Source organism: Dipteris shenzhenensis, chromosome 3 (genome assembly GCF_047967505.1).
Source record: "Dipteris shenzhenensis isolate YYH24624 ecotype China chromosome 3, Dip_SZ_1.0, whole genome shotgun sequence".
Classification (NCBI taxonomy): domain Eukaryota; kingdom Viridiplantae; phylum Streptophyta; class Polypodiopsida; order Gleicheniales; family Dipteridaceae; genus Dipteris; species Dipteris shenzhenensis.
Window position 1 is genome coordinate 44,019,211 of NC_141598.1, and position 72,089 is coordinate 44,091,299.

The 72,089-nt window shown below is 43.5% G+C and overlaps 2 protein-coding genes across 4 annotated transcripts; both read right to left on the minus strand.

Annotated features, from left to right (window-relative positions):
* Positions 1–1,453: 1,453 nt before the first annotated feature.
* LOC147903851 (sirohydrochlorin ferrochelatase, chloroplastic-like) lies at positions 1,454–31,871 on the minus strand. Of its 3 annotated transcripts, XM_087372599.1 has the most exons (7): positions 31,759–31,871; positions 30,112–30,181; positions 29,689–29,846; positions 29,512–29,573; positions 29,272–29,382; positions 29,083–29,175; positions 1,454–1,879 (listed from the first exon to the last, which is right to left on the minus strand). In XM_087372599.1, exons 1-7 carry the CDS (start codon positions 31,838–31,840, stop codon positions 1,757–1,759), a joined length of 699 nt encoding a protein of 232 aa, XP_087228725.1. In that variant the 5' UTR covers positions 31,841–31,871; the 3' UTR covers positions 1,454–1,756. The 3 variants fall into 3 exon arrangements, with proteins under 3 accessions (XP_087228725.1, XP_087228724.1, XP_087228726.1); XM_087372600.1 differs by lacking the exons at positions 30,112–30,181; positions 31,759–31,871 and adding an exon at positions 2,090–2,188 and having other exon boundaries at positions 1,791–1,879; positions 29,689–30,095; XM_087372598.1 differs by lacking the exons at positions 30,112–30,181; positions 31,759–31,871 and having other exon boundaries at positions 29,689–30,095.
* Positions 31,872–57,413: 25,542 nt separating this feature from the next.
* LOC147903852 (uncharacterized) lies at positions 57,414–58,281 on the minus strand. The gene is made up of 3 exons (XM_087400110.1): positions 57,976–58,281; positions 57,810–57,875; positions 57,414–57,693 (listed from the first exon to the last, which is right to left on the minus strand). The coding sequence occupies exons 1-3, from the start codon at positions 58,229–58,231 to the stop codon at positions 57,491–57,493; spliced, it is 525 nt and encodes a 174-aa protein (XP_087256236.1). The 5' UTR covers positions 58,232–58,281; the 3' UTR covers positions 57,414–57,490.
* Positions 58,282–72,089: the final 13,808 nt, after the last annotated feature.

The following is a 72,089-nucleotide window of genomic DNA, read 5'->3' on the forward strand; positions in this document are numbered from 1 at the left end:
AGGTCATATCAAGATTATTTCCAATCATTTAAATGATAGATAAAAGATATTGGGTGAAGTTCAACACATACTAAGCACTATTGTGTGACTCCAGCTATTCTTCATTGGTATAAAGCCTATTCTTTCAATTTACATAATTAATCATTGGCAATAAACACATATCACTTGAATTTATTTAATTACTCATATATTGAATCACCAAATTTTTGAAAACCGTTCTTGCAGTTACAAACTCAACATAGGCTCTACCTCATTTAGAGCAACTTGGATTCTGCACCATATAGTCATAGCTTCAAGATGGCCTCCAAGATTGTTTTGAGGTCTTCCGTTGGCACTAATGAGTTATTGACTTGTTTTTAAGAGGTTGCAAATGATCCTCAAAGACTTTCCACTTGTTATCAAAGATAATGGGAATCATTTTATCTTTGATATCAAATTTGACCATATACAAGGCTTGCTCAAACGTCTCATCCCATTTAGCTTGATCATCCAAGATAAGAATTAGTCATGTAATTGTGTCCTTGACAACCCATAATTTCCTTAGACCAAGGATCTTCTTCATTTTAAGCTTCTAGCTACCATGACTATTGTAGTCAAGCCTGCTAAATGAAGTCGCAGTGTTCACCATGGCTTGCATATTAATGCCTTGAGTACAGAAAAAAGAACTGTTACTGGCACTTACAAAAGAGTTGTAACTTAGAAAATAATCGCTCACATGTTCCACTTCAGCAATGCACATTGAAGAGCTGGATTTGCCTACAAATCTGATTCAAACTTTGAGATTAGGGCAAAAGGTTAATGTTCCCTTTATGCCAAATGGGAAGAGGGAGGGTGGCATAAAATACCATTTTTGGACTATATGAGAATTTTCAACGTTTTAGAATTTGACCATAAATGCTTTGCTTGTAGAAGCTTACCTTAGGAGAGAGGGATCAATCATTAAGGTTGACATTTTTCCACATCTAGTGCTGAGTGTAAAAAATATGGTAATTCAAGACCATACCCATAGATGGGGCTCCAAAAAAGCAAGAATCATAAAGAAGCTTTTCTAGCAAGAGACCACACATCCCAAAGAGCCAGAGGCCAACAGAACTCCCAAAGAGAGAAGTTTCAACTGTAAAAGAGGACTCAATCAAGCCAACTTCAGGCAGAGACCAACATTCAATCAAACAGTTCTGACAACATGTCAAATATCAATCAAAGATGATCTTAAAGATGGTTGATAGAATGAGGAGAATCTGCAAAGAGGTTCTTTGAACAGTCAAGGTCAAGGAAATGCAAAAGAATGCAATATATTCAACAACGTAGAAACATCTCCCATAAGACCTGGCAATTGCAACTCTTTTGGCCCACCTGGACACTGGGAATCTGAATGCAGCATAAAGAAAATAGATGATTGCATAGAGAAAGATTAGAATGTTAATCATCAACGAAATAACACTATTTTGTCTGTACAAGGCAAATTCAAACCCCAGCAAACTAACAAGCCTGAATGGTGGTCTGACTCAAGATATCATCCATAACGTCATCATTGAAAGCGTCTCCTCAATTAATAAACTTGCCTCTCTTTTTCAAAATTTGCCTTCACCATATTGTAAAAAGTAACCTATTTTAAAATCCCCCCACATCTACTTGTTACAGACAGACATAATAAACTTGCACAATGGCTTCTATGCAAAACCCCTATGCCATAAGTTTGGTACATGTTTTTTGCCAGATGCTTTCAGATCTCTTTTGGAATATAGAAAGATCCATTCTACTGTGAACCGTCAGAAGTTTGAAGCACTTTACATCGACCTGTCCCCGCACACATCTCACATTCCGAAATCTTCCCAGCCACTTGGCTTAGACAATGGTTTACTCGGTCTTGTAAAACATTCTGCAAAATCATGCACAATCACAAAACATATCAGCATGCCTTTAAAAACACAATTCCTGCCTTGCATTAAAATTTCAACAAGGCTTCACTTCTGTCTGTTAGCTGTGCAGATATACTTTGCAGACGCGTCTTGTGGAGTGGTCTAGACCTCGGGCTCGGGAGCCTTCAGATAGGAGGTGAGTTGCTAGCTCAACCCCGAGGAGTTTCTACCTGTGTGTTTCGTTGGTATTTGACTCTTGCTCAAAGGGCTACATCTACCGAGATCAGACATGACTTGAACTGGTTGGGGGTGTTCTGCAAGAGCGTGGCCTACACAAAAGACAATCAGAGCAGCAACATCTTCAGCATTGACCTGCACAGGAGCTGATTGACGTGGTAGGAGATCATGACAAACGAATCATCACCTGCTACACACACAGCAACACAGAAGAAGGCAGTGTATACAACTGAAGAGAAGATCAAGAAGACTTAGAGAGACTGAAGCACAAGATTGTCAGAAAGACTCGCAAGAAATCGAAGCTGACAGAAATGTTTCTGTCCACAGAATCACGCTTTTTTCATCAATGAACTTGGAGGGAAAACGTTACAGGCCTTGAAAGGCTGTTTTTTCTGCAAAAAACAGTAACTGAGGTCACGGTAAGCCTCATTGAAGGTGTTTCGTTCATCTTGAGTAGTCATAAGACACCTAGCGCCTTGCCATCAGATATTTTCCCCTAGCCTCCCTAGCTTTAAGGGCTCGTGAAGACACACCTGATTCTGTGTATCTGCTCCATCATCAGGAAGCAGCCTCTTGCATTTGCATACCCTAGCTCATTGATGAGTTTATCCTCTGTATTTATAGAGAAAAACATTTTTTTCATTGTATTGCATGGGCCCTGTTTTAAGAGCACGAGCTTCGATTCGAGGCAGAGCGTCCTCATTCCTAGCCAACTTCAAATAGATGTAAGGGCTTAAGCTTTATTTCTATTTGGTATGAGTTGGTATCTGGTAAGGGCTGAAGCCTTCAAATAGAAGGGCTTAAGCCTTATTTCTATTTGGTATCTGGTTCAGTTGTACTTTAATTACAAGAGGGCACAGCACGTGCCCCCGAGCACTGCCCCATAAGGAGGATATCTGTGGTCGTCGTCGCAGTCACCATGGTCGATGTCATGCCTCATGAGGTCATCGCAAGGTCGAAGGCGCATGCTCCAGTCACGTTGGTCGCCATATTCATCAAGGGGCTGGGAAGAGAAAGCTCCCACAACAGTTAGATCAGCACACTTGGCATCCCTCCGCACCACTACTTCAGGAAATGTAGACACGGGATCACGGCGTTTGGCATCAGGGAGAAAATGGTGCGGAAAAGCTCTGGCAGCAGCAGCAGGAGCCATGCCAAGGGTGGAGGGAGGAGGCAAAGGGGGAGGGAGGATTGGAGAGGGAGGGAGGAAGATCAAGGGCATAGGGGAGGCCAGCTGCATGGATGCCACACAACTTGAGAGAACTCAAGAGGACTCGCCAGCATCCCAAATTCAACGGGAACCTAAACTGTTGCTATAGCATGCCCTCCAAAGAGGGCAGTGCTAAAAAAGCTGCTAGGTGTCGTTATTTTCATATGATTAATCTGCCCTATTAAACCACACCCCACACTCACATATTTTTTGGTAGACTAGTTAAGGCAAAATGAGTCAAACCAATGAATTTCCCCTTCCAGAGAGTGCCAAGGTTGGATGGAACCAACTATACCATCCGAAAATTTAAGCTTGAGAATATTCTCAAAGCTCAAAAAATGTGGGGTATTATTGATGGGACTGAAAAATGTCCAAGAGAGAATTTGATGAGAAGAGTCAATGCGAAAGACCTTGTAGATCAACTAGCAATGCATTATGAGAAGATGCTAATCAACAGGCAGTTGATCTTCTTCTCAACAGTCTTCTAGACTCGTGGGACAATTTTGTCACTACGCTCTCTTCCAGAAGCATCCTTCCACTTTACATCAGAAATATAGTTACTCATCACTGAGGAAGCCAAAAGACAGAACCGGAAGTTAGTAATCAGGAGGATACATAAAAGTAGAATACAGAATCAAAAACCCCAATTTAGCCCTAAACCAAAGCAGAACTTACTTCTTAGTGTCAACATGATAATAACATTCATCATGATCAAAATGATACGAAAAAGAAACAACCTTGCTTTTACTGTGGAAAGCCTGGTTACTTTGCTTCCAAGTGTCGAAAGAAAATGGCAGATATGACTAAACGTGGGTCTAAACCTAGTGATGAGTCATGGGCTATTGACTCTAGAGCCTCCAATCAATTCACTCCACACAAGGAGTGGCTCTCTCATGTAGAGAAAAACGATAACGACCATGTAGAATAAGGAAACTCTTAGACTTTATCAAATCAAGGGTATTGGTAATATACCAATACGAATGCTGAATAAGGATATATGGAACATACATAATGTTTTGTGAGTTCCAAGTCTAAAGAAAAACCTTCTTCTGTTAGTGCCATGACTACACAGAACAAGAAGGTGGAATTTGATGAAAGGGAATGTCTGATTTGAGACAAGGCTGATGATTTCAAAATCATAGGCAAGGAAATTGAGAAAGAAGGCCTTTATAAAGGCCTACATCTCTCAATCGTACAAAAAAGAAATCCCGGTGGCATGAAAGGTTTGGCCACTTGAACGTGCAAAGCCTAGTCATGAATAGAAAAGGTTCTGCGAATGGCCTGCTTCATCTTCGGCAAAGAAAATAATTTGCAAAGGATGTATCATGGGAAAGCACAGCCGTGAAAAGTTCCCAAAGAAAGGTTCAAGGAAACCATCAGAGGGTATGCGCAGCGGAAGACTGATAGAATAGCCCAGGAGCTCACACAGTGTGTGTGTGTGGGTGGAATCACAAACTTCTTTACTTAATGTGCTTTACATAGGTGCGCTGTGCAGACTAGCAAATACACAGTGAACCAAGCAAGATATAGAATCCACCAAAACAATATATTTTTGTCCAATTTATAGGGCAATCGTGGCCCGAAAAAGGCCGACTTTGCTGCCTTGAGTTCGAATGGTCACCTTCCCATCTATAAGCCCCCATATGAGGAGAGCATGGGGGAGGTAGACCTGGAGAGAATGGGGCTGCCACATGGGCAGCACAAAGCTATGGAATCCACATGCAAAGGAAGGCCTGGCAGAGGCTGTACAATGGCGAAACAGGGCGCAATTGGAGGCGCAGCATGGCGACCTGCTTGAGCAGGCTTGTGCGCAGGGTTAGTGCCTGCAGCAGGTCCTGAACATGGTGCGCACCTGTACGGCTGCATGGTGGGGGTCTATGGGCAGGTATGCAACCTGCAACAGGGTCTCCAGCAGCAACAAAAGGGCAGCCTAGCAGCAGCCCAAAAGGGCCTGGCTAGGGCCCTTATATAGGGCTGGTTGGACCAGCCAACTAGGTTGGCCAGCAAGCAGACTGGTCGGCCAGTCTGGTCAGCCAGGATGAGGCTGGCTGGTCGGTCCATTCAAGGGGGCCTTGTGCCCTATAAAAGGAGGGCTTCCATGCCCTCATTTCATATCATCCGGGGCAGCACTTCAGGGAGCAGGAGCAGCAGACCAGCAGCCTATGAGCCTACATCCAGGAGGACATAGAGGCTGGAGAGTTGCAGACTTAGCTCAGCAAGGTGCTGCCCACCTAGGCTGATTGACAGGCAGTAAGGTGGACTGGATCACTATAGACAAAGAGTCTACATTTGCTTGAGGTGGAGCACGCGAGCTCAGAGATCTAGAAGTGCTTGACATCTAGTAGGAGAACCTTTTGGTATTGTATCCTGTCCTACTTTGTGGACGGACAGAAATATAAAGAGTTGCTTCTATATTTGTTTCTGAGCATTGTCTATTTATTGGCTTGCACATCTTTGCACATTAAGTTAAGAAGTATGTGATTCCACACCCCACACGCACACTGTGTGAGCACCTGGGCATTACTATCAGTCTTTGTCATCCTGCTTCAACAACATGTATCCACTTGCTTGGTAATATTTCTTTTTGTTTTTCAATAGTATGCTTATTAAGAAATGAAATGTTTTCCTACTGTTCAGTTACGGTCAATGGGGACTAGGTGTAGCATTTGAGAGTGGACCCCCTTGCTTGGGGTTATGGGCATTAGTGACCCACAAGAGTGATGGCCTGCCTCTCTTTGAGAGGGACATCTGGAAAACACACCCCACCTGAGTACCCAAACATGGGACCAATCAAATGCACAGATTGCATACTGACCTAGGAACCATTCAAGAGAATGTTCCCTGAGCTTTGGGTGTGGGCCTGGCAGCATGCCAAGAGTAATGGAGATACAAGATAAGACCACAAACAAATTATGGCTCAATTATGACCTTAGAGTACGTTAGTAGATAGTCCAAGCTGTTAGGAACCCGTGGGTGCGATTCTAACAACTTTAAAACTTTAGGGTTTTGGGAGTGACACGTGGCAGACTGCCACATGGAATCTGAGCTGGCAGGTCAGTCCACCTGTCCCACACATGTGGCAGCATGCATGGCAGGTGGCAGGACATGCAGGCCAAGTGTCTGGTCCCAAATCTGGTAGATCTGGGGCAGGTTGTGGGCTGTCCTCTTTGGGACTGCAGCCCACCAAAAATCTGGGACAAGTGTCCACCTTCCAGTCTGGGCCTTGGGGCGGGGGGGGATGAACCTATAAAAGAAGGCCTCTCTGCTTCATTCCCTACATGAAAATTCGTCACTTTTCTTCTCCCTCCTTTTGGTTGATGCAGCAGAACCTCTCTGGCTCCTTGGGTGCAGCCAGCTTCTCCCCAGACCAATCTCTCACCTCAGCAACACTTTCTCTCTCTATAGCAGCACACTCTCTCTGTACAGTTCCAGCCCCTCCTCTCCAAAAATATGCCCCCTCTCAGCTCTTCTAGAACAGCAGCAGCATCCTCTCTCCTCCTAGCCTGGAGCAGCCACAGCCCCTTTCTCTCTCCTACTGCAGTCTTTCTCTCTCTACTGTTCCAGCCCCTTCCCCGTGCAGAAATCTGCCTTTCTCTGCACCTCTGGAACAGCAGCAGCTCCTCTCTTACATCCCCTCCCTTGGGATCAGCATTGGCTCTCTCTCTCTACAGCTATCACTCCATAAAGTCTTTCTCTCTCTAGCCTACAAGTTGTTTTTCTAAGCTGTTCTCATTCCAGACCTATTTCCACACTCTCCTCACCCAAGGTAGCTTCAGAGGCATCAAGGACTTCATCTACAAAAGGGTCAAGTCACGAAGGGAGTTTGTATAGTCAAGTTTATCTCATTTACAGCACTATTTCATGTTGTTTCTACTATCTTTCTAGAAACTAGTGCTTGCCTCTAATGTTGGATGTAAGTGGTGATTCTTGCAAGCTTCTTCCTTGTGGATTGGGCAAGCCAAGAGTTGAAACCTAAGCTTGGAGTCCTCCTTTCTGTTGTCTACCTTGTACATATGCTCTTGAGTCTTGTATCTAGGTCCTAGGCTTTCACTAAGTTCATCAGTTTGGAAGGTGCATTGCACCTTGGTCTTGTTGGGATATCTCAAGGTGTATGCCTCAGGCACACCTTGGTTTCTATGTGTGAGTGCTAGAGGCACAGTTAGGTGCCCATAAGCACAGTTAGGTGGTGGAAAGCCACATAGGATGATTGAGAGAATCTAGGAGTAGATTGAGGAGATGATTGTGGAGCTCTGAAGTCATCAATGATGTCAGTGAGCATGTAAGAGGTGCCTACATAAGGACCTCACTCTTCTTCATTCCAAAAATGCAAGTATTCTGAATTTGTGTCCACTCTACTCTTTCCTTTCAGTTTACCAACATGGTATCAGAGCCATTTGATCCCCCTTGATCCATTTCTGCCACATCATCATCTTCTTCTCCATCTTCTTCTTCACCATCTCTTCCTCTTCTTCCCAAAATTTGCTTAAGCTTGTTCTCCTCCGTTTCTCTGCCATTCTCCACGCCCTTCCTGCTGGAGATCCACCTCGAAGGGGTGAATCCCTGGCTGCAAGGAACCTTCGCTTCTGCTCGTCGCCATTTCACGCAGTTCGTCAACCCTTCTTCCTGTGTTTTCTCTCAGCATGCTCCATGCTTCTCTAATTCCTTTCAGAGGGAGCTTGTCCATACCTAGAGCTATCCTGTGCTGAAATCTGAGCAGCAATGGCTGCATATTCAAGCTGAAAACAGAGAAAAACCAGTCGAAAATGGAGAGACAAGCTATGGCGCCCTGACGCGTTTTTTCGCCTTTTCTCCTCAGTGGACCTTCTGTGGTATATAAGCTCTCTTTTGCCTCAGAAACCCCCTTTTCCTTTGCTCTGAAGAGTGAGATACAAGCCCTCCAAGTTCAGTCTTTTGATTTTGACAGTTTTGACAAGTTTTTGAAGATGATGCTACATAAGATGCTATTCTAGCATTTATGGTTTTTTGAAGCTTTCAATAACATCAGTACAACTGTGGCTTCAGCTTTGCTTTGAGTTGCTATACCTGGTTTTGATTGAAAAGCTTTCATTTTAGCCACCTCTATGAAGCATGTAAGAAAAAGCATCATTGATTGAATTTTGGTCACTAGTCTTTGCTACATTAAATGCTTATATTTGGAAGCCTTTCAGTTGTTATTCTAGCCTTGTAAGAGAGAAGACACTGCCCAATACCTGGGTTAGACCCTCTCATGGCTACCATATTCAATATAGATAAGTTCAATGGAAAGGGCTTCCACACATGGCAGATGAAGGTGAAATTTGCATTGATGAGGGAAAACCTCTGGGGACTTGTCAAACCGACTTCAACTTCTTCTACAGCCTCCAATGCTGGAGAATCCTCAGCTCCGACACACCCGGCAAGGGATCCCGCTAGAGAGGAGAAAGCATATGGTATCATTGCTCTTGCTTTAGGAGATGATTATATTCATCATATCTCTGACTTAAAGTCTCCTTCAAAAGCTTGGCAGAAGCTTGACATGATTTTTGGTGCTAGCTCTCACATCTCTAAATTATCACTTAAAATCTCTTTCTTTGAAGATGGTTAGTGGCACTCCTTTGGCAGCACATGTCAATTACATGCGGAGTCTTATGACTCAACTTGCTTCTATTAACTCTCCTATCACTACAGATGATGCTATGGCAGTGTTACTTAAGAGTATGCCTGAAGATTATGATCATATTGTTACCACTTTGAAAAATCTTCCTAATCCTAATCTTGAAGGTATTATCTCTGCTCTCCAAGAAGAAGAAAGGCACATGGAGCTCAAGAAAGGCAATGACACAATTTATGCTGTAAAAATCCAGAAGGGCAAGTTTACACCTTGCAATCATTGTGGAAAGACAAATCACCTTTCAAAGGACTGCTTCAAAATCAATCCATGCAAACACTGTGGCAAAAACAATCATCATGAGAAGTTTTGCAGAGCCAAAGCAAAGACAGAAAATGCCAATCTACTTTCCGTTGATGTGCCTCCACAAGATGAGGCATCCTTTGAAGATTATGCATTTTAAATCATCTCTATGTATGCTCCAGATCTCTCTTTTTATGTTGAGTCAAGGTACTCAGCCTGGATAGTCCTCCAAAATGAATGAAATAAACTATTGTGTTTTGTGTGTTTTGTAAAGACCTCTGGTCACCTTATGATGTAGGCCATGTGTATGTGTTTTGCTCCATGGTACCTCCTGCAGACATTATGTGCATGTACATGTAGGGGAGATAACCATTGGAAGGTCTTTTTGTATCCCTTTTGTTTACCTTACACCCATGGGAACCCATGCTAGCTTGAGATCCTAGCCATTGATAGATCCATGACCACCATGAGATGGCACGAGACACCTTGTGCTAGCTGTATCCTTGACATAGCCTGAGGCATTCCCTTGAGGGGGGGTTTGTTAGGATATCTCAAGGTGTATGCCTCAGGCACACCTTGGTTTCTATGTGTGAGTGCTAGAGGCACAGTTAGGTGCCCATAAGCACAGTTAGGTGGTGGAAAGCCACATAGGATGATTGAGAGAATCTAGGAGCAGATTGAGGAGATGATTGTGGAGCTCTGAAGTCATCAGTGATGTCAGTGAGCATGTAAGAGGTGCCTACATAAGGACCTCACTCTTCTTCATTCCAAAAATGCAAGTATTTTGAATTTGTGTCCACTCTACTCTTTCCTTTCAGTTTACCAACAGGTCTTGTATATCTCCATTTTCAAGAATAAAGTCAAAAAATGCAAGTATTTTGAATTTGTGTCCACTCTACTCTTTCCTTTCAGTTTACCAACAGGTCTTGTATATCTCCATTTTCAAGGACCTCACTCTTCTTCATTCCAAAAATGCAAGTATTTTGAATTTGTGTCCACTCTACTCTTTCCTTTTAGTTTACCAACAGGTCTTGTATATCTCCTGGATAAGGGGGGGGGGGGGGGGGGGGGGGGCGGTCTTGGCCCCTCAATCATATTGCGATTTCCAATGATGTCACTTTGTGTTTAAGCTGTATAAATCTTAATTCCAGCTTAATTGCAATCTCTTAAGTTCAAGTATATGTGTTTGGCAACTCGCAATCATTTCATTCAAACGCCTCTGCAAAATCCGTTGTCTGAATTGATAGAAAGCATCGAGTAGTTTACAGTCTTCCACTATGTGTACCCTCTGTTGGGTCATTTCTAACATGGTATCAGAGCCCAAGTAGGAGGCTCACAGGTGTGGGAGCCTAAAGGCAGGGACCTTCCTGAAAGACGACCCTGATTCAGAAGCTCTTGGGAATCGACTTCCACGATTGGAGGACAATGCCCTTGCAAGAAGGAGGGTGACTCAGGTTCCAGTCCGGTGCGTTCAGACTTCTGGTCTACTGAAAATTGAGTTTGGTTGACTTTGATGTGTGATATAACAGCAGAGATGTCGATTGCGGAGAGGGGACTCGTAGGCCACCTAGGCGAACGCAGTAGAAGTCTCAGAGATATCAGCCAGAGTCGCAAACCCCCTAGGTAGAGCCTTCAGAGGATAGATGGACTAAGGTGGGGAAAAAAAAGAGGAGCAAGTAGGTCAAAAAGAATCAATGACATCACGCCAACCGTAAGTGGCGAGCACAAACAACTACACAGTCACAGGGAGATCCGATTGGAGGCCCACAGGTATCAGTGATCCGGAGAGGGAGACATCGACCTTAGGACATCCCTCAGGTCCCTCTGGAGGAGAGACTTCCCGTTCACCGCAAAAAACCCCACCGCAGCCAGAGCCGACGCCAAAGACTCTCAGAGTACCAGTGCCCACAGCCTCTCTGGCCCACCCCCCTACGATCTTGGAGGAGGAGCCTCTGAGGACACAGGCGCCTCCACCACATTACCCTTCCCCGAAGACAGTAGCAGACTCCACACAGCCTTCTTCTTCCCCTCCTGTGGACCAACCAGCCTCCTCTCCGCGGCCCCCTCCCGTGCCTCCCCCACCCTCGTTGCCTCGGCATGCTCCTTTTCTGGTGATTACCCACCCTTCCCTTCCAGCCCTCTCCCCTTCCCCTCAGTTAGCTGCAGCCTTGCCTGCCGCTTCCTCGAGCACCTCGCCAGGCTCAACTAACCCTGCTTCCGCGAGCATGGGCAAGGCAAAGGCTCCCCCGTTGACCTCTCCTCATGTCACGGGGACGTGAATTTATGAACCGTGACTAACTTTGGCTTAGGGGACTAGCCCAGGGAAAGCGACACTTCCCAAAAGTCCCTACACACACTAGGCCTACATGCTAGGGGCAAGGCAAGGTTTAGAGGGGTCTAAAGGTTAGGCCCAAGAGAAACCAATGTTTCATTGGTTAGAAGGGTTAGGATTTAAGTGTGGGGCAAACCAATGTTTCATTGGTTTTGGTAGGTTAGAGCATTAATGCGGGGGCCACATGGCAGCCCCTCATGCACACCTACCCTCTTCATCTCCTTCCAAGGCAAAAGGTACGGGATTTTTGACGACGTTTCTCACGCACCTCGAGGTCATTTTCTCCTCTTTTGTCTCTAAGGTTCACTTCCCAAGGCTTCCGTACGGCTGTACGGAAGCATTACTTACTGCTGTACGGGCTGCTGTACGAAATCAAAGGCGGACTGTACGAAATCCTCTTTGCTGCTGTACGGATTAGTTTCCTGTTGACTGGCTGTATGGAAGAGGCACGCATCCCTAGGCTGCTTGTACGGACGATTGCATGCCTCCCAAGGTAGATTGGCACTGATTTCGAGGCTGATGTACAGCTGCTTTTTGCTCATTGTTCAAGGTTCACGCTTCCCTAGGCGGATCTTGCAGACTGCATTGATCTCTTCCTCCTCTCCTGCCTGTGATCCTTCTACTCTCTTTCTCTCTCTGATTCCAGCCCATTGTTTCTCTCTTCCTTTCCCTCTCCAAGCTGCCATTTCCTCCTGCTACCTCTTGCTTGATGGGTCTGCTGCCCGTGGAGGTGTTCTGGACTGGATTGGAGTTCCTTGGAGCTGATCTGGAGCTGGATAGAAGTCGTTCGAAGCTGGTTTGAGTTCTCTTGTCACTATCCCTTTCATGTTGATTGCATTTGGTCAATTTGGGAAGCTTGTTGTTGCTCCATTTGTTGTTGGAAGCCCCTCTTGGCCATTCATGCAATGAATAGGCACCCAATCACAGAGGGAGTAACCAAATTGGAGTCAAAGGGGTAGTGTGTGGATTTTCTTCCTGTATTGAGGTCACTTGTTCAGTTTGAGATCTGTGTTGATGCTTGGTCACCCTGATAGGTTGGTCAGTGGGTTGTGGGTTTGCCAGACCTGTTGAGCAAGTTGGATGCTTTGTGGAATGCTTGGACACCTTTACAGTTGGTCATGGACAATGGTGAATGCCTTAGCCTTTGAAGGCTTTAATGAAATCACAGATGCACAATATGATCTTCACAATAACTGAATTCAAAAGACTATTGTATTACTCCAAGGATGCAATCAACTCAAACTGTCAAACAACAACTCATCCCTATGGGGCTTGTCACTGAGTTACAAAATATGACGACGACTATGGACCCTAGAACACAGAGCAGCTGCTCTATTACAAGACTTCTCAATCTATCTGCCTTAGAAGACTAGCGACTCAATCTAAAGACTCCATGACCGACTCTCATCATGAGAGCTTGGACAAAAGGACCGACTGCATCGTAGCTCTCCAACTTTGTAGTACCCATGCACACGGGTGATGCCGCCTCAAAACCGTCTGTTGTAGTCGCGCCACGTGAAGACCATGCAGTTTACGTTCTTCTTGACCAATGCGTAATCATCCATGTGCTTTATTCACTGAATTAGCCAATCATAGTTACCATGCGACGTATCTCGAACCTTTGATCAATTCTACTATCCCATGAGGGCGTGAACCATGCAAACAAACCCAACACACCCTCCCACGACTAAAATGGGAGCCAAACAATCGAACTAAGGTAAGAGATTTCTAGGCATCATAGCCTAAGAGAAAATTGTCTGGCATTGTAGCTAGACACTGGCATCATAGCCAAACAACTCACCATATCCATCACAAAGGTATAGCTTGGCTTTAGAAAGCCCAATCCTGATCAAGCAGGTCATCAGAGATAAAGCGCGCCACTTCATCTTGTCGTGGATGTCCTTCAGTAGCACAAGCAGTGCTCACTTGTCTTCGTCTCGCCTCCTCATCCTTTTGTTTTTTATTGCAAAATCTCTCTATATGGCCAAGCTTTCCACAATAGTAGCGAGCACGCTTATCTTTGGTTTGAACTCATCTATCTTTCACTGCATATGACCTCCAGTGAATGTATCCTCTTCATGCTTTTCCTCAACCATAAGAAGTCCTACATAGTCGATAAAATCCGCCTCGTCATCTAGACGTAGGATGCGTGCAGTCTCAGAATATTTAGAGGGGAGGCTTTTCAAAAGAATTACCGTCTAGTTTTCGTCTTCTGTCTTTGATCCAAAATCTTGGAGCTGCTTCAACACGGACTGCATACGGTTTAAAAAGGTGGCGAGATCCTCACTATCATCCATTCATAGATCATATAACTGTTGTTTCAAATTGGATCTAGAATGACGCATCTTAACCTGAATAGTGCCTCAAGTATTACCCAATTCGCTACAGCAGACTTTGACATTTCAAGGTGGTGGAAATAGTCCTCTCCCAGAGCACGACCCATCATGCCCATGGCTTTGTCACTCTGCTTCCTCCAAGCTCGTTTCTTCGCTTCTCCATAACTTGGCTCCTTCTCTGTGCCAGACACCTCGTCCCATAAACCCTTCTGCATGTACCATAGCTTGGTGGAGAGTTGCCATCTTGCCAAGTTCCTCCCGTTAAATCTCACAATCAAAGCCTCAGGATTAGTCTTTTTCACCGACTCCATAGACTTGTGCAACGATACCCAACCGGTCTTGAAAACAAGCCTCTGCTAAAATATCTAGAGTAGATCTTCTCCTTCGAATACTCTTACTCCTCGGTCACCTTACTCCTTGTGGAAAAACAAACAACTTAGTGACGGATCGTTTCAACATGCATGCTAAGCTCTAAGTCTCAGACCAACTCACAAACAACTCTCTAACCCGCTCTAAAACGAAATGAAGGCTTTAATGAAATCACAAATGCCCACAATAACTGAATTCAAAAGACTATTGTATTACTCCAAGGATGCAATCGACTCAAACTGTCAAACAACAGCTCATCCCTACACGGCTTGTCGCTGAGTTACAAAATATGACGTCGACTATGGAGTCTGGACCCTAGAACACAGAGCAGTTGCTCTATTACAAGACTTCTCAATCTATCTGCCCTAGAAGACTAGCGACTCAATCTAAAGACTCCACGACCGACTCTCATCGTGAGAGCTTGGACAAAAGGACCGACTGCATCGTAGCTCTCCAACTTTGTAGTAGCCATGCGCACGGGTGATGCCGCCTCAGAAACCGTCTATTGTAGTCGTGTCACTTGAAGACCATGGAGTTTACGTTCTTCTTGACCAATGGGTAATCATCCATGTGCTTTCACTGAATTAGCCAATCATAGTTACCATGCGACATATCTCGAACCTTTGATCAATTCTACTATCCCATGAGGGCATGAAACATGCAAACAAGCCCAACAGCCTTGCCTTGGCACTTGGGCACTACTATGTGCACTAGGATGGAATGCAGGCTGTAGCCAAAGTTTGGCTTGGACAGTGGAATTGCGTGTGGGGCAGAGCACAAGGGTGAGCCCTTGTTGTATGTACAAATTTCATTCCTAAAAAATAAATAAATACCGGAAGGGGCGCCAAGTGTTTGGGGCTAGTGTGGTGTCTTGTACTTGGTTTCATTGAGCAGGGGCACTCTAGCCTCCATCCAGTTATTTCTCAAATTGTTACTAAGTGGTATTGTTTAAAGTTAAGTGGCTGGAAATGATGCAATGTGGCTGTGAATAATGAATATGTAATGATAATTAGGGTCTACTGCCCTTTAGGAAACTGAAGGCCAGTTACACCTCAGCAGTAGGTCAGCCCTCTAGGCAGCCATGACTCAGCTTCTTCTTCCCATAGTTCTGGGAAGTGGGGTCACGATGATGAGTTGGGCCTTTGCATGCGTGCTGGGAGGCCGCTGCCGCGTGAGTTCTGGTGGTTGGGGCATTGGAACTATTTGGAGATTCCGGATTCTTACCCCATGCCATTGGAGTTGACCATTTTGGTCCTACAGCCCCGTAAAGGGGGCATCAGTGCGGTAGGATTGCACACCCACCTGGTTCAGATCCTCCATTTAACTTCCACAGAGGTGGAGAAGTAGACACCAGAGCTCTTCGGCGCGATGATGGAGCATCAGATATACCAAATGATGGATGAGTGGATGGGACCTCAGGGCATGGACCTCTGGCTCGCTCACGGAGGTTCTGCGTACTTCCAGCTTGGCTTCTCTCCAGCGAAGCTAGGGTCAGGCCTAGCTATAGCAATGATCCGGGAGACGGTTCTTGCCGGACCCTTCAGCAGTGCACTCACCTCTTCGGCATAGATGTCTCCTTCATGCAGTACTGCCGTCGATGCACGGACACAGGTTACTCTCCCTCCAAACCTCTGGCAAAGTCGTTGAAGTCAGGTTTCTTAGAGCAAGCTCCCACGCACAGGTGAGCCTTGTTCATTGCCAACCCTTCCCCATGAGTTTGACTGTGATGAGTATGCATGGCCTTCATGACCATGCGTGCAATTAGCTGCAGTACCTGATTCTCCGTCAGGAACTACAGCGGGCTCTAGTAGGTGGACCAGTTGACTTTCTCTTGATTCAAGAGCACATGTTTTCCGCAACAAACATCACACGCTGTCACCGTATTCTCCTTGGGAGGGGCCCAGAGATTTGGTCCCCAGCAGTTGGCAAGAGCGGCGGGGTCTACATCTCAGTATCCCAAGCGGTAGCCTAGACATTTTTGCGCATGGCGAGCTCATTCCGAGCCGCGCAATTTCGATGGGCCTTCAGGTGGGAGAGGCTTAGATTGGTGTCTTGAGCGTGTACGCACCCACTTGCAGACAGCACCGCCCGGCTTTCTAGCGACATCTCACAGATTGCCTCTGTCACGATCTGTGACGTATTCCTTTCTCTATATCTAGACTTATGGATGGTTTGATGAATGGACACTTGTGGAAGGGTATGCCCTTTCGACGGGACACTTCCTATGAGGCACAACCCTTCACAAGAGACATTCTATGGAAGATACACTTCTATTGTAATGTACCCTCTCATCAAGGGTCACACCCTTCACAAGGGGTACACACCTCTTCATGCACATACACTTTGGAGTACACACCTTTTCATGTGTGACTCTTCACTCTCTATATAAGAGAGGCCCAATTGTATGGATGACACACTATAGATACTACAGACACTCAAGCAATACAAATACTCCTTGTTCTCTGCTATTTCAGTCTCCTTTCTCTTCCTTAGCACATTTCTAAATATAGTAAAACTAGGATTTCTTACAGTGGTATGAGAGCAAATTTCGCTCCTGCCTGTAGGAAATGCCCCCCACCTTCTAGCGCCTATCTGATACATCTCTTTCCACTAGAAGGATATCCGTGCACATTGTGCATGGAAGAGATGGAGAGAATGAGCGTTAAAATTTTTAGCGCCAACCCTGCCTAAAGTCATCAATGGCCTCTCCATCTCCCACACATCACGAGTTGATGTGAATGGACACAACAAAAATCATGTCTTTTCATGTGCTTGGGCTGTCCCAAAACCAAGGGACGCACCTTTTCCACCATCGGCCACACCTTTTGATGAAGAGTTTTGACTCCTCACCCAAGGGACACACCCCATCGTGGAAAAAAGGACACACCTCTTCATGTGGGGACACCCCTTTTAAAAACAGGGTCACACCCCTTCATGAAAAGGTACACCTATTCCAAGGGTCACACCCCTTTGAATAGGCACACCTTTTGGCACCAAGCACATTATAAAAAGGGTACCTAGAGGGGCTAAAAAGGAAAACCCAGCCCCATACCTTAGGTCTAACCCTAGACTACCTAAGGGTCAAATAAACCCACCCTTTAATTTTTTTGGCGACCACCCAACATAGGCAGCCACAAACGAAAAACAAAAGGGACGCTCCATTTTCAACGCCCGTACAAATTTCGTCAAGGAGGTCTGCCTCCCTACGCAGCCCCTGCCCTCGCCGTTTTGCTGCCCTACCCCTCGCCATCTGTAGCCCCTGCCCCTTGACAGTTTGCTGCCCTGCCCTCGCCAGTTTTCGGCCCTGGTTCCCTGCCAGCCTGCAGCGCTAGATCGGCGCCAGCCTGCCATTTCTGCCGCAAATCAGCCTTGGAAGCCTGCAGCCTGGTTTCGCCAGCCTCTATCATGATCCAGCCTGCAGCCTTGTAGCCTTTTATCGCGATCCAGCCTGCAGCCTGTTTCGCCGTTGACAGCCTGCCCCCCCCTTGTTTCGCCACCTTACCTGCCAGTTTAGCAGCGGTTCAGCCCTTCAATCACGATGAAGACAGCCTCTGAGATTCGCCCTGTTGCTGCGTTCCAGTCCAGTCCAACCAGTCCAAGCTCTGTTCCTCGCACCCCACAGGCATTGGTTCTCTGAAATCAACGCAGGAAAACTGCCTTTTCTGCATCCAGCCTCTGCCAACGCCTCTGTCTACCTCGAAAGTCTACCCGGCACCTATCTCTGGTTCACACAGCCACGTGGATTTGCAAGGACAGCAGTATGACTTCCGGACAGCGATCTGCAGGCCTTTTCTACGCAACAAATTGGCAGATTAAATCAATGCCAGGTGGATTCTTTCCATTCTACTTTGATGGATTCTCTTGTCATTATCCAATTACAGCAAATGAAAGACGCTCCCTTAACCCCTGGTAATTCACCCGGCATTTCAAGGACACCTCAGGCATCATCTACCACACAATATCGTGTTCAGATTGCACAACCAGCCCATTTCGGAGCTTTGGCATCGTGGGTCTTCTGTGTCACGTGCCCTCCTAGTGATCTGGACCACATCCTATACCTTCTACGTGAGGCATCTCAGTTACATTAATTCCTCAGCACAGTCTAGGTTGTGTTCCACGAGACACGAAGATACCCAGAACCCGATATTCCTCACGAGTTTGCTGTCCATCTTTGGAGCGATTTTTACCCCTCAGCTTCAGCATCTCCAGGGTACTCTCCACCTCCTTCAGCTCCCAGATATCCTCCCATACAAGTTGTACCTTCCCCAAGATAGTATTTACACTCTGAAGGCACTCCTTCTCCTGGATATCCTCCACTCCCGACAGCAGCTCCTTATCCTTTCTCAGATCCGTGGACTCTGCAACCTACTCCTGTACTCTCACGAGCGGTAACACCCATTTCGGCATCACCAGTGTTACCTCAGACAGGACCTCCTTTACCAGATTTCCACAGGTGGTTCCATCCTGCCTCGCCTGCCCCCTCCAACATGAGCAACCTCAGGGAGCAGCCCGAATCTTCTTCCAGGAATGGTACAAACTAGAGCGCAGGTTCATGCTTTTCTCACAGGGACCTCAGATATGTCGCAACGCTCGCGTGCAGCCTCTCTGGAGATAAGCGACTCAAGTCCAAAAAAGACCCCTGAAGTCAACTTACAAGGCGAAGCACTACTGCAACTTCAAATTTCCCAGCTTCAGGACAATATCTCCGACTTGGTCCAGAAAGTCCAACAACTCCAAGATTCTCGCAGTACCACACATACAGAGGATGACGTGACGTAATCAGACGACTATGTGGACTCATTCCCACCAGAGGTAGAAAACACTGAACTATGTGCCCTCTACCGTTTACTCCAAGCTTCCAAAACTAAAAGACTTGACATCAAACTTCCGGAAGCCTACAATGGTCAACGAAATCGCCGAACAGTTGACCAATGGCTCGCAAAATTGCGCATGTACTTTGATACTGTTGACCTCACTGAAGGCAAAAAGATTGCCTTGGCAGCCTCCCTCCTTAAGGATATAGCTTTTCTATGGTGGCAAAGACGCTTAAAGGACGGCAAAAGTGTGTTAACATGGACACGTTTTGAACACGTGCTCCGTAAGCAGTTCATACCTGCCAATGCGGACTTCCAAGCACGTTCAAAACTCCGACAGTTGGAGTAAATAGGCTCCCTGTCTTCCTACATCTCTCAGTTCACCACATTGGTGCTGGAGATCGATCGGTTAACTGATGATGATCGCCTTCATGCTTTCATCTCACACCTAAATCCCTCGTTACGCATTGATGTCCCTAAAGCAAACATCACCACCACATCTGGCGCTATTGCTTACGCAGAGCGCATTACAGATTTCCAAAACACAGGGAAGCAGAGTGCTAATCGAACACAGAACTCTACTATGGCCAAAGGTGCTCGCCCTCAAGATAACCCCAGGTTTAGAAAAAACTCGGGTAATCAAGGTCAGCGACAGTCTCAAGATCCCCACAAGTCTCAGAAATCATATGCTGGATTCCAACAGAAGCACCCCTCCAAGGATCGCGCCTCTTCTTCTTCACAAAGTGATTACCGTCATCCCCAACATAAAGGTGCGGCCACTGACAAGAAGAACAACTCCAGCACAAAAGGACTTTGTACCATCTGTACAGGCGACCATAGATGGTTCGATTGTCCCAAGCGACCAAAGCAAAATTCCAATATGCAACCTAGCACTTCCCAAACAGAAGATGCTACCCCAGCACAAGACAAGAAAGGCAAAGCTGTTCGAATGGCAAATACCATCCACCTGAGCCTTGCCAGCAACCCCGAACCTTCCCTGGCCACTCAAGTACTTTGTGTTCAAGGATCGATTCGTGGAACAACGGTCACTATCCTCATCGACAGTGGCTGCTCTCATAACTTCCTAGCTAGTTCTATGGTCGACAAACTTCGATTGACCACCAATCCTAGTCTCATGGACTATCAGATTGAACTCGCAAATGGAACTACCTTCTTGTGCAACACCAGGATCAAAAACTTGTCTTTTCGCATCCAACACTATACGGACAAGTTGAACTTCAACATCATGCCTCTTTCTCGGTACGATGTCATACTCGGACAACAGTGGCTCTACGACTATGATCCATCAATTAGTTTTCGCAGCCATACTATCCACTTTGTCCACCAGGGAAAACTTATTGAGCTAACTGGTTCTAGGGACTCTCCTTCAACCCCAGTTGCCTCTGCCCTAGAAGTAAAGAAGTGGGTTCATAAACGCCAAGTAAAGACTTTACTTCTGTTGGTTACGGCAGTAGAGGAGACACCAACAAAGGATCCTCCTGAATACCTCAACCAACCTTTTTTCCAGCCCTACCTGGATATTTTTCCACAGGAATTGCCAAAGCAGTTACCACCTCGACGACCAGTGGATCACCCAATCGAACTTATTCCCGGCAGTAATCCACCGTCGAAACCTCCTTATCGGGTTTCTTACACTCAAAATGAAGAAATCCAAAGACAGGTCACCGAACTACTCGACAAAGGTCACATTCGGCCCAGTCGCAGCCCTTTCGGATCTCCTGTACTACTTGTGGAAAAAAAGAATAAGTCAATGCACCTCTGCATCCACTACCGAGCCCTCAACAAGCTCACTATCAAAAACAAGTATCCATTGCCTCGCATCGATGACCTCTTCGATCAACTTCTACACGCAACACAATTCTCAAAGATTGATCTTCCTTCAGATTATCATCAAATTCGCATACGAGAAGGCGATGAGTACAAGACAGCTTTTCGAACAAAGTATGGACACTATGAATGTTTGGTCATGCCTTTTGGGTTAAACAATGCCCCGGCCACATTCATGACACTAATGAATGACATCTTCAGGCCTTTACTCGATAAGTTCGTCATCGTTTACCTCGATGACATCCTCGTTTTTAGCAGATCCCTACATGAGCACAAACAACATCTTCACCAAGTTTTTGAAGTTCTCCGCGCAAATTCTCTCTACATCAACATTGAGAAGAGTGAGTTCTTCAAGACCCAACTCGAATATTTGGGACATGTTATTTCAGCTCAAGGCATCTCTGTGGATCCCAAGAAGGTCGAGGTAATCCGAAACTGGCCTACTCCTAAGAATGTTCATGATGTCTGCTCTTTTCTCGGATTGGCAAACTTCTACCATACAAAGGTCTATCAGTTTTCCGAAATCGCAGCTCCTATGTCCGAATTATTGAAAAGCACAACAGTTTTTCAGTGGCTTCCCGAAACAGAGTATAGTTTCCAACAACTCAAGCAAGCACTCACTACCACACCAGTTATGGCTATTGCTGACCCAAACCTTCCATTTGAGGTCATGACCGACGCTTCCGACATCGCTACAGGAGCAGTCTTGATGCAAGAAGGCAGAGTTATTGCTTTTGACAGCCATAAACATTCTAATATCCAAACCCGATACCTGGTTTATGATAAGGAGTTTCTTGCCGTTGTACATGCTTATCGTTCTTGGAAACATTATCTCATGGAAGCCGACTCGGTGGTCAAGACAGACCATCACTCTCTAAAGTATATCTTTACTCAGCCAGTCATGAACGCTCGACAAGCACGCTGGGTTGAGTTTCTGGCCAACTTTCACATGACCATTGAGTACATTCCAGGACTACGCAATGTAGTTGCAGATGCTCTCAGCAAGGTAACTCTAGCATCAGCTATGGTAATCTCGACATTATCTGTGGATGTTCCGAATTCATTCAAAGGGAAGTATTTCAATGATAAAGACTTCGGCACAGCCGTACAAATTCTTTCAAAAGATCACCTTCAACTTCCGAACAGAAGATTTTCTCATCTTATTCTTATACGGACGACCTTCTGTATTATCAAGATCGCGTCTGTGTACCACATGACAAGGATGTTCGACGTCTTTTGTTAAAAGAGCATCATGTAGTTCCTTATGCTTCCCATCCAGGTATCAACAAGACTTATAGGTTACTCAGTGCAACATACTACTGGCCTCAGATGAAAAGCGACGTCATCAAAATGGTTACATCTTGCTTATCTTGTCAACAAATGAAAGCAAGCCGACGACTTACAGCAGTACCCTGACATTTTACAGCAGTATTTTCAGAATTTACCGTGATATTTTCTGCATCAGTTCATTATCTCCACCAGGGTCTTATTTTGAGTGGGAGGGGATGTCACAATCTGTGACGTATTCCTTTCTCTATATCTAGACTTATGGATGGTTTGATGAATGGACACTTGTGGAAGGGTATGCCCTTTCGACGGGACACTTCCTATGAGGCACAACCCTTCACAAGAGACATTCTATGGAAGAGACACTTCTATTGTAATGTACCCTCTCATCAAGGGTCACACCCTTCACAAGGGGTAAACACCTCTTCATGCACATACACTTTGGAGTACACACCTTTTCATGTGTGACTCTTCACTCTCTATATAAGAGAGGCCCAATTGTATGGATGACACACTACAGATACTACAGACACTCAAGCAATACAAATATTCCTTGTTCTCTGCTATTTCAGTCTCCTTTCTGTTCCTTAGCACATTTCTAAATATAGTAAAACTAGGATTTCTTACATCCTCTCAAAGGTGGACTCGTGGATTGTTGGAGGGGACTTCAATAATCTTGAGCTCATGGAGGATAAGCAGGGAGGAGCCTCTTTCGCAGAGATGCTAGCAGCGGAGAGGAGTACTTGGGAGCAATTCATTTTTGCGATCTATGGCAGGGACCCTTGGCGAGAGCTTAAGTTTTCCAAGACCCCGGGCAGCCTGTGTTTCTCCTTTGGCCAACGGAGGCGTATCCAGAGTAGTACCCCTGTCCGTGAGAATTGTCTTGACCAACAATGGGGGGTCCAGGGGCTTCGTAGTCCCTCCCACCAGGAGTCCGGGATCACCTCCTCAATCTCTTGCATCCTGATACCTTGCTCCTCAGAGGTTGGAGAGGGCCTGTCTGTGGGCCTCTGTCTCTCTAGGAAGTCCTCTCCATGTCCCAAAGGATCTGGTTGGTCCCCTATCCCACTGTCCCCATCCGATATGAGTGTGCTGCCCCAACATGCGCCCCTCCAAGTCTCTGACATTTGGGTGCCAGATGAGGGGCTGCCTCTCAAACTCCTCTCTGCAAGACGACCTAGCACGTATGAGTCCTCCTGCCAATCTTGCCACACTTTGTAGAGATTCCACATCAACAGAGAGTCCTTCTCTATTAACGAGCCTCGGAGAAGATCCACTTGTAGGACTGCTGCCACTATGCGAGGCATGTTCCCAAGAAGCCCTCGCTGGAGTAGGAGCTTCTAGGGTTTCGCACCCGAGGTAAGGCCTCTTGCAACCAGCTTGCCCAAGAGGGCTCTGCTCTGCATCTTTGGGTCAATAATTCCAAGCCTCCCCTGGGTCTATGGCAAGATCACTGTCTGCCAGGCCACCTTGGCTCTAGTGTTGCGCGTGCCATCCGATCTCGACCAGAGGAAGTTTCGTACTAAGCGCCGTAGCTGCCCCCTACAACCCCGATGAAAACACCAACACAAGGCGATGTACCAAGTTGTGGCTAGGAGTACCTGGTTCACCACTAGTGCACGTCCCGCAAGTGAGAGTTTGGTAGAGCTCTAGTATAAGAGCTTCTACCTAACACTCTCTAGGATCGGGCTGAACTGCTGGTCTGCCGAAATGTCAATGCCTACCTGGCAGCCTAGGTAGCGCGTCGTCTCCCCTCTCGGGATCCAACGAAAGCCAAAATCAGCTCCCCAATCTCGAACCTCCTAGGTGTCCTCCGAGCCTGTGACGAAACCAACGGATTTGGTCCAATTTATTCGGGCTCCGGAAACCTCGCAATAAATGGCTAAGGCCCCTTTGACCCTCTCCAAGCTGGCCGCAGAGCCATCCACATAGAGTGTTGTGTCGTCTGCGAACTCAGAGTCAAGGAGTTCCCGCATCACGGTAATGCCAAGCGTTTGGGAGTGCATAAAGTAACCTAAGGCCTTTGCCACGAAAAGGAAAAGATAAGGGGCCAGCAGGCAGCCCTGCCTCATTGAGTGGGAGAGAGGGAAGGCCTTGCCTGTGTGGCCCCCAATAATCATCTGGCTAGAGCTGCATAGAGAGATGATACCCCTCTGATCCATCTCTTTGAGAAACCGAGCCTCTGCATGGTCCCCTCTAAGAGGGACCACTCCACCCTGTCATATGCCTTCTCGAAATCGAGAAGAACGGCGAGCGGTTGCGCCTCCTCCTTGGCCCAATCCACTGCCTCCCAAAAAGTGAAGATGTTATCTAGGATGCTACGCTCCTAGACAAAACCGGTCTGTCTCATGAATGATATCTGGGAGGTGGGGTCTCAGACTAGACTCAAGACCTTAGCCAAGATCTTGTAGAAGGATAATCAGCCTCCACTGCCGAATGTTTGGTTTATCGCCCCCCTTTGGAATCAAGCATATCTAGCCTCTGCTCAAGGAGTGTCGGAGGGATCCTGAGTCGAAGATGTCCTGGCAGGCCAATCTGAGAGGGGTAGAGATATGCTCCCAGAAGCATCGAAAAAAGGTTGGGGTTAGGCCATCCTTGCCAAGGCACTTGTGGGTGGAAGGGCGTGAAGGGCCCCCCACAACTCATTCGTGAAAGGAGCCTCTAACCGTTTCTTAAGGCCCTGCGAAACTACTAAGGGGACCTGCTCCCAAACTACCTATCTAGCGAGAATGGTGGTGAACGATACCTCCTCTGACTGAAAAAGCTGGTTGTAGAAGGTTGTAATCATCTCAAGGATCTCCCGCGGGTCCGTGCGCATGTGCCCATGTGGGTCTCGAAGCCGTTGAAGATGAAATCCTACGGACCGTGGTCCGAAGAACTGTATGGTCATCCTATCTCCTTGCTGGCCCCACTTGGCCTGGGAAGAGTAGTATGAGAAATTTGCTTTGCGAACCTCCAAATCCTACAGCTCCAAGTGTGCACACTCCAGGCAATCCCTAAGCCACTGGGATCCCGGATCTTGCTCCCTGAGTCTCTCGATAGATGCAAGGTCCCTGCAAAGGGCTCTCTCCCGCTCCTGAAGAGCCGCTCTCCGTCTGAGGGCCTGACTTTGGAGCTCCCTATTGCTACGCTGAATCCTCTCAGCCACCCAAGCCGCCCATCCCTCCTCGGGTCTGCTCTCGGGCTGTCTCCAGAGATTTGCTATCAATTGTTGAACGTCCGCCTCTTGGAAGAGAACATCTGGTATACGAACCCCTTTTTGGGGGAGTCCGCGACGGGGCTGCTCTAAGTGCAGAACCACTGGGGTCCGACATCGTGGTGCTTGCTAAAATGCCAGTGGAGCCAACACAAAGTAGAGCCCAATCCCCAATATAAATCTATCCAGACGCTCCAGCAATCCATCACTTGGTTCCCCCAGTCTCGTTTCTATCGAGTGGGACCGAGAGGCTCATTGCAAGACGAGTCGGAGATGGAGGAGGAGACAGAGGTGGACCTAGAGGACCTAGAGTGGCAGAGGGTCAGGATTGTGGGTCGCTTGGGTAGGACTTGGTACATCGATCCCTCCATCATCTTCTTGGCCCTAAAGGGAGCAGTGTGGCGCCTTTGGATTTGGGAGGGCAGACCCTTATGTGACATTCAATGGGACCCAGTGGAGTGGTTTTGGCCCGCCCGCATAGGGCACTCGGACTGGATAGAGGAGGTCTCTTTCTTCTCGTATACCACTCACATCGGGCGTCGTTTACAGCTCGAGGCATCAGCATGGTCCCCTTCGAGGGAGCACCACTGGCTAGAGTAGGATATCCCAATAGACCATTTTTGGCCCCGCCTTTGGACAAGTTTGCACCCGCAGAAGATCTCTTATTTCTTCTGGTTGTTGGTGCATGGGGTCTGCCCATCGGTCCCTAGCTAGAGCAAATTGGTTGCAGGGATGGAGCTTTGGAGATGTTTTAGCAAGGCTTGTCTGCACGCACCTTCTATAGTCTCACAGATGGATGAATATTCAATACATTGGTTTTATAGCACCCCAAATGGGCTAGCAATCACTCCACGGTTTTGGCATTCACTTGGAAACTTGAGACACAGACCGCAAACAACCCATGTTTCCCTTATTCAGCCGTAGTGGGCAGCTGATTGTTGCATGGCAATGTGTGCGGTTCTTTTTACTCAAGAAAAAAAAAGTACATACTGTGTTTACTCGAATGCAATCTTGAACTAAAAATGTTGAGGATGGTAATGCAAAGGAACATAGAGGAGACAAGCTCCTTCAATATTGAAGCTTTTTGGGTTTGGATCATTTTGAAGAATTGCACTCAAAGATTAAGCAATCCACTTCAGGACACTGTCTCCCCAACAAGTACCACCCTGCAGAAAGGCTATTGAGGCACAATCCTGATGAGAGACAGAGAGACACAGAGACACAGAGAGAGAGAGTCATAAGCTAAGTAGTGAGGGCAAAATAACCGTGCACGGGCTCCACCCTCCCTGGCTGGATTCCACACCTAAAAGCTGCCACAGAGGCCAAGGCCACCCACCGAGTATAGCACAATGAGTAGGGCATAGTGGTAGTGGCACACTTGCGTTTCAAGGGAGGGAGGGTGGCAAACATCAATCCAAGTATTTGTTGGAGGTCAACGTCTCCTGATGTCACCTTAGAGAGAAAGCCTTGATTGTGGGTGTGCCCGCCCAGTGAGTGAGGCTAGGGTAGAGAGTGAGGGCCTCTGTTGTGGGTGTGCCCGCCCCCATGAGAGTTGGTTAGTCTGGCCTTCCAGTGCCTCATGTGAGGCCATGCAGGCCACGGAGGTACCCCAGGAGGGTGCAGGGTTGTGTGAGCAGGTGTGTCTCACCCTGCTGCCCTTAAGCACGTTCTATGAGCCCCTATTTATGGGCTGAAGAGCAGTAGGTGGGCCGACTTGCAGGTCGGCCACCTTGGCTAGCTACAGCCCCTGTTGTGGGGAGGTGTGTGCCCTCATTTAGGGCCTGGACAGCCCTATATACCAGGCTGTACGGGTCGGCCCCTAGGGCAGAGGGTCGGCCCTCATGAGCTGGCTGGTCAGTGCCCCCCTATGCTGGCCGACCAGGGGGGGGGCTGGGCTATATATGTGCCTCCCCTTTCCCCTAATTTCCCATCTTCAGGAGCTGGAGCAGTCCTTCCAGCACTGCATCTTGTGGAGCCTGGCAGAGGTGCAGAGCCAGCACACAGCATCACCTGAAGAGCAGGGTAGTGGAGCAGTCCCTCCACTCCCTCGTGCTCCCTATTCACGTGGCTGTTGAGCTGTGTGTTCCGAGCTCTCGAGCAGTCCGTTGTTTACGTGGTTTTCCCCCAGTTGTAGTGGGGTTTTCTCCAAAGATCACTTGCAGTTCTCTTGTGCCTTTTCTCTCTCCTTCTCAGTGTGTGTGTGAGAGGCATGCTATCTCTCTCTCTCTTCCATTCATTTCCGCTGCACTTCTCACATGGTATCAAAGCCACGGTTGGCTTGAGACCCAAGGGGTGGAGGGAGTGTTGAGCAACACACAGAGAGGAGGATTAGGGTGCTGTTCAGAGGTGTCTTTGAGGAGGAGCGTATTCGAGGAGTGGACTGTTCTTGTGACCAGCAAAGGGGTTACTTTGAAGGGTGTTTTCAGATCAGAGGGGCGGTGTTTCCAAGGGACAGAAAGCAAGGTGTGAAGGTACATTGGCTGTCAGCCCCTTCATCCTCTTCTTCCGCTTTCTCCTTTCTTCAACCCTCAGATCCCTTCCATCCCATCCACCTTCTCTTTCAATATATCATCCTCTTCACTCCGACATGGCAACACTGTCCGAGATGGCAGAGAACAAGACTAGAATTCAAGTGTTGCCCACGTTCCCAATTGACCGGCAGTTAGATGGGCTCAGTTACGGCGTTTGGCGGGTGATGATGGAATATGTGCTACAGTCATACGACATGGCAGATTTCGTCTTGATAGGTGTTGCCCAACCAGATCCCCTGGCAAAGGACCTTGGCATCTTGGCTCGGCAGGAGACCATGACTCTGTCCCATCTATGGGACCGTGTTAATGCCAAGGTAAGATCATTTATATTTCTTAACTGTACTCCTCAGGTGATTGATCACATGAAGCACATGACAGTGGCCAAAAGTATATGGGAGCATTTGGCGTCCATGTGTAACCGAACCTCTCCCATGAAGATGGTTTCACTAGAAGTCCAGATGAGGTGGTTGGATCCCAAGAAATCTTAATCGATGCGGGAACACATCAACAAGTTACAGAACTTCAGCAGGAGATCCTCCAGGCAAGGAAGCAGATTTCATTAGCAGACATGGCCATAACTCTCCTGTCCCAGTTATCCTCTCAGTATGGGGCCTTCTATTCATCCCTGATGACCAGTGGTAGGGTGAATGAATTGACCTGGGAGGAATTGGTCCCCATGGTGCTTGACCAGGAGGAGCACTTCGTTGATCGTACCTATGACAGTCAGCTTGAGGCTTTGACAGCTGATCAAAGAGGAAGAAAGCAGTTCACAGCTGAGGAACGAGAAGCTCTCAAGGCATCCCGTACGTGTAACCGATGCCGTCAGAAAGGTCATTATTGTCGTCAGTGTCCCCAAAGGAACGCAGAGGGGTCTAGTAACGAGGTAGCCAATAGTGTGACTGTTGCGACCACGATTACTCCAACCTTTTAGTAGCACTTGGCAGGAGCTGCCAGCAGGCTGTCCGGATCCAGAGATCACGTGCAGTTCTCTTGTGCCTTTTCTCTCTCCTCTCTCTCCTTCACAGTGTGTGTGTGACAAAATCATGCACAAACCTTGACAAGACTAGAATATGTCCAATCTTATGATATCAAAACTGTAGCTTTGAAATACATGGCTCCCAGTTTTAGTCTGCTCATATTGTTGAAATGACTTAAATCAGCACGTGATCATACCACCATAAGCTCATGCAAGCCAATAGGTCCGGTCACAAGGTACGATATAGTTGGATGCAGCTTTGCTGCTTCAGCTGCCAAAGCTGGGATATCCTGTCCACAATCATGTTTAAAAAATTCAGCTGCATGAGCGAATGGTTCACTATAATCAGTAAAACCTAAAATTACACTTCAAATTTTAGTGTGCACCTTATCCCAATGACGACCAGGAAAAAGAAAATAGGGCACAATGATAACCCTGGTTGCACCTTGTAGGACACATCTGTCAAAGGCCTCCTTGATTGTGGGACTTGCTAGCTCCTGTAATCCACACATGCAAAGGGCGTCGTTCAGTTCGCTGATAGGTTGACATTGCTAGCTGTTTAATAAAGAACTAATCATCATGACAGGGTAACTTTTATGGCAAACAAGGGCTGATGGGTAAGTCACCATATGAGCTGGCTCCACATTTGTATGACCTGCCTTCCACTTGAAAATTTCAGCAAATTCACCTGTATTCGACAAGAAGGGAGAAAAAAAGGAAGAGCATAATGTCAGACCTTCCAAAATGTGTTATAATGAGAGCAAAGCAGAAGAGATTGATTTGAGATTCACATATCTACATACATAGCATAGAGTTGGACTCGGCACGTCGCGATCCATGATCTACAATCACTATGCCATCATTCTCTTGATATTCTTTGTTGCTCGAAATAATTGCCTCTAGTGCTGGAAAAGCTCTTCCCAGCATTCTGTAGACCTTGCCCGTACTATGAGTAGCTGTGCTATTGTTGGTTAGCTTAATCAGTCTCTGTTGGGATAAGGTGTGTTGCAAAGCTGGATTCTTTTTTAGATAAATCCAGTTCTGATACCATGAACGAGGCACTAAAGAACTTAAAGATCCCGGACAGGTATGGGAGCGCGCTGAGAATGTCAAAGAGCTAGACATCGTGATAGTGAACGTCTTTCTCAGTTTTGCACATTGACCTTGTCTCCGTATACAAAACGAAATATCAAACCTTTCACTTACCCTAAGTGTGGGATGGATACCTCATCAAAAATGGAGGTAGATGAAGATGCACAGCCAGCACAGGATGCCTGCCTTGGGAATGCCAACATCCTATCAAAAAATAGAGCAATCTATCATTAATGCACTCAATAACCAAGAGCACTGCACTCAATAACCAAGAGCACTACTAGAATAAATCCACTTTTAGATAGAATTTTCGTAGGACCTTAGCACATGGATAGAAAGGGTTTAGGATGGGAACCCATTACCAAAACGGGTAACCTAACCTGTCTACGCCAGTTAAAGACCTGCTCCGCTCGGTCTCAAGATGAGATTTTTAAATGGCTTTAATTTCACGAAATAAAATTTCAAGTTTTGTAGGCACTGTTGGCTTCGCTTTATGATTAATTTAGTCAAGGATTTAGGGGTGATAGAGGGGCAAAGCATTCACGCCCCCTCTCCCCCACCCTCCCCCCCTCTCTCTCTCATGGGAACCCATTACCAGAACGGGTAACCTGACCTGTCTACGCCGGTTAAAGGCCCGCTCCGCTCGGTCTCAAGATGAGATTTTTAAATGGCTTTAATTTCACGAAATAAAATTTCAAGTTTTGTAGGCACTGTTGGCTTTGCTTTATGAATAATTTAGTCAAGGATTTAGGGGTGATAGAGGGGCAAAGCATTCACGCCCCCTCTCCCCCCCCCCCTCTCTCTCTCTCTCTACTAGCCCACACACACACACACTCTCTCTCTCTCTCTCTCTCTAAATCTCTCTCTCTCTCTCCCTCTCTCTCTCTCTCTCTCTCTCTCTCTCTCTCTCTCTCTCTCACAGAGGCTTTAATGAAACCACAGATGCACAATATGATCTTCACAATAATTGAATACAAAAGACTATTGTATTACTCCAAAGAAACAATCTACTCAAACTGACAAACAACATCTCATCCCTACAAGGCTTGTTGTTGAGTTACAAAGCATGATGACTAAGGACCCTAGAACATAGAGCAACTGCTCTATTACAAGACTATATCCTATCTACCAGCCCCAGCAACTAAATCTAAGGACTCCACAACTGACTCTCATTGACATGAGAGCTTGGACAAAAGGGCCGACTACAACGTAGCGCTCCAGTTTTGTATTAGCCATGCACATGGGTGATGTCGCCTTAGAATATCGTTTGTTGTTATCGCACCACATCGTTCCTCTTGACCAATGAGTATTCATCCATGTGCTTTATTCACTGAATTAGCCAATCACAGTTACCATGCAACGTATCTCGAACCTTTGATCATTCTCACTATCCCATGAGGGCGTAAACAATGCTAGCAACCCAATATACCCTCCCACGATCGAAATGGGAGCCAAACAACGAACTAAGGACATCATAATCCCAAGAGATTTCTAGGCATCATAGCCTAAAAGAAAACCGTTTAGCATCGTAGCTAGACACTGGCATCGTAGCCAGAAAACACACAATATCCATCACAAAAGTATAGCTTGTCTTTAGAAAGCCCAATCCTGATCTGGCAGGTCGTCAGAGATAAACCCCACCACTTCATCTTGTCGTAGATGTCCTTCAGCAGCACAAGCACTACTCGCTTGTCTTTGTTTCACCTCCTCATCCTTTTGGTTTTTATTGCAAAATCTCTCTATATGGCCAGGCTTTCCACAATAGTAACAAACATGCTTACCTTTAGTTTGAACTCGTTTGTCCTTCACTGCATATGCAATATCTCCTATGAATGTGTTCTCCTCTTGCTTTTCCTCCACCATAAGCAAGCCAACGCAATCGATGAAATCTGCCTCATCATCTAGTCGTAGAATTCGTGCTATTTTGAAATATCTGGAGGGAAGGCTTTTCAAGAGAATTGCTTTCTGATCTTCATCTTTGATCTTCGAACCCAAGATCCTGGAGCTGCTTCAACATAGATTGCATGCGGTAGAGCATGACCCATCATGCCAATAGCTTTATCACTCTGCTTCCTCCGAGCTCGTTTCTCCGCCTCTCTAGAAGTTGGCTCCTTCTCTGTGCCAGACAGGGGCCAGACACCATGTCCCATAAACCCTTCTGCATGAACCATAGCTTGGTGGAAAGTTGCTAGCTTAAGAAGTTCCTCCCGTTAAATTTTACAATCGAAGCATCGAGCTTAGTCTTCTTCACTGACTCCATAGACTTGTGCAACTATACCCAGCCTGGTCTTGAAAACACGCCTCTGCCAAAATATCTAGAGCAGATCTCCTCCTTCGAGTACTCTTCCTCCTCAGTCACCTAACTCCTTGTGGAAAAACAAATAACTTAGTGACAACTTGTCTGACGAAATGTTTCGACATGCATGCCAAGCTCTAAGTCTCAGACCAACTCAGGACAGCTCTCTCACCCACTCTCATGCCAAATGAAGGCTTTAATGACTAGACAATATGATCTTCACAGTAACCGAATACAAAAGACTATTGTATTACTAACAAAGAAACAATTGACTCAAACTAACCACCAATAGCTCCTCCCTACAGGGATTGTCGCTGAGTTACAAAGCATGACGACTACAGACCCTAGAACATAGAGCATCTACTCTATTACAAGACTATATCCTATCTACCAGCCAGCAACTAAATCTAAGGACTCCACAACTGACTCTTATCGACGTGAGAGCTTGGACAAAAGTGCCAACTACAATGTAGCTCTCCACTGTTATAGAAGCCATGAACACGGGTGATGTTGCCTCAAAATACGGTCTGTTGTAATCGCACCATGTGAAGACCATGAAAGCTTTCGTGTCTCTTGACCAATGAGTATTCATCCATGTGCTTTATTCACTGAATTAGCCAATCATAGTTGCCATGCAACGTAACTCGAACCTTTAATCATTCTCACTATCCTGTGAGGGCGTAAACCATGCTAGCAAAGCCAATCTCTCTCTCTCTCTCTCTCTCTCTCTCTCTCTCTCTCTCTCTCTCTCTCTCTCTCTCCCTCTCTCTCTCTCTCTCTTGTCCCACACACACGCACACTCTCTCTCTGTCTCTCTCTCTCTTGTCCCACTCTCTCTCTCTCTCGCTTTCTCTCTCTCTCTCTCTCTCCCTCTCTCTCTCTTTTGGCCCACACACACACAGACACACACACTCTCTCTCCCTCTCCCTCTCCCCCCCCCCCCCTCTCTCTCTCTCTCTCTCTCTCTCTCTCTCTCTCTCTCTCCCTCCCTCCCTCCCTCCCTCTCTCTCTCTCTGTCTCTCTTTCCCCCTTCTCTCTCTCTCTCTCCTCTCTCTCTCTCTCTCTCTGTGTCTCTCTCTCTCCCTCTCTTCTCTCTCTGTCTCTTCTTTCTCTCTCTCTCTCTCTCCTTGCTCCCTCCCTCCCTCCCCTTCCCCCCCCCCCCCCTCTCTCTCTCTCTCTCTCTCTCTCTCTCTCTCTCTCTCTCTCTCTCTCCCTTCCCCTCCTTCCCTCCCTCCCTCCCTCCATCTCTCTCTCTCTCTCTATTTCTCTCTGTATATATATATATATATAATGTATTTTTTATAAATATAAATATATTATATATTATTATATGTATAATATAATATAATCTTATATTATATTTCCTCTCTCTCTCTCTATGTGCTAGTCTGTGTCTCTCTCTTCTCTATTTCTCTCTCTATCTCTCTTTCTCTCTAAGTCTCTCTCTCTCCCTACTTCTGTGTGCATGTGTGTGTGTATATGTGTGTGTGTACGCATGCGCGCGTGTGTGTGCATGTGCGTGTGTGTGTGTCTATATATATAAAATGTATTTTTGAAAAATATAAATATATTATAATTTATATTATATAATATATATTATATTATAATATGTATAATATAATATAATCTTATATTATATTATGTGCATGCGTCCGTGCGCGTGCGCGTGTGTGTGTGCTCTCTCTCTCTCTCTCTCTCTCTCTCTCTCTCTCTCTCTCTCTCTCTCTCTCTCTCTTCCCCCTCCCTCCCTCCCTCCCTCCCTCCCTCCCTCTCTCTCCCTCCCTCCCTCTCTCTCTCTATCTATCTATCTATCTATCTCTGAGTGTCTCTCTCTCTCTGTGCTCTCACTTTGTCTCTTATCTCTCGCTCTATCTCTTAGTGTCTCTCTCTCTCTACATGGTAGTCCCCGTCTCTCTCTCTCTTTCTCTCTCTCTCTCTCTCTCTCTCTCTCTCTCTCTCTCTCTCTATTAGTGTCTCTATCTTTGTGCTCTCACACTCTCTCCTCTCTCTCTCTCTCTCTCTCTCTATATATATATATATATGTATGTATGTATGTATGTATGCTTGTTTGTGTCTCTCTCTCTTCTCTACTTCTCTCTCTATCTCTCTTTCTCTCTAAGTCTCTCTCTCTCTCCCTACTTCTTTGTGTGTGTGTGCGTGCGCATGTGGTGTGTGTGTGTGTGGTTATATATTAAAATGTATTTTTGATAAATATAAATATAGTATATTATACAATAATTTATATAATATAATATATACTATATTATATTATATATTATAATATGTATAATATAATATAATATGATATTATATTCTCTCTCTCTCTCTCTCTCTCTCTCTCTCTCTCTCTCTCTCTCTCTTTGTGCTCTCTCCTCTCTCTCTCTCTCTACGCTGTCTCTCTCTCTCTCTCTTTGGCCCCTAGCCCCGTGTATCCCATGCTGCCAAATGATGTGGCACCATGTGCCACTTGCGCTGTCCTATAGTCTGCCTCGCATTAGTACCTGTGCGGTTCTATAATGTGCCGCCATGTGTCTATCCTCGCGTGTCGTGAATCTTGACCAGCTGCATATGTGGTGCACCGGCGCCCTACATTTATTCGCATGTGGGAACCCGCACTATCATGTGCAGTTGCTCCACCTTGCCACCGCAACCTTGGCTAGCTCACGGATCCCCCCATGGGCCCTGCAGCATGCGCCACGTCCCTTGAGCCATGCAGTCTGTGATGGCACAGTCTGCCCTACCTTGCCACCTCAGCATTGGCCAACATGTGCCACATTATCACAGTCGCGCAATCTGGTCTCTGCTCTTTGCCATGTGTCATCGCACAGTCTACCCCCTGCTTTGCCCTCCCTCCCTCCTCTACTCAATGACACGTGGCAAAGCCCAAGCTTCAGTTTGATGACACGTGGCACCAAGTTGGCCTCCTCCCTCCTTAATATATAGTAAGAAGATAAGATGGGATAGCACCGTTCTCCTAGCGGCATGGTATAGTATCCCTTGGAAAGTAGACTTTCCAAAAAACGTGGCAAGGCAGCTAGCACACATCGTCAATATTAGCCTTGGAAAGAAAATTTTCCACAACAAGATGAATTTCATTCATGTGGCCTACCCGAGATGGGGCACGAAAAAGAGGGTGAATTGCAAGCAGAGAGAGAGAGAGAGCGAGAGAGAGAGAGAGAGAGAGAGAGAGAGAGAGAGAGAGAGAGGGAGAGTAAAAGGGAGGACAAAAAAGTGGAGGATTTCAAGGTATGAAGAAGAACAAGAGAGAGAGAGAGAGAGAGAGAGAGAGAGAGAAAGGGGGAGAAATTTTTCATGGGATAGAAATAGAATACTCACATGCTGCTCCAATCAATGCATGCCAAAAGAAAGTGAACATAAAAATAAGTAAATACTTGATTTTTCTCTTCCAAAGACAAAAGGCCTACACATTGGGGGCAGGCCAAGAACATGGTAGCCTACAACCTTTAGGCAGTGCTTGCATGCACCTATGCACCTTGTTTGGGATTTGAAAGCATGGAATAATTACACGTGTCCTTGTCCCCACCTCCTACACCTAACCCATCCCTATTTCTTTCGACTGTTAGGAAGCGAATAAGATAGAATATATTTGAGTGATGGAGCATAGATAACCATGTGGCAGACCGTAGAGAGGATTGAGATCACAAGAGAACTAGTGCCGAGAGATATGAAAAAGTTGTCGATATGGCAAGTTAAGGTATTGGCCATGTAAAGTCGTGTATAAATGGATCCCAATGAAGAGGAGTTTGGCAAGATGCTTGAGCTTGCTTTGAGTATCCTGAGATGTAAGAGAGTTGTTCTAGGTTGCCCACTAGAGTGAGAAGTGTGACTTTGGTTGAAGATAATAATGAAGAAGTCGGGTCTTATGCTTCAAATCCAATTTGATAACATTTTGGTCCTACTTGACAGTGTGGTCTTACAAGACTTAAGCATGATTTTGGTACCTACACTCATTCTGGCCAAAATCAAGATGATGATGACGGTGTTATAGAAAAAAACTTTACTTGTACTAACATGAAAACACCTTCTATTCTAGTACATGTAAAGTGTCATGTGGACACAACCACTTGGAGGACATTAGGGCAACCCTTGCCAGACTCTAGTCTCATGAGTGGCCGATGAGAAATTAAAATGCTTCCTCTATGTATTTGCATTATGACCAAGTGTTATTCAACATTATTAAAAGGGTGATGAAGCCTGCCCAAAAAAAATAAACAAGATTAATAAAATTTTGCCAAGTCTATCAAAGGGCATAATTCCTATGGCCTACACCAATTTTAGAAACCAGATACATGCCCACACAAATGCCTAGGTTATGCCATATTAATGGAGTGTATAACAAGCCCCAAATTCTTCCTATTGGGTTGGCACAATGATCCTTTAGCTCCCCCACCTTGGAGCACTTGGTAATATATGGAGATAGTTGACATCCTCATAAGTGTCACCTCACTAGAGCCATTGGCCAATGTGAGGTCTTGTTGCTAGAGGCCATCTTGTTAATCATGTGTAAATTTAGTGTGGTGGGGGGGGGATGAGGGTCACAACCCTCTTTTGCCATGCCTCGTGTTTTGGAATATCTTTTGATTCATGTGTGTTCCTAAAGGCATAGTGTTGGTACCAACACATTTCCATATGCACCAACACACATCCATTGCTTTCTCCACACATGGACCACCCTTTATTTGAAAGGATCTCATCCCCTATGTAACTGAAATTGCCAATGGCCTTCACTTGGATGTCTTTCTAAAAGAGAACTAGTTGATTAACTTTTTGTATCTTAGCCAACATGACCTTTGTCTTATTGTTATTCATCATAGAAAAAAACCAAAAGTATGCATCATCTATCTGTCTCTTCTTAGAACTCATCGTTCTTGTGCATGAGAATCAAGAAGGCTATTCTCCCAATTACAAACTCAAAGATCCTTTTGTATATGCCATCACTATATTTCTTATAAAAAAGTGGATAGAGTTGGATACCATGCTTGAACTTTGATGCCCTCTTCTTTCATTATAACACATAATGCATGTGTCCACCTAGTTTGGCAATGTCATCTATATGCTTCAAAGATCCTCCTCCTCCTATCCTCCTTTAATACATTGAATCTAAAGCTATCAAAAAGTTGAATTGAAACCAAGGAAGCAACAATATCTCTTCATATAGTTCATTGTCCTCCATGAGTGTTTGTAGAGTCACCATAAGTGATCTATGAGATGTGCTTATTCTTTAGCTCTTTTTAATATCTCATTTGTCCTCCATGAGGGCATATAGAGTCATCACTTTGGATTTTCAATTATGGTTCCAAATAGCTTAGTAATCTCCAAATTGAGGTGACTGGATGTAATGTCATGCTTATGTACCCTTTATGCGTGCCTTACAAGTTACTATCCAATTGGACAAGCAACCCTCATACATAGCTGAGTTGGACATGTTTTACATCCATAAAGCTAATTCTCATGCTACTTATTTCCCTCTTACTTTAGCACCTACATGAAAAAGTGCTAAAAATGAGTAGCCTTGTGATTTGGAACCTTTGATAATATAAAGCTTTACGTTATCTACAAAGGAGGTGTGCATATATAGCAACCTCACCTAATTTATAGACCTCAAAACTGGGAAGACACAAATGGTTTCATCCTTTACCTTTGCCAACAATTGTATCCATGACATCTTGTAGCCTCTTTTTTTCACTTACACCTATCATGACACCATTTGTTGCATGGGAAGGATATCGTACAAGTTTTCTTGCACTATTTAAAGGGAATATCTTTCAATACACCCTTGATACCAAGGTTTGTTAACTCTCTTGAATTATAAGTTGACTCCCTAGTATAATGCGTTTGGAGAGTATAATTTCTATTATGTCCATATAGCTTTGTGTATAATGATTGCACATGTGAAGTAGCTATTTGATTAATTTGAAATGTAGATTGAGGTCCCTCTCACCCCATTGTCACACTAGATCTAATTACCATATGCAATAACTACTTTACTTTGAAGGGATGTTTATGAACTCATGTGAGATTTATCATCCCATGTAGTTTCAATCTAGATATGAGCCTAGTATTTAAATAGCATGTGTGCTATCTCTATCCCATACCATTCACACATGCCCTTAACTATAAACATTGCAATACTCCCACACAATCTTTGCCGTTTTCCCCCATGCTTAACTATTACATTCCCACCACTTGCATGATTTGCCCCATGGCATCTTTCCCACCTATCAAATGTTGTCCTTTTTCCTTTAATTACCCCCTCATACCTATCCCTTTGTAGCTCTTGATGGAACAACAGCAAGGGATCAACAAATGAAGCAAAGAGAGTAGTTTAGTCAAGAGTGGAGAGGCCGTTATAAGGGCAACTGATACAATGTATGTGCCCCAAAAGAGAGCATCTCTAGATCCACAAATCACTCCACTAATTTCTCAATCAGTCCCATGAATCTCTCAATCACACCTAACCTGGTCACACTAACCAACACACAACCCTTGTACCCCTTGGTACACCCCATTACATCAATTTGTCCTTCATACCCCCTGCAAATTGATGACCTCATCCCTCAGCAGTAGTACATGGGATGCTCTATGGCTTGCCCACCATCATGTGGCAACAGTGAGACTACTCATGCTGCATGGAATTGTCTTTGGAGCACAGGGGAGGTGTTCCGAGTTTAGCTTGCTCATCAAATTCTTTGATCTGAAATTGGATAGAGGAGAATCCATCTCTTGACATTTAAACTCCATGAAGAGCATACCGACTCAGTTAGCTAGCATCAAGTTTGATTTTGATGATGACATTGTAATTGCTATCTTACTCAAAAGCCTAACTAAGGAATATGGCACTATTGTCATTACTCTCACCAATATACCAGAGATTAGTTTGGTGGAAATTGAGGCATCCCTCTTGGAAGAGGAAAGGAAAATTAAACAAAAGAATGACTACAAAGAACATGGGGCATATTTGGCCAAAAGCCACTTCAAGGGATCCACCAGTAAGAGCAAGATGAAGTGCAACTTTTGTGGAAAACCTGGACATTTTAAAAAATAGTGCTATGCAAAGAAGAAATGTTTAGCAAACCCTATGGAAGAAGCAAAGAAAGAAGAAGAAGAAGAACCAAAGGATGTTAAAGCTCTGACTGCTTTTAGTGCCTTTCACCACCCAAGTCAATCTTGATGAGGGTGATGACCCATATATCTTCTAAGTTGCTTGTGTGTGTGGTCAATAAGCAAGAAATGAAGGGGCTTTTGCAATGGATTGAAAGCTCTTTTACCATAGAATATCCCCTAGAGAAGAATTGTGGCAATGCTATGTCAGAAGGTTTGTAAGAGTAGTGCCTTTCTTGACTAGTTTTTCTGCCTTTTCTCCTCATCGTCTAGACCATTATTGCTCATAATTCATCAGCATGCTCCTTGTAGCATTTCCCAATAGCAACTAGAGCCATTTTGTGAATGGTGGCTCCTACATGGAGAATTGCATGAATCTTCGGTGGTTGGAAAGCATGTCTGCATGAGCAAAAGATGCGACCATTGCCTAATTCTCCTAGATAGGGATTTGCTACGGGGCAAGGATGCTTCAGCTTAGAGGATGGGGGAAATGGCTTAGAGAATGGAGAGAACAAGCCTAAGCAAAATCTGTGGGAAGAGAATGAAGAAAAGCTCCATTTGGGGAAGAAGATGATGACATGGCACTCAAAGAGGACTCAAGGAGGGTGGACGTGAGAGAATGCATTGCATGCTCCATACGTTTATATGGTGAGTCATTTTCCAAAACAATATCCATCTAGATATAGAAAATGGTAATTTCCATTGAGCATGAGGCAAGCAACCCCATGTTACCCTCTCCTACTTGTGCCTTTCTTAGGCATTCTAACATTTGAAGTTATGGTAAGAAGCACTAAGCATTAGTGCTTGTCACAACCCCTTGATGGGAATTCCTATCATCAGAGCTAAACTAAGAGCTTATGGATGTTTCTCAAAAAGTGTCTGTGTAAAGATGTCTACGATATATTCTTTGTTGTCACAATGGTGCAAAACGATGTTACCAAGTAGCTTGTCTCCCTTGATGAAATTATCTCTAAGATCAATGTTCTTTTCTTGAATGTTATTGTGGATTTTTTTTGGAGGGAGGGAGGGATGCAATTTTTTGATTTATTTAGAAGAATGTAATAAAAAATATTAAATAGCTGTATGAGACAATCTCTAAAGGTAGGTAGCACCATGATGTAGGATAGCCTCCAAAGAGAAGCCACATCATAACATGAGAAGAAGTTACAACAGGTATCAAATCCTCTAACTTTAGAGGGATTTTAGTAGCATCACATGGTAGGTTGATCATGATGAGAAGCCCTTTGGCTAGAGCAATGTCCTTCTTAAGTCTCTCCATGAGCTTCTTCAAATGCTCATTGCACTCTTTAGTGAACTACTTTCTTTCCTATAGTGTGGTGAGTGTCATTGCATCTTATAATGTCTTAACACCATAGAATTTATAACTATAGCTCATTACTCCTCCATTGAGTCTAGTTGCCCTTGTACCTCAGTGGGAAATCTCATAATAAAATCATTGTGAAGTTGAAAGGGCAGATCATTCCCCACTAGCAAACACTTTCCCACATATACTTAGAAAACTTGTAGTTCACAAATAGGTATGGTATATCCTTTGGAGCCCTGCTACAGCTTTGGCATATTTGCATTCCTTTACTAATGGCATCACCTTTATAACCTATTTCATATTGCTTTGTGAAGAATTAACTAAAGGAAACAATACTGTTTTTCAGGAGTCTTGTTGTCCCATACCCTAGCAAATCTTACCTTCTAGATTTTAGGGGAATCCCTTCTCAACCATTTTCTATAGATAACCTCTACCTCCCCACATTGAGAAAAGGAAATGGGCATTGACATTAAGTTCTTTTTTCCTTACTATTGCAATTCTCTGATGAAGCAAGCCTGCTACCCTAATTTAAGAAAGGGAATCTTTGTCCTAGATTGTCCCAAATCTGAGTTCTATTCTGAAGTGTCAATTGATCAAACCTATTTAGTCTTAACTTGTCCCTTAGCTCTTGATCCTATATCCACCTCTACTCTATCTATTTCCCAACATCTCCCCACGTTCTCACTCCCTTCTTGTTAAGCACTTCAAAGCTGCATCCGGTTTCTCTTTGTCTTTCTAAACTACTAAAAACCACGTTGAGTCTTCCTGTGTGAATGTCCTATCTTTCTTTGAGTACCCTTTCCAATTAACATGACTCTTAAGCATTTATTAACCTTTCCACCACTGCTTTCCACAATTCAAACCCCTTTGTTATGTATGGTTCCTTGCTACACGATGCTACTACCTCTAGATAATCTTTCCATGTTTTGCATCTAGCAAGCGAAGTGTGTTGCAAGTGTCTATGTTTTGAGTTGCACTAAGAATCCTTTTTGCCCATATATCTTGTAGCTAACCACTCAATGTTCACAATGCCGTCCTCCATCCTACTTTGGTAAGGTGCCAACATCCCATCTTACTTTGGCTATCTTCTAGTGATTTTTATCACCCCATATAAAAAAGTCATGAACATCGTTTTCAAAAATTTTGGATTTTGAACAAATTTCCTCCTAAAGGAAGGCTAGAGTCCTTCTCAAGTCTGTATCTTTTTGCAAATTTTATGTAGAACCCATTCTCACTTATATTTCAAGGAGCAATGAAAGCACATTGGTATTCCTTGGAGCCTAAAGGGTTACCCCTTCTAGGATTTCTTTATGTCCACTCTCCTTAAACCTCCTAGGGACTGTTCCTTACCCTCATTTAATTGTGATCAATCTTGGAACTAGAGGCTTTATAGAAGGTGCCTAGACAATCTAGCATAGCATCCACCATGAACCCTCATCATTATGGGGTATGAGATTGGGATCATCTACAATTTTTTGATAGAGAACCTAAGTCCCATTACCCAACTAAACCCTCTTACCTCTTCTTTATCAGCTTTGTCTTGGATAAGCCAGCCCAAGGAATCTATAGCAACTTCAAAATGGATTGGGAATAGAGGAAAACCTTGTCTTACTTTGAACTGGCCAACCTGCCCACTTTCCTCTTAGGTTTGAGTTTCCTCTTCATTTAGCATCGATAATATGTTAATTTTCTCATCCAATCTTGCTATGCATTCTGCTTTCTTTAATTGTTGATGGATTCTTGCATCCATTGGTCCTGACATTCATTGCAAGGTAGTTTGAAGTGCTTGTTCCCATTTTACATCATTGTCTCATCCAGCGCATACCATTCCCCAATAGTATCATGAAAAATCTTAACTATCAACTACAAGCCACAAGTAGATTCGTTCTTTTGGTTATGCATATAGTTCATCTATGTTCTTATCCCTATGAGGTAGAGTGTCATGTTTAGACTACCTAATGAAGCTTTTGTTTGAGGCAGAGTGGATATCTAATTACCAAATACGAGATCATATTGTGATAGATGAATGCAAACAAAAGGCAGATAGTATATAAGCAATTGGACTTTGCATAAGGAATGAAAAGAAAGGAGTTTTGTATTCTTTCTTCTTTTTTGAACACCCTTTTTTCCAATAGAATATTAGCCTAGACGGTTCCACTCCTAATCACAATAATGAGTACAATCCTTTTCTCCTTATGCAGTGCTCCTTTAGAACTCTTTTTTTAAACCAAATCCATTGATGGGGGTAGGTCTCCTTTTGACCATAAATGCACTTCTTAATAACATGGGGACTTCAAGATTTGGGGTTGAAGCAGTGCTCCTTTTGTACTTCCTCCTTTCCTTGGGCTTTGTCCAGATGATGTGCCTATCTGCAAATGGATTTCAACCCTTGATTTGTTTATTCGCCTATTGAATCCATTTGTTTGGGCCTTATCTCTTTAATCCAAAACCTTTTGGTTTTAGATGCACTAAATGCTCATGAAATGCTCATTCAATTTCTTGGAGCCCTACAACCTTAGTAACAATTGGGAAGGCCATGTAAAATCAAAACATTCTAACTTCAAAGTCTACTAAAATTTTAGAGTGTCGAGTCTTGGTGCTTCTTTGGCCCCAAACACTAATGATTATATATATGTACATTCAATTGTCTATTCATCTATGCATTCATGTAAAATTTGAAATATCCAATACAACCTACATTCTCATTCTTCCTTTACAATACAACTAGTAGCACATGACTATCCCTCCATGTGATATGTGTTTGAAGAATCAAAGGCTAGTTCTATTTAGGGAAATTTCATTTGTGCTCATTAATAATTATCCATTGATATAGTAACAAAGAAAGACATGTTCTCAAAATTTACATTGATAAAAAAGTAGCACCTCAAAATTTCTAGTGACAAATTAGAATAAAAATGAAAAGTCATTAAGAAATAGTGGCAAAATGAACCTCTAAAAATTTTGTATCCACAAACAATTAAATGAATCATTTATAATGTTGTGCTGATTGAAGTAGTAATACTTATTTTATAGGGAGGATTCCCCTAGAGGTTATTGTATCCTTTTTAACCTATCATATAAAAATCCCTTATGTATTTTTGTTTGATTTTGATTGCATCATCTACATTTCTTCTTTCACTCATTTGTCTACATTGAATTTTTTCTTAAAAAGTGTGTATTTTTCCATGTCAAATGTCATCATAGCTAGTGGTCCATGTTTGTGGCTTCATATGCATGTTTTCATGTTGTTTTGGTGTGTTTGATGTATTTTTGATAAAGTGGAAAGAGAGAGAGAGAGAGAGAGAGAGAGAGAGAGAGAGAGAGGAGTGCACATGTTGTATTGAATATTAACAAGAATAGATACATGAGAACCCCTTAGGGTTACGGTTAGGGTTGGATTGCCCCTAATGCCCTATAGGTATGGTGCAATTTACACCATCCTCAACACCTCCTCTTAAATTGCACTGGGTAAGTAGAGGGTGCATGTAGAAGAACTTTTTATGGATTTTGTTTGGTGCATATGATAACATCCAAAACTGAAAAGAAAACTAAAAACAATGAGAGTAGTATGTGCATGTGTGAGCACAGTGAATACGTAGTGAAAGCATGTACAATGAGTACAACTTATGATCCTGTACATAAATATGCATTTCCCCCTCTTAAGATGTGGGTCATCCTTCGCCCTCCCTTTGCCTTTGGGAGCAAAACCCAGAAGATAAGCCAAAGGGAGGAGGAAGGAAATATGCAAAAAGTAAAGTCCATGTGGATCAAAGACTGGTGGATCAAAAGATGACTGTGTACATGATTGCATGTATGGCTGCATGCTGAATAGGTCTTAAGTTACCATGGATTGTGTAGCTTGCACTGTAGAAGAGGCATCTAGATGTGAAGCTAGTTGGATATAGCTATGGAGATGTGATTCGATAGGTTATGACATACAACAATGTCACCAACCCAAAAGAACTAATAAGAATAATCTCTGTCATATGATGCAGTGTTGAAGAAGACCGCATAATCAATGTGGATAAAGTGATCCATGTGCTACATAAAAACTGGGGCCGAAGGTGCAAGTGTGGTACTCTGCCCTGCTAAGGAAGAGGCCCGTAAAAATGACAAGGTATGGCAACCTATCAAACCTGTATGCTCAACAATCATGAGCTAAAGGTCATCTGATGTGTGCACGGCTAAACATCCGTCGGCATGGGATGTAGCATGTGTCATAGGCTCAAGGTGGAGCTAATAGAATAAAGGCCTAGAAGCTTGAAACATAACTAAAAAATCATAAGGTATCCCTGAGACATATGAGGTGCCAAATGTTGATGTCGAGATAGATCTATAATCCTAGATCCAACCAATACTCTACATCAAGTAAGGATTGTATACGATAGCCATAAGTGCATGTTGAAAGACTGAGGTTCCCCAAGTTGTGCTATGGCTAGAACTTGAGGATGTCCACTACACTAGGGCAAGACCGCACTGATGGATAAATATCCTCATGTTGAGGAATGTTCTACTGATTAGAAGAGGTGGCAATCACTGGATCCATGGGTGATGCAATGCGGCATCACTGAGACAATGCTAGAAGGTCTTGAAGATTGATGTGCCGATTTGAATTGCTAATGGAAACTGTGCCCATAGATGTGATAAGCTCCATGTCAGAGGTGAAAGAACAACTGATGGATGTTGGAATGGAATCACCTAAGGAGATGAATGCACTGGGGCATGTATCTTTGCATGCTATAGAAGATGTGAGTGTCTCATACTGAGGACTTACCTACTGGAAAATTGCATGATCATAATTGAACTCCTGTTGACAGTAAATGGAGTCAGATCCATGCATGAATGTGATGGCCATACATCATTGGAATCAAACTATGATGGCTGTACATCCATGCATGAATGTGATGCATCATTGGATTCAGACTATGCCGATGTAGATGGGACTGCCTCGTGCCGAGGGCTTACTAACAAATGTGCATGATCATAAACTGAGGGGGGATCCATGCTAACATGTGGAACATCTGTGTCCAATCTTTGAAGACCAATGAGGCTCGAGTCTACATCATAAACTGGTACATACCCTATGGCAAGGAATGGTCGAAGTAGGTTCTCTTTCCACTCATGAATCTCATCCAGAGTCATGACTAGTATATCATCAATTGTGTGCAATGAATAAATCCATCCTAGAGGCGGTCTAGTGCTCTATGTGTGTGCATGTGTGTGTGCATGTGCATGTGTGTGTGTGCGTGTGTGTGAGCATGCACGCGCGCGCGTGTGTGTGTGTGTGTTGGATGGACCATTAAATAAAAGTGGGATGGAGCATTAAATAAAAGTGGGATGTGGCTATTTTCACAAGAGTGGTGTCATACAAGAGATAAAGAGAGCCTCCATATCTAGAGAGAAATACCCAATAAAAGACAAAAGCATTTAAAATCTCCATAAGAGGTCAAAAACTTGACCCTAACAACACATTAGGAGCAGATTAGAAAGCCTTAAACAACCACTAAACCAAAACTTAAACTGGCCAAGTGGGATGGGCCTGATTAGGAAACATGATGAATTAATTATTTAGTAGGTCTGCCAAGTTTTGTGCAATTTCATGATGAATTACTTGGAAGGGAAGTGTACATCAGAGAATGGTCAGACCAATAAGTATAGAGTGTGCCAACAAGCCTCTTCGTATTTGTTGTGTTGGTCCAATGTAGATCTATGAATTGTAGTTGGGTCTTGTATTATTTGATGCATATGCAATTGTTCCATGATGGCATTGAGCTTTTGTATGCATGTTGTTAGTTCTCTATAGTCAATGTTGAAGTCTCATACAGTGTATGTAGGGATGTCTATGTTTATGTACTTTGAAATGGTTACGTACTTTGAAATGGTCTTCAGTTGATGATAAAGTGTTTTTGCTTGTGCTCTTGGGGACTTGTAAACATTAACTACAATTGTTTTGTGTTGGAGTTTCAAATATTGCTAGTAAGCATTCCACACCATCGTTGAAGTAATATTGTTTTTGTACTAGATGTAGCCCCGACCTTATAATAAGTTGAGATGCCAAGACCCATTGTCCCACGTATTTGTTAGAAGCTTGGGATGTTAGTATCAATGCAATTGTTATGGTGCAACTCTTGTAGACAAAGAATTTGAGATGCAAGGAGATTTGGATTGGAAAGTATGTCTTCTTTATGCTTTTGAAAAGTCCTAGTATTCAAGGACACCATGAAATGATGTTGTGTATTGTGGTCAACCAGGTTCAAGGAGTCGAACTTCCATGGACTTGAGCTTTTCAGCCTCTCAATTTTTTGTAGAACTGAATTGTCAACCTTTATGTGCTTCATTTCCAAAGGTGTAGTTATATATAGATTTTTTGGATGGATCTTTTACGCATGACAATGCTATGTATGCCAATCCATGTGATTTAATACTAGTAGGGTTGAAAGCTACGTTGTCCATTGAAAGGCCTTGGGAGTGATGAATTGTTCGAGTGGGGCAAGTTGGAGTGGGAATTGATGCCAGCAAATTGAATTTCATTGGTTTTTCCCCACTTGGAATCCTCGAGTGACTTGAAAGATTGGTGTCCATGATGGATCTGTTGATTTTGTGTAGAACATTGAGTGCTCTGCTCTAGTTTTCATGCCAACTTGGCTATTTGTGAAGTGAACCCCATGCAATGAATGGTTTTTTGTGTGTGTTCAACTCCATGAAAATGTCATGTACACCATTAACAAGGCCATTTGCAATATTAATGTTTCCAGAACATAGCTCAACTATCATAACAAGTTTAAGGTAGTTCGCCATGAAGCCCTTCAATGTTTTTTGGATCTGTTGGGTGGATTGTCTTTGAACAAATTTTATGTTTAATGTCTATGGCTTTAAGAAAGTGTGGTTTTGAGTTCAAGATGTGGAAGACTTCATTGTGCTTGTCTTTTGTATCATTTGTGTAGAATAGGTGTGGAATTTGTTGTTTGTTTTTAGGTGCAAAGAAGATCCATGCATTCTTTGTTGGGCTCGCTTGGCATAAATTGCCACAAAGAAGCACATCAATGTTGGGTTTGGTTGCATGGTCATGCCCTCATGGGAGGATCTTGAAAAGTCAAAATGTTGCATGTTAGTTTTGATTGGTTAGTGTGATGTTTTAGTCACATGGGTGACTAGTCATTGGTTGAGATGGAACTTACCTTGCATGGATTCTACATGGCATGGCGGTCTTCTCTAGAGGCGGCTTGTGCATGGCTTCTACAAAACCAAAGAGCTGCAAAGATGATGGTCTCTTTGTCCAAGAAACTCTTGCTTATGAGAGTCGTTTTCTTTGTTGAGTGTCTCAATCTATAGCTATAGGTTATTAGAGTAGCTGCTCTTTAGTAGTATTATGAGATTGAGTCTTGTAACATAGCAACAAACTCAGTAGAGGTGTGTTGTAGTTTGTCCAGGTCATATATTTTGGATTCTCATCTAATAGAAGGTGTTTGGTCTCTTCTTTGTGTCACAATCTTTCTCTATTGTGCAAACTTCTAAATAGTGATATAAAACAATAGTTTACATTTCATGTGGAGCCTCAATTCTAACATTTGGTATCACAGCGGGTCAGAGACGCTTTGCATGTCAAAATGATCTGTTATTTCTGAGGTGCTTGTTTTCCCTCAATGAGTCAGGCGACCAAGGAGCAAGAGTATTCAAAGGAGAAGATCTCCTCTAAATATTTTGGCAGAGGCGTGCTTTCAAGACCAATTGGGTATCATTGCACAAGTTTATGGAGTCCATGAAGAAGATGAAAGCCGAGGCATCGATAGTCAAATTCAATGGAAGGAACTTTGCAACCTGGCAACTTCTATGGTTCATGCAAAAGGGTCAGTGGGACGTGGTGGTTGGTACAAAGAAAGAACCATCAACAGAAGCAGACAAATGATCATGGAGGAAGCAAAGCAATAAGGCCATGGGCATGATGGGTCGTGCTCTGGGAGAGGACTATTTCCACAATCTTGAAATGACAAAGTTTTCTGCAGAGAATTGGGTTATATTTGAGGCACTATTTGGGGTGAAGATGTGTCATTCGAGAGCCAAATTAAAACAATAGTTGTATGATTTGCGAATGGATGACAGTGAGGATCTTGCCACCTTTCTCAACCGTATGTAGTCCATGTTGAACCAACTTCAAGATATTGGAGCAAAAATAGTAGATAAGAACTAGAAAGCAATTCTTTTGAAAGCCTCCAAGCTAAGTATTCCAAGACTGCATGAATTTCGTGTCTCAACAATGAAGCAGATTTCATTGACTGTGTAAGACTTCTTATGGCTGAGGAAAGCATGAAGAAGATACATTCACTGGAGGTACTGATGCAGTGAAAGATAAACGAGCTCAAACCAAAGACAAACATACTTCCTACTATTGCGGGAAACCTGGCCATATAGAGAGATTATGTAATCAAAAGCAAAGAGATGAGGAGGCAAAATGAACACAAGTGACCACTGCTTGTAATGCTGAAGGACATTCATGTCAAGAGGAGGTGGCGGGATTTATTTCTAATAACCTACCTGATCAAGATTGCACTTTCTAAAGCCAAGTTTTATCTTTGTGATGCATATTGTATTGGTTGTCTAGCTATGATGCCAGTGTCTAGCTCCGATGCTAGATGGTTTTTCTTTTAGGCTACGATGCCTCGGATTTCTTTGGGACTACAATGTCCTTTGCTCACTGTTAGTCTCCCATTTTGGTCATGGGAGGGTGTGTTGGGTTTGGTTGCATGGTCACGCCCTCATGGGAGGATCACAAAAGGGCGAAATGTTGCATGTTAGTTTTGATTAGTTAGTGTGACATTTTAGTCACATGGTTGATTAGTCATTGGTTGAGATGGAACTTACCTTGCATGGATTCTATGTGGCATGGCGGTCTTCTCCAGAGGCGGCTTCAGCCCATGGCTTCTACAAAACCAAAGAGCTACGAAGATGATAGTCTCTTTGTCCAAGGAACTCTTGCTTATGAGAGTCGTTCTCTCTGTCGAGTGTCCCAGTCTGTAGCTATAGATTATTAGAGTAGCTGCTCTTTAGTAGTATTATTAGATTGACTCTTATAACATAGCAACAAACTTAGTAGAGGTGCGTTGTCGTTTGTCTAGGTCATATATTTTGGATTCTTGTCTAATAAAATGTGTTTGGTCTCCTTTATGTCACGATATTTCTCTGTTGTGCAAACTTCTGAATGGTGATATAAAACTGTAGATTACATTTCATGTGGAGTTCTCAATTCTAAGAATCAACACCTCGAAAGGGCTCCAAGTGGTTGTGTTTAATTACACGCATACGCATGTCAGCTCTAATGAATTTATTTTGCCCTATTAGTGAAACCTCATAGAAAACAATCCACTCTAAGTTCTTGTATACAACTGACAATGTTTGGAGTGTTTTAGTAGAAAGGCATTTATATGCGGAGGTCATGAGTGGCAAATGGAGAGCATAGTGTATGGTTGTGCTGCCCACATTATATGTAGCTTTGCCAGTGTATGCTAGCACCAAGATTCGAGGGAGAGTTGAATCAGATGTGTCATAGTGATGGTAGTGCCTTAGCAATGCTTGGATTAGCATGACTAGTGCGAATATCCTTGCATTTCCCGACATGAAAAGTCGAAGGGGGATTGCTGGGTGTAGACATTTTTTGAAAAAAATGTCTTCTATGATTGAGCATTTTAGGATGGCGGCGTAGGAACATTGTAGGTTGGGAAATGCTTGTACATAGTCTTCTTCGAAAAGGTTTAGTTGCATGAAGTACTCTTCCAATGTCAGGTGAAGCGTTGAAGGTTCTTGTAGTTATATCTTCTTTACACAATGGTGTTAGAAGCTTTGTTTTTCTCATGGGTGGCCATGGAAATCCAAACCAGCAATCTCTACCACTTCTCTTGCAAGTTTTTTTGTGCTTGTTGGATTGGATTTCAGGCTTGGGAAGGTTAAGCATGGACAAGTCACAACATATGTACTTCTCCACAAATTGTTCCACCTCATCGTTTGTGGATATGCCATACACGTGAATTTTCTACCCAAAGCAACCCATGGTCATGCTGGTTGCCATGATTTTGGAATTCAGTTACGAAGTATAAGCCTTGAATTTTGCCCAGTAGTGTTGCATCTTGCTTCATAAGTCTCTTTAGCACTTGGAATCTATGCAGGTTTATTGAGATGTTGTTATTGGGTCGTGATGGCAGATCAAGTTATGCATAAAGTTTTGTAAACTATTCATTGTTTCATCATCTGGTTTGTGCTCAACTTTGCGTAGACATTCAAACAAAGGTTCCCATATCTTTTCTGCTGCAAACAATGTTATAAAGAAAGTAGGAGGGCCTAGCTGTCTTACCATGGCAAAAAGGTTATTATTGAGTTTTAGTTTGTAGTCTAAAGAGGTGCGAAGACAAGCAAAGTCTTGATACCTAATGTTCGATTGAAGAAGTCACTCCACGTTTGTGTTTTCAAGTGCGTCCTTTTCTTTTAGTGTATGTCCATGTAGCTCTTCTTTGCGCATTCGCACCCAAGTGGAAGACAAATTTTGCTGTACTAGTATCTTGACTGTTTTGAAGAAAATGTTTTCCATTGACATTGCAAAGCATCGATCCTTGGTTGTTAGTTCCCAACGTGCAATGTCTTGGTACGAGGTACATTCAAGAACATTGTATGCACGTGCACACACATAAAAGATATTTAGAAATGCTAGTTCTTTGCAATGCTTATCCTTGAAAATACTCAATGGTGAAAAACCCTTTGAAGGTGCAATGACAATGGCTTTGTCTTCAAAATCGATTACTTGTTGCATTGTGTAGATTTCGCATACAAGCGTGTCTGTTTTAGGTTTATCGTTGTTTTCCACCAAAGGAAAGGGTGGAACCTTCTTCGAACAATTCACTTTGCAAGCTTTGAATGTGTTCAATCCATGCAGAGTTTAACTATACGCCATTGTCTTTGTATAGTGGACTTTGCAAGAGTTCTTTGAGTGCATGAATTGTCAGTGTAGGTCTAACTAAGCCACTCATGTAACTGTGTGTATATTCTACTTTCTCTTTATGGTAACAATGGCCATTGTGTCATCTGTGAGGAACTTGGAAGCACCCTTTGAGCTCTTTCAACATTTGCGAATATATTGACTATGCTTCCGTTAAGTCCATACTGGCCGTCAAAGTTCAGCTCTCTTATTTGTGCGAAAGGAATTTGAATTGACATAAGTCATAATTCAATGTCATTTAATGTACTTGCGAACATTGTTTTGTTTGGTAGTACCATGTTCTTATGGTAGAATATGGAAAGAATGTTGTTTTTCACTTGATTGAAACAAAGGCTACACAAACATCTTGTTCTTGAAGGGAATTTGTTGTTGATGATATTGTTTGCTTGCAAGAAAGTAGACATTCCAACCTTCAATGTCATCAACTTCGAAATAAATGTCAAAGTATTGTAGCATATGTGAGCATGTTGCGGAGAGTCTTGTATTGTCCTAGCATACTTCTTGTAAGACATATTGCAGGCTCTCTTTCTCTTTCTCTCATTCTCTGATGTTGTACTTACCGTGACACTATTCGGAAGGGCAATTGTGCAAGACAACTTGTACTTCATCTGTTGAGGGGAGCATTTTTGCTATGTTTGCTTTTGCAACATTTGCACCTTTTATTGTATAGATCTTGCAGACAATTGACTGGATGGTGTATCATGAGCTTCCCAGCATCTAAACAAACAATGTTGCAAGGTGTGGGTTTTCATGGAGAAGAAGTGTAAGAACAATCTCATATTCTTTCTCCCAAGTCACATATGGACGCTTTTACAAACTTTGTTGCAAAGGAGAGATCTGCATTGAAATGGTTGTATCATCCAGTAGAAGTGCATTGCAAGACATAGTAAGATGAATATCTACATGAAAGCTTTTGTAGACATGGGCCGTTGTTTGACAATGTAATGAAGGATTTCTCCCTCATTGGGGGTTGAAGGGTTTAGGTGGAGTTCAAGGGTTAGAGGGAGGTTCAGGGTTTAGAAGGAGGTTCCAAGGTTTTGAGAGAGGTTTCAGAGTTTAAAAGAGGTTCAAGGGTTAGAAGGAGGATCTAAGGTTCAGGGTAAAGTACATGGTGGAGAACTCGTCTCCCTTGTAGATCATGGAGGTCAAGGGTTGAGGAACTAAGGGTTTAGGGGGAGCATAGGAGTGGGAGAGGAAGAAGGTGTAAGAGCATGGGGGGAAAGGAGAGAGAGGAGAAGGGAGGAGGAGGGAGGAGGAGGAAGGAGGAGGAAGGAGAAGAGGAGGAGGAGGGAAGAGGAGGAGGAGGAGGAAGAGGGAGGAGGAGAAGGGAGGAGGAGAAGGGAAAGGAGGAGGGAGAAAGAGGAGGGAGGAGGAGGAGAGGGAGAGGATGGGTTGCAAGGTTGGAGGAGAGGGGAGGAGGAGTTGCAAGGTTAGGACATACTTTTGGACATGAAGTGCAAGGAAGCATGGACACTTGGAGAGAATTGCTTGGAATACCAAAGTAGAACTCAACACAATGCCCCAAAGAGTGTGGGCTTCATTCCATTATGGGGTATTTATACAAGTTGGAGAGCTTCTCTCTCTGCATGTAGGAATTGTAAGACATTCTCTCTCTACATGTAGAACTTGCATATAGAAGTTGCATATAGGAGTTGCAAGTTACATGTAGGAATTGTATGTTGCATGTAGAACTTGCATGTAGGAGTTACATGTAGAACTCGCATGTTGCATGTAGGAGTTGCATGTTGAACTCGCATGTCGGAATTGCATGTAGGACTTGCATGTAGAACGTGCATGTAAGAGTTGCAAGTATAACTTGCATGTTGAGGATTCCTAAGAAAGATTATTCCTAGCCTTATGCAAGTACAAGCAGAGCTTTGCCGCTACTCTACACACACAATCTAAACTACCTAAGTCCATGTTTGGCACAGAGACAACGTACTCCTGGATCCATTTTATTACCCATTCTCGAGTTATGGTTTATTGTGATCACAGAGTTGGGATGCCATGCGTGTAATCCAGTGGCTGTGGAACGTGTGTCATGCGAGTTGATCATACTATAAAGCCTTGGCACCATACAATTTTTGCTCAATTTCCAAGTAGCCTATATCCTCCATTTGTTCGAATAGAGATATGTGGTGTGCTTCTAGAAAGATGACTCTTTAATAGAGTCAGCTTGTAATATGAGCATCAATCCATTCATTGGGATTGAGACTGAGTGGGGAAAAATGGCGGTCGATGTGGCTGGGGACCTCCAGAATGTATTCCAATGTTTTGCAGAAGATAGCACTTTGGCAAAGGAAGCGGTCAATGTTGCCATGCATTATTTGCTCATGCTATTGAAGTGCTTGGATCAGTGTGCCTTGGATATTCCATTCTACACCAGAGTATGGCTCGATCATTGGACAATTTATGGTGCGATCTTCACCCAAAGTGTGTATGTTGGCTTCCCATCTGTAACATCGTGGAACTGCATAGAACTTGGGATGGATTTTGAGATATGGAGGTGCACATAGGTACTCTTTCAAGAAGATTACATCAAAGAGCTTGGGATGGCACCAATCAGGTTGGGGGTCTAACTTGTTTACCCAATCTTCACTAATTTGATACTGTGACGAAGGTTGGTAGGGAAGTTGTCCAAGGTCCATCCCCCTCAAGTTTTCATATCAAGATATTTGCTCCAAAATTCCTTGATGGGGTTACTGGGAAGTGGTATCACATCAAAATCATACCCATCATTGGAATTTGGCATGGAAGTGAGAATTGGATTATCCAGATCCTGATATTCAAAATCAAATACTGGGTCATTTTCTATTGATGCCAGCACAAGTAGTGTCAAAGGTGATGATGGGGCAAGGAGAGAATCTAGGGCCATGGGGGAGAAATATGGAAGAGTGTTAGTTATAGAAGGGGGATTACAGGGGAGGGAGGGAAGAACTAGGCAAATGGTTTGAGCAGCTTGGTTATCCTCGAGGGTAGGATTAGCAAGGGAAGGGAAGAAGCTAAATGTGAGGGGCTCATAAGTTTGTGACTGTTGGGTTAGTTGAAAGTGGTGAGAAGCATGAGCAAAGAGACGATGAAGGGAGTAGATGTTAGGTTGGAGCTCGAGGAAGGTTAAGAGAATGGTAGCAGTAAGGGTAAGTGAGGTTATGAGGTTGGCATAGAGAGTCATTAGATATGGGAAGTTGGATGTGAGATAGGCCTTGTCATCTTCCAACACTTCTTTTTATTAGTGTGATGGGATCATGAACTGCAAGGTTGGGATGTCGGTTATGTCATGCCTTGCAAATAAAAGTGATGGCCTTTGTAGCAATGGCAACAAACTAGCAATAACCCCAAGGGGAGGACTACCCACGAGGCATACATATGTGATGAAAGCATCTATCCTGAGTGCTGTAAACCCTGCATGTGTAGACAGGCAGAAGATATTTTTCTCATCTTCGGATAAGTCTTGGAAAATTATGCGTAGAGTTTTGGTCCCTATGGAATGTTCCCATTTGATTGTTGGATGAGCAGATATGATCTTGATTTGGGCTTGCTTCCATTGGATAAGCACTCGTACTTTGAGGTGATCATCTACTTGTAGAGGGCCACAAGCTAGACTTGGTACACCACCGTTGTGCATTGTAGTGGGACTTCATTGGTGTTGTCTTCCATTGCCTCATTGTTGTGTTACTTGGTAACTTCCTTAGTCCTGCAACAATGAACCAAGCCATGAGGTGCTTATCATCGGGGCATTGGTCACATTTGAGAATTAATCGTTTCATCTTACCCAGGTATGTGCGTAAATCTTCTTAGTGACCTTGTTCGAGCTTGCTTAGTTAGACAACGGGATCATCTTGTAGTCTCTGTTTCAAAGCGCCTCTTGAATTCTATTTGCAACATGTCCCATGTGGCTCTTTCTTCCACTAGGAGGTTTAGGTACCATTCTAAGGCTTCATTAATTAAGGCCATGGGGAACGAGGCGACCTTGGTTTCATTGGAATGATCTCCACCCACTTGACATGCAGCATCAAAATGCTGGAGGAATCGGGCTGGACTGCCCCTACCATTATATTTGAGAAGTTCAAGTTTGCCCAGGGGACGCCTGCCTTGACTGTTATTATTTTTGCCAAAATTGTTATTGCGATTGTTAAAGATATTGTTTCCCTCCACATCGAGTTCAAGATCCCCATCATCGCGACGACGCTCGACCATGTCGTGTTGTGGAGGAATCAAAGGAATTTCTTGAATTTCAGGGAAAAATCTAGGTAGAGGATTGTTGGAGGCATTGGCCACAGTGGAGTTGTATTCAAATTTAGCGAGCATTGGTGTCAGATATTGGCCACAACAGAGCTACGTGCAGATTTGACGAGAGATAAAACAGATGTCTCTGTCAGAGTGCAGATGTTGATATAGTTGTGTGAGGAGGGTTAGAGATATGTTAGTGTTGTAGGGACTATCGTGTTAATAATGTGCCTAAGATTGTCCTATGTGTGTAGAGAAATGTGCCGGTACAAACGGATCGTCAATCGGAGGTCACGACGATAAAAATTTATGCTCGAATTAGTGCAAAAAGAAACTCACACGAGGGCACGAATTAGCGAGTGCTAGGGATGCCGAAATGTTGTGCAATGGGTTGAAAAAATACCCCCTAGCGTGGTATTTTTGTGTGTGAAATGATGGTTCAAATGGGGTTTAATTTGGGTTCAAAATGAGTGAGTTATGGAGAGTTAAATTGGGATGAAATATGACCCTTGGGGGGAGTCTTTAGTCTTTGGTGTGAAGGGACCCTAGACTGAAAGAGGCCCTTAGTTAGAAGTAAACCAACCCTAATTTAGTTTAACTAACTTTAAGTCAAGTCAATTACTCTAACTAGGTCAATTCAGTTGCCCTAACTAACCTAACTACTAGTTAAATTGCTTAGTTGAGACTAACCTAACTCTACTAACTAACTACAGTTAGACTAATCTAAATTTAAAGCTAACTTAAGGTAAATATAACCTAACCTAAGTTAGGACTAACCTAATTAGGATTAGTTTACGGTTAGTTTAGGTCTTTAAAAAAAAAAAACCGAGGGAGGCATCGGAGATGAGGAGGATGGAGCTGGAGCAGAGGTGGAAGGAGGAGGTGTGGGCTGGCACGGAGAGGGGTTTCCAACAGGCGTGGGAAGAGATGGAGTAGGGAGGTGTTGGAGGAGTTGGCGAGCGAGGCTGGCCAAGGAGGGGTGGAAGGTGCGTGCTGATCAAGGAGGGCGCTGGTGAGGTAGGTGGCGCAAGTGCAAGAGGAGTAGTAGAGGAGGGCACTAGTGAGGTGGGTGGCCCAGGCGGGGTAGGCACGTCGCCGCTACGACTGCTATGCACAGAGGCAAGGGCCTTAAGCCCTTGCTATTAGATAGTAGGGAGAGGGGGGCGAGCGGGGGGGGGGGGGAAAGGGGGCGATGGAGGGGATGGAGAGGGCGGGGGGGGCGAAGGGGGTGTAGGGGATGGGGCAGTAATGGAGGGGGGGGGGGGGGGAGGGGTGTGGAGGGCATGGAGGGCGAGAGTGGGGTGGGGGAGTGTGGGAAGTGGGAGGGGGGGGTCGTCTAGAGGGGATGGAGGGGGCTGGTGGAGGGGGGGTGGAGGGAGAGGAGGTGTAGGAGGGTGGTGGAGGGGGGGTGGAGGGAGTCGAGGTGTAGGGGGGTGTACGTGCAGTAATAAGTCCATAAGCAACAATTCGAATTGTAAGTACTTGCAGCACAAGACAATCTAGAAATGATTAGAGCCAAAACAAACGCAAATCTTTAGTATGACACACAAAATGGCAGATCCCTCAACTTCTGCGTACGCCTGCTTGGCTGCTAGATGGAATGCCTTTTTTCAGAGAACGTCTCGTAGTTTTATTGATCACATATTGCGCTTCCAAATGTGTCTCTTTAGGGGGCTTTCCTCCAGCCGTCACCATCAGAGAAGCCCCATATGAAGCTGCAGCAACAACAGGTTGAACGTTTGTTTCTTTGGGTGGACTTGGCGATTCTGCAAAAGAAGACCATCCAAAATAAGCATGCAAATGAAAAGAAATATTCGTTAACTGCATAGTAATCGAATAATACAAGTGATCGGAGATTCTCCCACCATGGAGATTCTCCCACCATTGTAGATCGTGTTATCTGCTTTGGTTTCTTCATCTATGTCCTTCCTGTACCTTTCTTCTACCTCTATTCAAGCGGAGCATCAGTTAGATTAGCAACCATGTACTTGCAAACAAAGATGAAGTAATATAAGAGAAGTAAAAGAAGCTTCTTAAAGTAAGCATACCTCTCCCAAAAGTGTTGGTGTCGGTATCCATCGCCTCGGGTGTCATCTCCCACTCTACCATCTCAAACAAACGAACAAACCAAGCAACACCTGGGACGAACAAAACAGACTGCTGAAGAACAAACCACTTCAAGCACATTTTACAGGCAGGGCACAAGCATCTGCCGCTCTGTGCCACAAGATGCTTCCAAAAATCACCTAAATCTTCTCCTTGAATGCAATATCTTTCCGCTGAATGGAGGATCAGTGCATGCATGTAGAACAACAAAACTTCTTCACAAGCTGAGCCGCCACACCATACCTTCTCTCCCGAAATATGAGAAGCACATCTGCCATAACTTAACGATGTCTTGAATGGTAAAAATCCCTGCACAGGAAGCCTTTGAATGGGAAATCCCTTCTCCAGAAGGGCATGCAGAAAGCAGGACCCAAAAACACGACCCAATATCCATAAAATTCAATGCGAAAAAAGATCTGGCCAAGAGCCATTAAAACCCTTCAAAACTTGTATCTCCACAGACTACACATTTAAGTGCGACAGTGAGTTCCATACATTCGAACTTGAACAACCAATGAAATATTTCCATGTATGAAGAAGTCTTTTAATAATTAACAAGTTGAATGACTTTTGTCATTCATAAGGCCTGCCCAAAAGGAGTTGGAGGAAGGGTGCAGCTTCTAGGCTACGTCATGATAATGTGGGCTTGGAGATGCAATCGAGAGTGGGGGAAAGAAGAGAGAGAGAGAGAGTATATGAGAAGAAGTGGGAGAAAATGGTGGAAGTGCCAAGCACTCTCCTGATAAATAAAATAAATACAAAAATAAGCAATTTCACTTGGAAAAATAAAATAAATAAACAAGGTGAACATAGTTTAGATGGCCTCTTTTATTTTTTGGAGTTTTTGTTTTGGTTTGGTATGTGGTCACGACAAGTACGCATAGATGAGGGGATAGTCGGCCTAGTACGTGAAGTACATTCCATGTGAGGTGCATGTTGCTGCTGTGTTTGTCCATATGTTGTCAATTGTACTTCCATAAATTGTTGTTGGGTCGTCAATGATTGGTGTCATGCTGAGCATTGCAATGGATTGGTTGAGCTTTTAATGTTGAAGTCCCCTACAATATATGCGTTCATTTCTTGCGTGGTTGTTTTTGCCAAATCTTGTACTGTTTGAACATGTGCTTGTTTTGGCTCGGGGTGATTTGTAGACGTTTATTACAGCAATGTTTGCACCTTTGTATGGCTGGAAAACTATGAGTAGGCAATTGCAGCCTTCTCAGCAAATGCTCTTTGTGTGTACGATGGTAATGGCTAGCTTGTAGTATGTTGCTAAGCATGTTCCTTCTTCTGTCGATGTTTGGCTAAACCTTGGCAAGCTGAGGTTGTTGCCTTGATCTGCGTGTGTCTCTTGCAAGCATAGTATTTTCGCTCCTATGATCGCTCAGCATTGTATTAAGTCTTGCCTGTGAGAACAAAAAGAACTTGTGTTGAGGCTTTGTATTGTGTCACTGTCTAGGCCTGTCCTCAATACGTCTTGCTGTTCAAATGGCCACATGCGCTATGTTTGCAAGTGCCTGATCTCGAGAAGGATGGCTTTGTCTACTTTTATGTGCTTCACTAGTATGCTATTTAGCAGGTAAAGCCCCAGTGGGTCTCTGACTCGTGACAAAGCTGTGTATAGCAAGACATGTGTCTGGATGCCTGTAGGGTCAACCGCTATAGTTTCTAGTGTGAGTCCTTGCAATCGATGGATTGTTCTTGCAGCAGCTGGCTGGACTGGGAATTGTTTTGTTATTCCCTATTTGAAACTCCTGTGTTACTTTATATATAGGTGTCCAGTGTGCTAGCACGTGGTCGTTGTATTTGTTTTGCTGTTGCACTCTTGTAGACTGGTCTGTTTTGTTGTCGGCAAACTCCACCCGCTCTGTATATTGCCTCTGCCCCGTTGACTATGCCATCTGCAATGTTGAAGTTTCCAGAGCATCGTTCGATGAGCATTCCTGCTTTGAGTCGGAGTTGTTTGTGTAGACCTGCTGTTTTCCTTGTGTCTTCTCGGATTACTATTTTTTTGCTACATGTTCTATTCTTGTGGTCGACGGCATCGAATGTCTTGGGCGTTGTTTGCAATGTTTTGAAAACGTAATTGTTGTGGATGTCCTTTGTTGCATTTGTGTAGAATGAGTGGGGTACTTTGTGCTTCTCATGCAATGTTTTTTTGTAGGTGTTGTTAAGAGTGACGATTTCCTCACTGGTTTAGTCACCTGTTCCGGACCTTGTTTAGCAATGCGAGGAAAGGTGGGTTGTTTTGCCTCATGGGTTGCTGCAACTCATAGTACTGTATTTCTGATGCCCAGCATGAGCCCATGGTGGATGTTGCTGATGCTTGCTGCGAGAATATCCATGCATCCTTGATGGGGCTCGCTGGCAAAGGTCGCCGCAGAGTAGAATGTCCACCCCTCCAAACGGCTCGTCATGGTTGCGTTTTAGCTCACGCATTCGCATGTCAGCTGCTACAAAAGTATTTATCCCGACTAGTGAGATTTCATCGATCACCACAAGCTCAATGTTCTTGTACAGGGCGGACAACATATGTAGCTTGCTTGCGCTAAGCGTTGTGTAAGCTTTTGTCAACAGAGGAAGGTGCAGTGCCACATGAATTGTGTTGCCGCCTATCCCCCTAGCAGCTTTCCTCGTGTAAGCCATCAGCAGGGCCCGCGGTAGTTCTGGGTCTGCCACTTGTCTATGGGCGTGTGCTCGTTGCAAGGCTTGCATAATAATCATAAGAACATATGTCTTGCCATAACCAACATTCCTCGTCTAAACTTTTCATTGGGCCTGATCCTTTTCTTAAGAAGAATGTCATCTAATATGGCTCGCTGCTCAGGGTTTGTTTGTTAGTACAAGCGATAGAACACCGCATTTGGAAGTATGTCCTGCAGGCATTTCGCTAGGCAAAAGCCTGCAACTTTGTTGGTTGTTTTCGTAGCTCTTTCCATATGTAGAACTTACCAGTGCGCTCGCTTGGTGTTGTCGAGTTACTAGTTGAGGTGTTTATGCTTGCAACGTTGCTAGCCGTGGGTTCTGTGCATGGATGGATCTTGTTGTAGAGTGTCTCATTGGCTGAGATAGTCTCGACATTGATGGTGTACATGTCGTGCCAAGTCTCATAACTCCCTCCTAGCAAGTGCACCTCATGGAAGGGTAGGTACAACAGGCAACGTTCCCTCTAGTGGTATTCTGTTTTGTGGTGTTTGCTGTAGTTGTTGTATTGTACTATCCTCGTTCTTTTCCTTGGAACCAGTTGCCCTCTCTTGATTGTGAAGTTGCTTGCGTAGGAGGCCAGACATGTGCCTGCGAGGCTGGCTGCGCAGTGTGTGTAGCAAGAGATTATGTCAGGGCAGTAAATTTATGTGCTTGTTGGGTCCATGGCTTCTAATGCTGCCCTTCTTTTCAGCAGCAGTGTTCGGTCTTCAGATTTGCTTGTGTTACTGTACACAAACTCCCTCGTGACTGATGATAGGGGCAGTGAAAGGCAAAGGTAGACTGCCTGTTGCGCACTTATGTGTTGGGTGTTCAGTATTGTGTTCCCAACATTGTGTATTCTTTCACTTGCTGCTGTTGGAGCGTATACTCTCAGTGATTGCCGCCTTGACTGCATCATACATTTCTTTGTCTACCTTTGTCATGTATGAAGTGCAATACGCCGCGGCACCGTGCGGGTTTAGAACAAACTGTATGTCGGAGTTGGCCCCCCACAGCTCTGTCAATTGCTGATTAAAATTGTTTGTGTAAATGTCCTTTGGGTTCCTCCTTAGGAATATCGTGGGTTGTTGGATGCCTGTACGTAGAGCCAGCACATACTGATCTTCAGTCATCCCTGCTTGTTCGAGGAACGTCTCAAAGTCCAGGGATTGTGTCTTCTCTTGTAGCAACAATTCTAATATTGTCTTCCATTGCTCCCTCTTTTGGGATCTTTGTTGCTTGTCAAGCATTAGTTGTAGCACGCGTGTTTGCCTCATTGGTGCTCGAGGGAAGTTGAACCTGCATTCCCGGTGTTTCTTGGCACAGGTTTTCTTGTGTTTGTGGGTTTGGATGTCAGCCATTGCTTCTGGGGGCTTCGAGCTGTCCGTGGTGATGAATTTTTCCAAGAATTGCTCGACCTCCTCGTGTTTTGCGATGCCCAGTATTGGTGCTCCTAAGATCCAGACCAAGCCGTGATCGTGCTGGCTCTCTGTTTTGAAACTCCGTAACGAAGAAAAAGTCAGTCACAGGCCCCAAGATGCTCTCGTCTTGGCACAACAACGTTTTGAGGGCTTGGACCTTGTGGGCATAGTAGCGTGCTGTAGTGACAGGGTCAGATCTGAGTAGGTGCTGGATATGAGCTTGTGCATGCGTTGTTCCATGGCCATCGAAAGGAGCGCTCAAATCTTTCATGAGTGGGGCCCAACACTTCTCTGCCGCCGCTGCGAATGTGACGAAGAAGGTTGGAGGCCCTAGTTGGCACAACATTGCAAACAGATTTTGTTTTAGCTTGTACTTATAGTCTGCGGAGGTTCGAAGGCATTTGAAGTCTTCGTACCCATTGTTTGATTGGAGCAGTTTTTCGATATTAGTGTCCAAAAGTGTTTTCCGAGCCTCCAGCCGCAAGCCTTGCATTTGTGCTTTGCGCATTCACACCCAGCATGCGGACATAACTTGGCGCACCAAAATTTTCATTGTTTTGAAAAATAAATTCTCTGTGTTCAAAGCAAACCTGTTGTCGCTATGTTGTAGCTCCCACTTCGCAATGTCTTGGCTGGAAACCCTCGGATGGCGCAACGACTATAGTTTTATCGTGATAGTCAACCACCTGTTGCGCTAGCGCGCGTTGTGTAAATCTCGTGAATGAACATGTCCGTTTGCGCCTCCTCTACGTGTTCGCAGCCATGGTCTGTTGTAGCATTAATTTGTTCGGAGTTGTTTTCTGCTTGTATGTTTTGCATATGCTATAGCCAGAGTTTGTTTATTTCGACTTTGCTCTCCACGTAAAGCGGGCTGTAGCGACTCTGCCAAAGCACGCATTGTTCTTGTTGGGCGGACCAACCCTACGTTGAAGTTGTGCTTGTATTGAAATTTTCGCTTGATCGCCACCACCACGGAGTCGCTATCGTCAACGAACCAGGGAAGTACTCGTTGGGCTCTATCAATGTTTGCAAACACATTTACGACACTACCGTGTAGCCCTAGTTGCCCTTCAGCGGGGATTCGTATTGACACGAGTCACTCCTCAACTTTGTTGAGACTGCTTGTGTAAAGCGTCTTCTGGGCGAATTGCATCCTTGCATCGGAGTAAGTGGGGATTTTCAGACACTCGATCTGCCTGCGGCAGCGTGCACACAGCCTTGCTATACCAGTTGTTGTTTGAGTAGGCCAAAGCAGATGCGTCTTCATGAACTCGAGGTTGTCGCTGCTGGCCATCTTGAGCTTACCCTGGAAAGTTAGGCGCAGGCAACAGGTGCACAAGAATGACGGGGTGTTCAAGGCAGCGTGCACATGTAGCCTTGCTGTACCAATTGTTGTTTGAGTAGGTCAAAGCAAATGCGTCTTCATGAACTCGAGGTTGTTGCTGTTGGCCATCTTGGTTTTTGGCATCTTGGGTTGACTTGCACGTAGACGCTTATCTGATCTTTGGTTGCCACAAGTACTTTGAAAGTGTCCCCAGTAGCTCGATGGATTGCCTCCAGGCAGGCTCTCAAAAATGGTTCTGATATTGTCGATGCCTGCACCGTCTCTGGTACGGCGCGCTGGGTTATTGGGAGGTCTCATCGTGGGTCCGCCCTCTCAGGCGTTTGTGGGGGCAATGCTAGTTCATTGGTGTGGGAGTGTTGCAGTTGTTGAGTGCAAATTTCCAAGAGGGCTTCGTAGCCACGGCAAGGGTAAAATGTTGATACACTTAACAAGAAGTTGGTGTTCGCTGGGTGTTCCGTGCCAAACTCCGTGTTCACCTGTGGATTCATAGACGCGAGTGTGGACGTAGTGCCCATGCTTGCTTCACTGTTGCCTGCAGGTGGGGGCTTCCAATGTTTGCGTACGTGTGTAACTTGTGCTAGGTGCGGGAGGCCTCCTTTTTTTTGGGCGTTCAAGTGGTGTGCAACGTCTTATGCTTTTGTGGGTTGGTGCTCTATGTGGCACTTGTGCAGATTCCAATGCAATTGTGCTTACGTGGTTTCAAAGGACAAGTGCAGCAAAAAATCGAATGCTTAGTATTTGCAAGCAGGCGCTATCCCAAAGCGGGGCACTGCCTTTATTCCAAAACATGCCAGATGACTATTTACAATTGGGTGCCAAGCCCGAACAGAAGGAAATTTTTTTGGTGAGCCCCACGGCCGCTATACATGTGGGGGAAAGCTGGTAAAAAAACCCAAACAAAGCTAGATAGCACTGGTGAAGGCGGTGACAAAACTGGAACTGTTCACAGTGAACTCTCTCGATGGCCACTTCTCATACAGCAAGTTTCGAGTTGCGACAATGCTACAGTAGTGGTACTCTATGAACGGGTATTGGAATTGCAGGACCTCGTCAACATGGGCTCCTCGAATCTGTATGGTGACTTGAGACCCATCGCGGTGAGTGACAAACCCTTTCAGTGACAAAATGTGAAGCAAGCTCTCGGCACTGTCACAGTTCTAGCAAAAAACGCGGCTAGGGTCCTTGCTGACTCAAGGACTGCCGCAAGAACTGCACTGGTGCTCAACGAGAGGATTGTTGAGGCTGATGAAATGCAGGACGCCGCTTACCTACACCCAGGAGTAGGACAAGTTAGATTTTGGCTAGCAATGTTCTTTCAAAAGCCCTCGTTAGGTTTTGTACCTTCTTCCCATACCCCAGTTGGGACACCTGGCTAGAGAAACTACGCGAAGAAGGGAGTTCCACTGGTTGCATTCGGGGATTGTCGCTAAGATGGTGAAGTCAAATATCGCCAGCGCATGGCATGCTCGCATGAAGGAAACATTCTTGGCAACGTACATCACTACCTCCTCGTCTACAAATTCTTGCACCAAGTGAGCGAGTGTGTGGCGCCTTTCCAAAATAAAAGTGAGCTATTTGGGCAATAGGTTTTAGTTAGCTTGGATGTGGTTCAAGTAGGTGGGCATGCATGTGCAATTTGAAACGTGGTGGAAAGTTTGGCGCAGTCCTCGGGGTTGGGACCGTTTGCAATAATGATCTGGCCTGTGGGAGGCCGTCCAAGTCTATCCTTACTTTCACAAAAGCAATCGTACCCATTAAAGAAACAAAAGATGTCTTGCTATTCTCAGTCTCATTGGTGGCCCATAGTAGGTACACACAGATTGTCTTCTCGGGCACAAAGGAAATCTACTCGTCAAACGGCTCGCCCTTGATTATCATTCACTACTACACACAGATCCTATTGCGACGTTTACGTACCGACATTTAGCGCCTGCATGGTGTTAATCGTCGGTATGAAAAGTGGGTTCTGTAAAGTGTTGCTATATAACGATGCTTGCCAAAGGTCGCTATATAGCGACTTTTATAAAGGTCACTATATAGCGACTTTTAAGTGTCGTTATATAGCGACACTGATATACTATTTTATAGCAACGTTTTCCAAAGAGGGTTTTTTTTCCATATAGGCCTTAAAAGTTAGTTTTTTCCAATGACAAATTTTGTTAATTTTCATACATGTTTGATCTCATAGAGAATAAAAATATAAGAGCATGTACATCAAGCCTTTGAAGCTCATATATTCATGTCTAAGTTTGAGATGAAAAAAATCAATTAAGAGCATTTACATCAACTGTTTCATCTTGAGCCAAGTCTAAGGCACCAAACAAGTCTATCTCCAACTCTATACCGAGTTGATCTCCTATATCATCATCATACTCTAGCATCGTACGTTCATCTAAAAGTATTTGATCATCTTCTTCAATAAAGTGTGGTGATTCTTGATGATCGCTGTCTTCTTCCTCAATATCGTGATCTCCATCTTCCTCCCATGTGATGTCATTATGCGCATCTTCCTCTTGGCTCATATGGTGATCTACATCTTCTTCGCTAGATTCATCAATTGGATCCAGCATTGGTAGTGGCAACTCCATATCCACATCTCTATCTTCAAAAATTTTCTTACTTCGTGGTGCAACTTGGATCACGTACCACCATCTTGGATCAAAACGATCCGAATGAAAAACCACCTATATTGAAGATGGGTGCCAAATGTCGTCAATTATATATATGAAATTATGCTCAAGTACATGTATCAACGGATCTTTAAAAACGAAAGCTTCGATTAATTAAATCATTAGTATGCACCTGCTCATAGTGCTCGCGAAGAACAAAAGTATCACTTTCATCGGTCCAATGTTTGGTGGAGTCTATTGCAAAGAAACCGCTACTATCTTTTCTCACTGTCGCATAGGGACCGTTGTAAATAGTTCTAAACCATTTTACATCAAGAATAAAAATACTATATCGTCTGAAATCAACTTCATAGATGTCGCGTACGGTTCCATAATAATCCAACTGTGAGGAGAGAAGATTGGTATCCGAAGCACTTGCTCAACTATCTTGTGTGAAGTTAGCCATGACTCCACAATCATACGTGACTCTCTTTGAATCGATGCATTCCATGTGAAAATGTCATCCATATGACCATAATGCACTGTACTTTTTATACTGTAAAAGAACATGATTAAAACAATGAAGATGCATCTATTTTATAGAGTATATTGCCACAAATAATTACTTAATTACATCAAGAGGTAAGAAACTTACATGCACTATACATCCAGATGATAACTCTCGCTCGCGCTCGTTTATTGTCTCTCCATCGCGTTCGGCTTTACGTAGAGCCAGTTGTAGCCAATCAAGTGACATGTGAGTAGGGAGAAGAGCCAGATCCCATGGATATGGTTGCGATCGCCTGTACATTACTCTAAATCTCGTCCTTGCATTTATTATTTCTGCTTTGGCCACTTCATATCTCTCAATCCACTTTTGCATCTCAGGGCTATTGAGGATACAAAACTTATTGAATTTCTCCATTTGCTCTTCGCTCATCTTTCTTTCAATCCCTTTTCCTTGGGGAATGTTGCCAACGATGCAATCATCATCCTTGTTATGCTAAGCTTGCGGCATATCGAGATCCGTGGATGCAAGAAACTCTGTGATACCCCCTAAGTCTGGCACTCGAGTGTCTCTCTTTGAGAGTTGTGTGTTTGTCTGACTTACCTGTTTAATATATATGCATGTTTACATACGTTGGATCTCAGTCTCTGGCACTCATCTCTCTTTGAGAGTTGTGCGTTGTACTCTAAAATGTATGTTTGTATTTATAATATGTTTGCATGTTTAGATTGGATTTACTCTTAGTATCTTGAGAGTTATGTGATGCAGTCTGAAATGTATGTTCCAACTGCATAATATGTTTGCATGGTTTGCATCTTGGTCTAGCACTCATCTCTCTAATGATAGTTGTGTGATGTAGTCTGAATCTTATGTTTAGATATTGTTTTTATCTTAGTCTGGCAATCATCTCTCTAATGAGAGTTGTGTGATGCACTTAGGGTTTGCTTCCATTAAGCCGGCACTCATCTCTCTATTGGGAGTTGTATAATGTAGCTTGTGTCTGCACAAATGTGTAGTCTAGCACTCATCTCTCTCTTTAGAGTTGTGTGATGCAGTCTAAGTTTAGGGTTATTTGCATAAGCATTTAGCCTAACACTCAGAGATGCATGATGCAATACAAACATCCAGTGTAGCACTTGACTCCCTCAATAGTAGTTGTGCATTGTATTATGAGTTTAGTGTTTGTTGCTTGTGTTTCAATTGTTGGCATTAAATTTGATTCTGAATTCTATGTTGTAGCTTGCATTCATATTAGATGGATCACACTGGTGATAAGAGAAATATTGATCACCCTGATCTTAGTAAAACCCACAAGAAGGTCCTTAAGACCAAGAACATCAAATTCTTTGGCATCAATTCCACTTGTTCATCCATGGCCTTGTCCACCATGTATTGGTCTCCAAATTCTACATCTAGAAACCTTTCATGCAAGGCTCTTACTCCACGCTCTACCATGGAGGTCATGAGATCACACACATTGCTTTTGCCATTATTGAAAGCGATCTCGATGATGTCCTGATTGACAGGATCCACCATAGGCCATCCTTCCACATCTAGTACAACCCTTCCTTCCATGTCCACCACAACCCTTCCTTCCATGTCCACCTTTCCATCCTAATTTTCATGCTTCATGCACTCCAATTTTTCTCACATGCACCAAATGATGCAACAACAGAGATTACACATGTGGCAACATGTTGCAACTCTAACGTCTCTCTACCATATTCCTTCCACCAAGTAGGTTTAATGATGGTCTTTATGGAATGAAGATGCAAAGGATCTCCAAATTAACCATCATCTTTTGTGTATTTTGATCTTTGCTTGTAGGCTAATTTACCTCATTCTCCTAAGAGCAACTTTCTACAAACATCTCAAAAATTATTTATGACTTGGCTCTACACCTTCTTTTATTCTTTCAACATTCCTCCAAAATGGAGCTAACTTACAAGGTGTGCACATTTGTTGCTAGGTAGTGTGTATTGTCTCTTTTTCTCTAGCCAGTTTGCCCAGCATTTGTCTACAACAATCTCAAGTAAAGCCTCTCGTACCTCCAACAATTTGGTGAGCACAAGAAAAGATGTGGCAAATCAAGTACATCAGATGGAGGACATGTACAAGCTTTAACATCCGTGGTGATCCCTAAGAAATGTTGCTTGATGAGAGTAGAGCTACCAGTAAACTTATGCCCATAAGATTTACATTGTAAGTACGAGATTGAGGAACACACTTTTGTACAGTATGACCATATTTTACCGCATACCATACTTAAGTGTAACAAACAAAAACATAAGTAAAAATCATAAGTTTCAAAGATAATAAAAATTATTATACTTTAATTCATTAACACAAATCATACATATTTAAATGCACATGTAAGAATGCAATTCGATAAAAGATTGTACAACCAATTTAAGAATTATAAGTATTCTTTCAAGAGAGCATAAGAATGCAAATAATCACACATACATTCAAAGTATACTATCAAAAGAATATTAAAAATACACTCAAAGTATATTAAATGTTTTAAGCATATATCCATTCATTCACATAATATGGAAATAATAGAGAATATTCATTCAAAAGTAAGTGTAAGAATGTTATTACTTCAAATATTTGTATTCCTTCACATACTTTTGGAAGAATAGAGAATATTCATTCAAAAATAAGTGTAAGAATATTATTACTTGAAAGTTCATCCACATACAATTAAAAGTATACATATTTATTCTTTCAATTGTAATTGTAAGAATACTAATTAGGATTGCAAATAGTTACGCATTCATTCACATACTATCGAAAGAATTAAAAATATTCATTCAAAATTAAGTGCAAGAATGCGACATAAGTGCAAGAAATCTAATTTTATAAAGATATAATATTCACAAAATATAAAATACTCTCGACAATAAGTGTAAGAATGTAAGTTATGATTATCTACATTTTAAAGTTTTCCCATATTTCATAAGGTTGCAAAACATTCATTCACATAGCATTGAAAGAATAATGTTTTCTCTCAATACTAAGTGTAAGAATGTAAAATTCACATAAATAAACTAATAGAGATTTTAAGAACTAAAAAAAATAAAATCCTAAGAAGTCTGTCAAACCATTAAAAACATGATTTCTTGCTAGAGCAACCTAAAAGGCCTTCCTTCCTTTCTTTCCTTTTTTTGATCTCTTTTGCTTGGCTAGAGAACCGAGCGTGAGATAAACATATGAGGGTCATTGGCTAGATTATATAACCTAAACTATTTGCACTAATAAGTTATTCATACGAATAAACTTTACTCATGTGAATATACATGGATGACATGGTGAATCACCCAAAAAACTTGACATGGCAATGATTTTAGCTTAAAATTTTTCCCTTACGTATTGTTCGTCCCAAATTTCCAAAATTTTTGAAGCATGAATTTGAATCTTTCTATGTAGATGCAAACACCAATATATTGTACATATAACTTCATAGATATGCCTTGTAATAAGCATGTAATAGGAAATCTTCCCACTCTTCATAAATCAATATTTCTACTATGCCCATTAATTATAAATACGAATAGAAAATTGAGGAAATTTAAATGGACGATGATGCCTAAAGGATGAAACATATCTCCTTGAATAGGTTCAGATGAAGATTCATATAGCAACAAGCATAACATAAGCAAGTTGGCTTATAAACTAGCCAAGTGCAAGATTATATGCTAAAAGCTCTCTAAAGAGTATAAAGATGTTGAAGATCGCAAAGAAAATTTCAAGGAACCTCTTTCCCCTAAAACGATTCCATCAAATAAAATAGAAAGAGTATCTATTAGATCCTATGCCAAGGGATAGGAACTCCACAAAGTATAGCTAGCAAATAGTGATGATCTTTGCCAAAAATGTATAGTCTTGAAGAATGTAAATTTTGATCATATTTAGGCAATAAGTGATGAAATTGTGCCAAAAATGTATACTCTTGAAGCATGCCTATTTTGATCATATTTAAGGAATGGCCATGGGTGAAGTGCAAGTCATTCAACTGTATGAATAATGTTGATCCATAGGCCTCCTATATTCATGTGTAAAACACATATTTATTTATTTATAATAATAATATTATTTAAATAATTTACTTATGTAGGCATAGCATCTTGCGGCATTTTTTGCACTTGCACAGGGCATTGTGAAGCCATATGCCCAATTTTTTTGCAATTAAAACAAGCTTCGGCAACAAATAAGCCCCACTTGAGCTTGTAAAATGCACTTCCCATTTCAACATTATTCATAGTGGCAGAATAGAATTTCAGTGTGGGATTATCAAAAGTAACATAAGAATATTGAAAATTTGGACGCGTTTATACTTTGGTACATATTCATTATTTTTCTTTTTAATAACAAGATATTATTTTATTACATATTATTTTTAGTACTTACAAATATTTTATCATTATTTGGTTTTATTCTTTCATATTTTTTATATCAATTCCTCTTTTTCATAACTATGAAAAATTTTTAAAGGAAAATTATCATTCTTATCTTTTTTAAGAATTTTAAAATAATTTGTTTTGTTTGATTTATATATTTTATATCAATAATATTATTTTTATACTTTTCTAAGAGGTAAAGTAAGTACAAGGAAAAGTGTTAATCATTTATGAAATTTGAATAATGTCGATTGGGCATCTATATCACGTACAAGAATTTTGCTATGCTTCTTGCATCTACTTTTCTTATTTCTTTCACTTTTTTCCACTTTTGCTAGAGCAATTTTTGGCTAGAATAATGTATCAAGCATGGGTTCAAATGAGATGTATATCTCACAAAACCTAAATTACTCATTTTTCAAATGGGTTCTATGCCACTACTACTGTTAGGGATTGAAATCTTTGTGCTAAGGCTTACGTTAATAGCCCTGTGACATGCATCACATATTTTCACATGCTCATAGGCATTTTTCCATAGGGTTGGCCACTAGGATCCTTCCAAATGTTGGGGTAAAGGGCAGTGTGCCCACACACTTGTACAGGGCATGTATATACTCATATATATATGATAGAAGAATAAGCTGGAGTAGTTTTTGCTCCACCACTTTTGGTGTCTCCTTATCCCTTTTTGTGTGCTCTCCTCTCCCACAATTGGTATCAGAGCAATTCTAGCTCTCGTACTTGTGTTAGATTTTTCTATTGTGGAAAGTATGGCCACATGAAAAAGTACTACTGGAAATGGCTGAGAAAATGCAAGAAGAAGAGCAAGGTTAAGAATGACAAGAAGAAGGAGAAGAAGCATGTTGACCTTCAAGGCGTGGATGCCAGGGTTTCCACTAACAGTAGCAGTGATGAAGGCATTCTTTTGTCTATGTCTGACACCTCCTTCTTAGCCACTGATGTACCCATTCTTAGTGATTGGATGTTAGATCCATGTGCTTCATGTCATATGACCCCTCATAGGTCATGGTTCTCACTGCATATTAGGAATGCATTGTGGAGAGTAGTTTGATGGGCATTGATCA

Coding starts and splice junctions, on each gene's coding strand:
- LOC147903852 (XM_087400110.1), bottom strand. CDS start 58,231: ATGCATGCACTGATCCTCCATTCAGCGGAAAGATATTGCATTCAAGGA. Junction 57,876..57,975: donor CACCAACACTTTTGGGAGAG/GTATGCTTACTT, acceptor CCGCTTGAATAG/AGGTAGAAGAAAGGTACAGG. Junction 57,694..57,809: donor AGATAACACGATCTACAATG/GTGGGAGAATCT, acceptor CTTCTTTTGCAG/AATCGCCAAGTCCACCCAAA.
- LOC147903851 (XM_087372598.1), bottom strand. CDS start 30,010: ATGTCTAGCTCTTTGACATTCTCAGCGCGCTCCCATACCTGTCCGGGA. Junction 29,176..29,271: donor CTGGTCGTCATTGGGATAAG/GTGCACACTAAA, acceptor GATTGTGGACAG/GATATCCCAGCTTTGGCAGC. Junction 1,880..29,082: donor GCTTGCATGAGCTTATGGTG/GTATGATCACGT, acceptor ATGATTTTGCAG/AATGTTTTACAAGACCGAGT.